Source organism: Mixophyes fleayi, chromosome 4 (genome assembly GCF_038048845.1).
Source record: "Mixophyes fleayi isolate aMixFle1 chromosome 4, aMixFle1.hap1, whole genome shotgun sequence".
Lineage (NCBI taxonomy): Eukaryota > Metazoa > Chordata > Amphibia > Anura > Limnodynastidae > Mixophyes > Mixophyes fleayi.
Window position 1 is genome coordinate 93,894,806 of NC_134405.1, and position 71,833 is coordinate 93,966,638.

General features: G+C 40.0%; 2 protein-coding genes and 1 long non-coding RNA gene across 3 annotated transcripts; 1 reads left to right on the forward strand and 2 right to left on the reverse strand.

The window, feature by feature from the left end:
* Nucleotides 1-27,907: 27,907 nt before the first annotated feature.
* On the reverse strand, nucleotides 27,908-33,846 carry MRPL46 (mitochondrial ribosomal protein L46). Its single transcript, XM_075207755.1, has 4 exons — nucleotides 33,590-33,846; nucleotides 32,640-32,835; nucleotides 29,854-30,027; nucleotides 27,908-28,219 (listed from the first exon to the last, which is right to left on the reverse strand). Exons 1-4 carry the CDS (start codon nucleotides 33,803-33,805, stop codon nucleotides 27,969-27,971), a joined length of 837 nt encoding a protein of 278 aa, XP_075063856.1. The 5' UTR covers nucleotides 33,806-33,846; the 3' UTR covers nucleotides 27,908-27,968.
* A 388-nt stretch (nucleotides 33,847-34,234) lies between these two features.
* On the forward strand, nucleotides 34,235-60,604 carry MRPS11 (mitochondrial ribosomal protein S11). Its single transcript, XM_075207756.1, has 6 exons — nucleotides 34,235-34,341; nucleotides 46,048-46,149; nucleotides 46,575-46,673; nucleotides 50,747-50,876; nucleotides 54,740-54,805; nucleotides 60,243-60,604. Exons 1-6 carry the CDS (start codon nucleotides 34,277-34,279, stop codon nucleotides 60,348-60,350), a joined length of 570 nt encoding a protein of 189 aa, XP_075063857.1. The 5' UTR covers nucleotides 34,235-34,276; the 3' UTR covers nucleotides 60,351-60,604.
* Nucleotides 37,239-42,959, reverse strand: LOC142151761 (uncharacterized). Its single transcript, XR_012691244.1, has 2 exons — nucleotides 42,838-42,959; nucleotides 37,239-39,313 (listed from the first exon to the last, which is right to left on the reverse strand). It is a non-coding gene; the product is annotated as an uncharacterized LOC142151761 (long non-coding RNA).
* Nucleotides 60,605-71,833: the final 11,229 nt, after the last annotated feature.

Below are 71,833 nucleotides of genomic sequence, written 5' to 3' on the forward strand. Positions count from 1 at the left end.
TGATAGATCTACTGCCGAAGCTACCTGTCACCTGTAGTTCCAGGCTGGGTTCACCTGAAACTCCTCTCCGCTGTTAACCTGCTCGCTGAACTATTACTGTGAGTTGTTTGCTGCACCTGTGGCTATTCCAACGGCTCAAGTTTCCATCTCTACCCGGCTGATTCAATATCGCTATTACTTCATTGATAAGTCTACTGTTGAAGTTACCTGTCACCTGTAGTTCCACGTTTGGCTCAGTTGAAACTTCACTCTGTTGTTACCTGTACGCTGAACTGTTATCGTGAACTGCGTGTTGCACCTGGGTCTATTACTTCAGCTCAAGCTGCTTGTCTCTATCCGGCTGCTTCAATACTGCTGCAGATCTACTATTGCATCTACCTGTCACCTGTAGTTCCACGCACGGCTCAGATACACTTCGCTCCTCCGCTACTTCTAGGTAACGAACTGTTCGATGTACTTGTGCTCATCCATGTCATTTGGGATTGTTATCTGTAGAACCAACAAGTTCAACGCTTATTGCTTTTCCACAATGAGAATTACCGCAATACCAGTAACCCACCTGCTACGTTGAATCATCTTTGTTTTCGGATCAGCCAGTTCTATATTATCACTCTGTTTGGACTATTGCTGTAGTTGTCAAGGGTTACCAACTATGAAGTAGCATGATGTGATTTGTTTCTGCATTCTGACCAATTGCCGTGTGTTTAATATCTGCCGTTTTATATATTCTCTCGCATTCTGTTGTACCATCAGCCAATACATTACTTTGCAGCATTACCACTATCTCCAGTGTTATTATTATCAGTGATACTTGTGAGCCGTGAACTTTTAATCCTGTGAATATCATCATCCTCCTTGTTCATTGTGTTCTGTCTACACCACTTGTCTGGCAGACCGCGACCTGCGGAATAGGAGCAGCGGAGTCCATATCCCGTTTGCGGGGATCCCTGGTGAATACCTCCTATCCGTTAGACTCCGCATTCCTAGGCAAGTTCTATCTAGCAGAGGCAAGGGATCTACAAAACCATTCAGAGTCGTGACACAATGTAGGAAGTCAGCAAATTAAAATAAGGGATACACAGAAGAGCAAATATTCTCAGACCCAAATCATTGGGACCAGTGACTCCTGCAAGGTCAAGTATTAATTGTACTAAAATTACTGTGAGTGTACTCATTGACTGTCAGCAATGTTCAAACTGCACTTTTCAACTGATAATTTTAAAGAGACAGCAACTAAATACACTATTAGACTTTACTACATGTCAAAGACTGTATATTATTGAGCTGAAAAATATACATAAAATGACTGGAGTATTTATACGTAACTAAATATGTCCACCATGCTCTTCTATAATGAAACAGACAGTGTTTACCATCAAATGGCAATAGGGCTGGTTTTCTATCATTACTTATCTCATCGAAAACCATCGCCGGTGATACCCAGTAATAGCCTCTACCGGCACTGAGGTTTTGTTAAATAAAAGCAGAAGCCTTAAATCCAGATAAAACCCCAAAGGTCATTGGAATTTCTTCCTTTATTAAATAGATCCCAGTGACTGACAGCTAGGTAGACTTGCTTTACAGAAATGCACACTGTGTCTGAGCCATAAAGAGGGACAGAGCCAGTGATGTCACAGCAGCTCAATATCAGTTTTTTTTACCTGTTTCAGGTCCCATCAGGATACTGCTAAAGATGTGGTAGAGGTTCCAGCTGTCTTTTAGATAGCAGTGAGATAATATAAGAGCTGCAGTGGAGTGATAGGTTAAAACTTAACAAGATATTTTACCCTTAAAGTTTACATCTGAAAATTCCGAGGGGGAGTTTACCAAACGTTCTTTTTTCGGTCGTTTTTTAAACCACATCCCCTTGCTTACTTTTATTATCAATGGGGATGTAATCAATTACTTTTATTATCATAGGGGACAAAAATGTATTTTATTTCCTGAGTATCCACCAGCCAGGGATACCAGAAGGGCCCAGTGCTGCTTGGAGCAGGGTCCTGATGCTATTGGATCCTCAGAGGACCAGGCAATTTTGAAAGAGGCGATTTGTATAACACCTCTTTTCTGGTGGTTTTGTTGGCTTTGGTAAATCTGGTGGATTGAAAACCACCAAACAAAAAGCCAGAAACTTAGAGGTTCCTACATACCACACTTCCCTCTAGGTTTGGGGTTTAGTGGTGGACGTTACATTTGCAAATTTTGTTGTGATGTCTAAATCTGTTTGAATATTGCAATATATATTCAATACTCTCTAGAAATTCATTCTAATCACTGTTCCTATTAGGATGCACATCATTACCAACTGTCTTTCATTTCCAAGGAATATTCTGGTTTTATTAGTATTTATACTTGGACGTTGGTGACTCTGAAAATTTTCCTATTTATATTGAAAGCCCGTACAACTTTTTCTGTCTAACATGCAAGATGTTCTGTATTTCTCAGTATGAGTTGTTATTCTGTGTGCTGTACAAGCCAAGATTTATTACCTGGGAGATTTAAAACACAATTGAATTATAATGTATTAATTTCTCATGGTCATGTCAGGTTGCTGAGTCTAGCATCCAATGGCCACTTGGAGTGGCCTGCAAATGACATACTGTGTATCTCCCCACCAGCACAGCATCACTGAAAATTGTGTTCATATGTTGGCGACTATAGATATATATTTACTTGGATGATAGCAGTATATCATTTTCTTTGTACAATATCAGAGATAACAAGAAAGCTCCAGGCTCAGTATGCTAAAGTAAAAAGAAGTTAATAGTAAATGAAACCTTGGAAAAACTGTATATTGGAAGGTTCAACGTATTTGCAGGACAGAACATTATGGTAACGTGCAGATAAGGCTTCCACATTGTAGCCAATAAAATATTGATAGCAGATGTAAGAAGCATACCACAGGTGGGGTGTAGAACATTAAAAGCAATGTATCAGATGGTAATGTCAGATTTCAGTGAAGAGAGAGCAAATAACATTTTAAAACACCGTGCCTAGCATCCTATTTATGCAAAGGAATATTGGAAGCTGATATAAAGTGAAGACAGACGTAAAGAAGCTTTTGGAGACTTGGAAAGTTACACAAGGAAAAAAAAAACCTTTGTGTTGAAGAAGACAGAGAAAGACATTGAAGAACACATAGAGACACAGATAATCTTTGTGAGTAGGATCAAAAACCTTGTTTGAAAATCCAAGGCAGATGAACTTCAAATGGCTCAAAAATGCAACATTAATCCAACATGAGAGTTGTTTGGAACTGTGTGTATTAAGTAATTTGTCAGTGTGTTTCGGATATGTGGAATCATTACTAAGGCATTAACTGAAAACCACAAAAACATAAAATCTTATGTTTATGAACTGATATCTGTTTTTTAAATAGTTATGTTTAATAAAATACTGTTGGTCAAAATTTCAGGGATCAATCTCTCACTCTGCAACATTTATGCAAACTGACATCAGTGACTGCAGAGAGAAAGATTTCATTCACGCAACTACTATGCTGATTCTCATTTATATTTTCTCATATACATTCACTGCCTACAATAAAATATGCCCATATATGGCGGGGATGTCAATCCGGTATATTACAAGCCATTGACCAAGCAAGCCAACACAGAGAAACTAAATTTTCCCAAGAGTACACTTGGGGGTATATTTACTAAAATGTGGGTTTGAAAAGTACTTATAGCAACCAGATTCTAGTTATCATTTATTTAGTACATTCTACAAAATGACAGCTAGTAAACCCGCAGTTTAGTAAATATACCCCTTAGACTCTGTTATATGACTTCATTTGCATAGTTGCCCACAAACAGGCATCCATTAAATGAAACTAAACCCATATTCATGAAAAAGCAGCCTATCAATTCATTAGACTATAAGTTCTAACGAGCAGTGCCTTCTGTTTTGTCGGTTTGTTTTTAGTTTGTCTGTGTACCTTTTAGAAATTGTTGGCAATTTAAGAATACTGGATGATAAAAGTAATAGTCTGTAGTCTAACCAATATTGGATTAGCATACAAAATGACTGCCTCCACTGTGCATGACATACTTTAAGAAGATTGGGAATAGAAGCATGGTGGTAGATTTTAATCTACTTTTCATTTGCTTGTTACTCAGACCTGTTATGCAGTTCAAGTGTGCTGACTGGGACGCTGCTCTTTATAAGCTCTTACCTATACTGCACTCATTGCAAGTGATAGAGTTACACGCCAGCTTCCTAGTTCCTGTATCTGTTTCCTGTGTGCTTCTGACCTTGCATCAAGCAGTTCCTGGCTCTGCATTCAGCAGTCTCCTGGTTCATGATACCTGGCTTTGCAAATTATAGTCTGCTGGTTCCTGATATCTGGCTTTGCATTTGCATGGAATTCATATAGCTTTACACAGTATTCCCATGCACATTCTGCATCAATTATCATTGCTCACTTCTCCGGTCATTCACAGTAAAGGCTGTTATATTCCTACATTACTACAAAGACTGTTACATTCCTGCATTACCTCAGAGCCTGTGTTTGCACCTGTCTTCTTTTGACTAATGGAATATCGAGTGTGCTTGTACTGAGACCATCATTGTATGCAGTAAGTTTAATAAACTCCATATTCTTTTTACTACAACATCACCCCATAATTCCTGTGAATTACTAACACATGGTATATATCATCCCTTTATATCAAAAATATTTGAGACTTTCAGTTGTAGATCAGCACAGAAGCCATTTCAAGCTTCACTTTGCACAATATAAAACAAAGCTTTAAGCACACAAAAGTGCCATATATAATAAAGATAGACCACACACTCATGAATAATATAAGAAAACAATGAGAGTAAATTGAGCAACGTGTTATGAGAAAAAAATAAAGTATTTAAATGTAATAAAAGGCGAGGTTCTAAACTGGTAGGTGGTTGGACATTTACACTTTTGCACAGTGCATCTCCCGAGAGTGAGAGTAGACGTGTATCTTGATGTGCTCAGGGTGGACCATGTATGCGCAAAAAGTGGTTGAAAGCTAATGTGTTTTATGCTGCACATAAAGAGTTCTTCATAGATGACCTCCACAGCTTTGCAGTTTATGTTAATAGCTGTAAATAGTAATTAGGCTTTTACTCAGCATTTACTATTAATGTTTGATCTTTCAAAACTGCATAAATTTGATTAGACCAACATAGCTGTATGAAATAACTGGGCAAGAAATAATCATAAATACAGTTTATAATGCTGACAGTGAAAATTATTTGTCAACCTTATCAATTTTAGAGTGGGGACACTTGTTAACTAAATTTTATACATTTTTGCCAAAATATAGGATTAACAAATGTGTAACAGGACGCATCACCCTTAGAGAAGATTCCACCAAGTAAATTGATGCAACACAAATTATCTTTTAACACTCAATAAAGCAATTACTTTTGCATACAGACATTGTCAAGGACCTGCAACACTTTTCTTTGACAAAGAACATCCCAATAAAGAGACTAGAATAAGACAACAAAATGATCCAGCTCCCGTCTGATGAAAGAGTGCCTTTCATATACAAACTAGATATATTGCAGCATGCATATATATATATATATATATATATATATATATATATATAAAGTCATTACAGAACCAATGACAGTATGTGGTTCTGTAATGACTTTAGACGCTTAAAGCGTTTATCTGGATACTTACGCTATATATATATGAATGTAGATGTGACTGGATCACTCACAAATAACTTATGGTATCAATTTATTTAAGGGAAATAGCGCAAGGCGCATATTTATATAATTGCCAATGCACTTATTTTTAATATTGTATATATTCTGAGATAGGAAATTGTTATTTTTGAGACCAGGGTAGAAACTGTTTTTTCCTGTTTTCACCTTACTAAAGGATATGCCTTATTTCTGATGCATATATCTGATACAATAGGCCTTTGTGGATGGAGATCTTGTGTGTATTGGGATGTATTTAGTATGGAAGTGTCATTGTTTAGGATTTGTAAGGTTGCTCGTGGAAACCTCCAATTAGGCATATGTGCAAGGGAGTCTGATAGCCGGAAGTGCTAACAAAGTTTTGTGATGAAGTGCTCTAGCCAAAGGCCCAGCAGGGGGTCGTTACTGTGTGGCCTTTTGCCCAGAGTGAATTTCATAGATAAGTGTAAATTTTGTTAGCCTTGAAATGCATGTAAATCTATGTTTTGGGAAGCAGGGTATATCCTGATTCTAAAAATAGACTATTTCTGAACTGTATAAAAGATGAGCTGTGTGAGCATGTAAGTGTTCTTCTGATTTCAACATCTGACTTGATCACTTATACCTCTAATTAGTGAGAACAAATAAACATCTTGCATCAAGACCTGCTTGAAAACATCTTCAAAATTGCTGTATTCCTGTTATCTATAGATTAGACCCTAAATCTAATCCGTTCGCCAGCTGTCTGAGGTTTGGACCCAAGCTTTTCCAGTACCACCGCTCTGCCTGCTACCCATGCAGCTCTGATCAGTGTGATAGGCCAGGGAGGATCCATCCACAGCAACCCGGATAGTAAGAGGTCCAAGTGTACCAGCACAGGAGTACACTAGCAGTGACAGTTACCCAGAAGGAACGTGGTCCTGAGTGCCATAAAGGAGCTCAGTGGAGGCAGCATTATAAGCCCCTCCTACTGAGGCAAGAGGGCGCATTTGGGATAACAAAAGGGAACGGTGGCAAAGTAAGCCCAGCCGGTTCCCAGCAACAACAGACGGGTGGCATAGGCGGTCCATCCTGTCACAGCATATAATATATATATATATATATATATATATATATATATATATATATATATATATATATATATATATGGTTAAAGAGATACAGGTGGAGAATATATGTGTGACAAAACAATAATAAAATGTGTGATTTAACTTACACATTTTAACTAGTTTGGAGTTATCTTTTTTCACAGCTAACAACAGCTGACAGGTTGTATCTGCAACGAGGCTAATCAAGCAGAACACCTGATGAGGACTCCATTATAAAGAAAAGGTGATAGTGTTACCTGTCCATCAAGCTAGGGTTGTGGAGGAATTTAAAGTATTTAAACCTGAGTTGTTCATTATATGGTGTGACTGATGCCAAATAAGTTGGCCGGTATCTAGGGAGCTGGTCTCAGTTAATTTAGCATTAGGGTCACAAGAAAGTGTGTGGAACTTTGCATTATCAGTTACTTTGTCAGAGAACCTGTCCCAAACCCATGTAAAGGGCACCTCTCATACCAATACCAATAGTTCAAGTCTCATTTGAATGTATAGCTATGAACCTTGTGGAGCCACTGGGGGAGTCTGCTCAGGGGCACAAATATATACTAATGGTGCTTGACTATGCAACCCGTTAGCCAGAGGCATTTCCGCTGTGCAATATATAGTCCAGCACCATAGATAAGGAGCTTGTATTGAATTTTACAAGCTTGAGAATTCCAAAAGAATTTCTCACTCACTGTCACTCACCAGACCGTGAGTGCCTCTGCGCTGGTGCGTGGCTCCCTAGCCTTCCTGCCGGCACCTATCCTGAACCGCGGCCGTCCGCCATCCTGATGGACTGCGCATGCGCAGCACCCAAGAACTCTTGTGTCTGTTGCTTTTAATCTAAATTGGTTGATCAGTCAACTCCCTATTTAAGGCACCTGTGTGCATTACCTCATGGCCTGATCTTGGAGTCTCATTCCCTGTGAGTCTCTGAAGGTGTTCCCTGTGTTCTACTAGTGTCTTCAGTTTCCTGCTGATTCCTGATCTACTCATCGCTGGTTTCCATACCCGCTACTATCTCCTGTGTACTACTAGTGTCTTCCGTTCCTGTGGATTCCCTGTGCTACTCATCGCTGGTTTCCATACCTGCTACAGTCTTCTGTTTCCTGCCTGTGTCCTCAGCTGGACTCTGATTACCGGATCTACTCACCTGTGGTTCCTACACTCGTCTCTGCCGTCCAGCGTCTCTGCAGTTCCCGCATCTCCCTGTGGACAGACTGTTCTACTGAATAGCGGTATGCCTAACTGTTATTGACTTTCTACGTTTACTCTGCATATCCGCTAGGGCAAGTTTCCACGCTCAGCAGCGGTATCCATACCCGCTATAGACTGTTATTGTTACGCTGCATACCTGTTTGGAATTAACTGTACTACTCAGTCGTTATATGCATAACTGTGATTGACTATCCATTATTGGCCTGCATATCTGTGCTGAGCAAGTCTCTACCAAGCAGCGCCACACATACCGTTATATAGACTATGTTGGATATGCTGCATACCTATTGGGATCAAGTTCCTCTGTACTCTCAGTGTCTGCATCCTATTATCTTTGTATGCTTCCACTCATCAACACTTGTACACATCCTCACCTATTAAGCAGTGGTACAACTTGCTATACGCAGACCACTGACTTCCCCGCTACCTACCTGCACCTGGACAAGTCTTCTCACCATAAGCAGTGGTACAACTTGCTATACGCAGACCATTGACTTCCCCGCTACCTACCTTCACCTGGACAAGTCTTCTCACCATAAGCAGTGGTACAACTTGCTATACGCAGACCACTGACTTCCCCGCTACCTACCAGCACCTGGACAAGTCTCTTCACCATAAGCAGTGGTACAACTTGCTGTACGCAGACCACTGACTTCCCTGCTACCTCCCTGCATCTACTCACGTCCATCCTGATCTCCGTGTTCAAATCTGCCTTTCCATTATATCAGCTAGTCACTGATTCATTGACCAAAGATTGCTGCAAGTCACTGACTTTCCTATTGTTTGTTGGCATTCTCTCTCCATCTGCTGTGATATTTGTTCCGCTAGTCACCCCGCTACCAGAGGACCGTTGTGTGAGCTTAACTACTCTGGTAAGCCCAGTCATCTGATGAATTCCTGGGCAAGACTCCTAGTGCCCGTGACACTCACCATGAATGACCCCGTTCACGTACAAGTTGATGAAAGACATGTGTCCCCTATTAGGGGTGACAGCTTTTCACACCTTCGTGTACCATCCACAAACGGATGGCTTGATGGAGCATTTGAACCTCACATTAAAGGAGGAAAGCCATGGCACTGGAAAAAAATATTGGGACACGCTTTTCCCATATTTGATGTTTGCCATCCGTGAGGTACTTCAAGCTTCAACAGGGATTAGTCTTTTAAATTATCGTTCGGGAGAGAGAGAGCCAATCACGTACAAATTGTGGCCTAAATGTATGAGAGGTTGGGATAGGGCCCATTGTACAAAAACTTGTGAAAGAGGCTCAGAATCGGCAAAAGATAATTTAAAATAAAACTGCTGTAGTTTGATCTTTCAATCCTGGGGACAAGGTATCGGTCCTGGTCCCAACCCAGGAAAGTGAACTTTTCGCCTACTAGCAAGGTCGTATGAAATCCTACAGGATTTCGGCCCTCTCAATTACAGGGTCCATCAATTGGGGATGTGATTGAGGAATCCACTATTGAGTGGAAGAGTCCTATTGTGCTTGTCCAAAAACCCAATGGGAGTATTTGGTTCTGCAATGACTTTTGACGCTTAAAGCGTTTATCTTGGCTGGACACTTACGCTATACCACAGGTGGAGTAACGGATAGAATATCTATATGGTAGTTTTTGACTACTCTTGACTTAACAAAAGGGTTATTGGCAAGTTTATTTTACTTCCTCAGTCAAGCAAAAGACAAATTTTCCACCCCTGATGGTCTCTTCCGGTATAAGGTTCTACCCTTTCAGATGCATGGGCACCTGCTACCTTCCAAAGGGCCATGGATAAATTGCTATCTCCCCATACAGCCTATGCAAACTGGAAGTCACATCTGGCCAAAGTTGAGGTGGTGTTAGCTTAACTGAGGTCCACGGGCTTGACAGCGAGTCCGGAAATATGTGCCCTAGCTATGAGTGAAGTTAGGGCTGTGGGAGTAGTTTAAAGTATTTAAACCTGAGTTGTTCATTATGTGATGTGACTGATGCTGAATAAGTTATCCAGTGTCTAGGGAGCCACCCTCTGTTAATTTAACATTAGATGGACGAAGTTTGAAGCAGTAATGATTTATTTCTAGTTCACAGCTCTCAAGCTTCAATATACTCTTTAATATAGCATCTATAAGTATTCTACCAAACTATTCTAGAAAGTAACTAGACATTCTGATAAATACCTGGGTGTCCAGACAGTTTTCATTCATATACTTATTGTAGGATGGATAGAGATTGACTGGAACATTTAGTAATTTAGGAAGCTTGTCAGATGGAATATCTGCCTGGGCTTGTTGAAGTTGAATGAATAAATGAGGACCTAAAGCAGCAAGTCTTTGATCAGTGGGGAGAATGGGAAGGATGTCAGAGGAATCTTTGTATTCATGAAAAAAACTATGAGACAGAGCATCAGCTTTCATATTTCTTATGCTCCTGGTTTGTGATTTTTAGGTGATGTTAATGTTGAAATGCGGGACAAACAAAGACCATTAAATCAAGACTGCCTGGAAGTCAATCTTTTAGCTAATTCATGGGCAGCATGGTAGAACAGTAGTTAGCATTGTTGCCTCACAGCACTGGAGCCCTAAGTTCAATTACTGAACATGGCCTTATCTGTGTGAAATTTGTATGTCCTCCTCTTGTTCGCATTAGTTTTCTCCCACAATCCAAAGACATACATGGTTGCTTACTTAGCTACTTACTAAAATGGACCCTTGTGTGTGTGTATGTGGTCAGGAATGTAGACTGTAACCTCCAGTGGGGCAAGGACTGATGTATATAACAATTATTCTGTATGTATAATATGGTGGTGCTATATAAATAAACAACAATAATATAGTCAAGATTTTAATCATCAGTATATAACATGATAAAATGTAGAGCACATTGTAACTAAGGCACCATTCTTCAAATGTCCATTTCACACCTAGCAGTTACCCATGTCAGATTTTCTTTTTAAAAAATGTCACCAAGATAGATGATTACAAATTGCACTTAAAATTGTCTGAAAATATAATTAACAAAATCCTGAAAATGTCCAAAAGTGTACAGAGACAAAATGGCATGACTAAATATACATAATGCCCATCTCTGGTACTAAAGGCTGTTTTCCATTGATCCCCTTGCATAGTCCAAATTATGTTCTTTTCCTAGATCTATTGGTTACAGGTTCAGGAGGAAGTAATGTCTTCAACATGTTGGCATGAGCCTGGAGGGCCCCAATCTAGGACCAGTTCTCGTCAGAGCACAGCTTCTATGTTATTGGGCGCTTAAATAACAGCAACATCCCCAACTCATTACACCGTGTTCTATATATATATCAGTTCAAACCATTTCATGAACACCAACATTTATTTTAGAATAATGTAGAATAATGTACAACATATTAGAACATAACATATATTTTAACACAAAGGCTTACATTTAACCCGTCATTTCAAACATTGTAAAAAAAACACCCAGTAATCCCTGGGTGCTTGATCAGAGGTATTAGGATAAGAAACAAGCTTGCCATAGGGTGTGGGAAGTCTTGGAGGGATGAAGGGATGTGGCTGTGGCTCCTGTTGACAATTTTGGTGTAACTTCTGGTGCAAATTCAGCAGTGTCATTATATACCTTGCTGCAAGTTTATATAAACATTCCGTCCAGCACTCACTGATAACATCCAACATTGACTTTGTCTTGCTACAGTGCACTCAAGGAAACTAGATCCTCCAGCATAAATCCATTCAACAGTAGCAAAACGGAGAAAGAACAGGGCACTCACAGGCTTCAGCAACACTTAGCCATATTTATTTATGTTTCCTTATATCACCAGTATAGCAGTCCAGGTATTTCTGGTATACCCTGTCCCGTCAGACTAGTTTTGTGAATATTTTAGCTCTCTGTACTTAATTAGAAAAATGGGGTGAGGGACATTTATTCTTCACTATAAATCAATTATTCAGTGTACACTATGGACCTGATTCAGAGTGCAAGCATAAGTGTAACTTACAATTAAAAAAGTCATATTATATACGCTGTATTGAGAATTAAAGATGCATCCAGGTTTGAATGAGCAGCAGATGTGTCCACTTGACAGCAGACACACCCTTCAAACACTTATATCCAATTGCTAACATGTACAAAGCTTTAATTTTATATGTTATGATCACAATTGCTATGTAGCAACATTTAAACTTGAATAACCTAGCTAAAACATCAGGAAAAACTTCCCCACAAGCACACAAAAAAATATATTTCTTTAAATCTTTGCTATGACGCACTTGGTAAATTCTAATCTATGGGCAACAGATCATTAAGGTCTCACATTCCAAATGTATGGGAGAAAGGCGTTTACTAAGCAATTTGGGTGTTCGTCATTATCATTATCCACTACTTACACCTGCCCCTGACCACTTGCAAATAAAATCGCTTTTCAGCCAGATCTGAGACTATGTCCCAGTCTGAATCCATATGAAATTACTCGAACACGTCCCTTACTGTACATTGCCTATGGTAGCAGGGGCGCACGGAGGATTTGTCAGGGGGGGTTTCCTCCGCCCCCGAAAAAAAAATAAAAAATCTAGAGACCTGTCGCGCATGCGCGGCAGAGCCGTTTCGGCTGCACTGTAGTATACAGCAGCCGCGGCGCTGTCAAAGAAGCGTCCGCGGCGGTGCTGTATACAATACAGCACCGCCGCGGACGCTTCTTAGACAGCGCCACGGCTGCTGTATACTACAGTAGGGCACTTGTAGGGCACTTTTTAGCGGAGGGGGGGGGGGGGTTTCTGGAGACCCAGAAACCACCCCAGCGTGCGCCACTGGGTAGAACATCCCTTCCCTCTCCTGCCAAGCCTCTCCAGGCATAAGGAGTCTTAGGTACCAAAAAGCCACAGGTCTGACAGTTGCATACGTTAACTTTCTGAGCATGTGCAATGCGAAAAAAGCAAAGATTCACCATGCAAAAGGCCCTGTGTGGATAGATTATATTATATATATGTGACAAAGAGGGGTATCTGCCACACCACTTCTGCATCGGGATAGGAAAGATCCAAAAGAGTCTGCAGGGAAAGGCTGCAGGCAGGATTACACACATGTACAGCAGTGCACCTAGGTTAAAAATATACAGGTGGAAGACATATGTGTGACAGAGTAAGTGTGATTTAACTTACATGATTGAAGGGGTTTGGATGTATTTTTCTTTTACAGCTTACTGGGTGTGTCTGCAGTGAGATTGATCAAGCAGAGCACCTGAAGAAAACCCATCGAAGGACTAGGTGGGTGTGTCACCTGTCACTCAAGCTAGGAGGGGATGACTGTAAAATATTGAAACCTGTATTGTGCTGTTAGGAACCCCTCCAGCCAGTACAACAAAACCCGGAATCTGCTCCGAAAGTCTGGTGTTCACTGGAGCCCCTAGTGGTGGGGACAGACTTGGCTGCAGACAGACAAAGGGTCGTGAGATGTGCACTGACTGGGGAGAACCCAAAGATATTGTGTAATAGCAGACAGCGGTGGTGTTCAGTTCAGTTCAGGCAAAACAAAAGGTCAGGGCTGGCGACAAACAACAGATCCAGGAAACAGGCAGAGATCGAGGTCACAGGCAATACAGCAGAGTCCAGTACACGGTCCAAGGTCATACACAGCAAGATCAATCCAAAAGCAGAGAAGGGGAACTGAGCAGGGAGCAGGTAAGTATGCACAGAGCAGGAACTATAACCAGCAGTGAGACCCAGTCCTCACTGCCTTAAATACTATGATGGACAAATCAGAAAGGAGGAGGACAGGGCTGACAATGAGCCTCAGGAGGCTGCTAATTAATTACTAGCTGGGAACTAGCATAGGTCATATCACAAACCAGGAACATGTATAAATGACAAATAGAATCATGCGAGAGCTCCCCCTGGAGTTGGAGGATGTCCCTACACCCTCCTACTCTATGCCACAAAGATAACAGTGTATTGAAACTAATGCACATGCTCGGTTGCTACCTCACGCCAGGATGCGGCGTACTTCCGCGTCTCGTAACATGTGCATGTGTGTAGTGCGACTTATGCCAGATAGTAGCCGGTGTCTAGACAGAAGGACTGTGTCTAGCAAAAGCTAGGTAGTCTGGTGTCATCCTGACGGAAAGTGTGCTGCTTACCTGTGATGAGAAGCTGTTTGTGTCTCGATATCTGCCAGATATCATATATATATATATATATATATATATATATCCACAATACCAACAGTTCGGTGCACTCAAGTCAAATATAGTAGATATTAAAGTTCCAACGTGCTTTGTTCGTGATCCAACTCTTCTTCTCACGCAATTTACTTAAACACCAGCAGTATATAGTCTGCGCGTCTTCCCTTCCGTCTCCCGATCTCCACAGGGAAACAACCAACACACCTACAGTATCAAAAACACAGGGGCGCTTCCATAGTGTATGGCAAAGGTATTCAGGCATAAATAGTACAACAGCTCTGATATTCACATACGAACGGCACTATTTGAAGCAGCTCGAAGTCAGAGAGTCTCCACAGTCACCTCTACGCGTTTCATCCCTTAGGACTTCGTCAGGAGGCGTCCTAAGGGATGAAACGTGTAGAGGTGACTGTGGAGACTCTCTGACTTCGAGCTGCTTCAAATAGTGCCGTTCGTATGTGAATATCAGAGCTGTTGTACTATTTATGCCTGAATACCTTTGCCATCTGGTACGTGCTATTTTAATGTTTGGAATAAAACATTTTACTTGGATAATACACTATGGAAGCGCCCCTGTGTTTTCGATACTGTATATATATATATATATATATATATATATACTGTATTCCCTAGGGAGGGCTCGACATGGGCAGTGAATTGGCTGAACCGTTAGCTGTAACTTGTGTTAAGTTGGAGTGGAAGAGGTTAGGGTATCTTTATATATGTGGACAAGTGCACGACTATACGTTTGGATACACTCTGCCACTCTACAGCTTCAGGGAGCCTTGGTCTTCCCTAATTCTAACGCCTATTATCTTGCCCCCCAGTGGTCGCACTTGAAGGAATGGGTTGGGAATGATCCGGGGGTCATGTTTTGCTTATGCTTACATAGCAGACAGGGTCCTCCAACTCTCCGATGCAGGGCCTTCTGGGGACTAGAGTCTATAGGGGTATTGTCCCTCTTGTTAGACAAGCAGTTCTGGTTTGGAACCTGGTGCATGAATCAGTGGATTATATGGGTTTGGATCCGGAGACATATAGGTATCAATTTCTTGGTTGGGTGAAGTGAATAAACTGGGGATTAGATCCCCAATGCTCAGATATGGGGTTCAGTCAATTGGCCAGCTCTACTCTGACACTTACTTGAAATCCTTTGAACAATTAAAGAAAGAATTTGGTCTCCAAAACCAGCTGTTTTCTGACTATTTACAGCTGTGACATGCTCTGCAAGCTTAATTGTTGTTCCCCAGATTGATCCCACTCCGCTTTAGACTGTCCTGCATGTATTGGGCTCCTGTAACATGATTTCTGTGCTGTATGCCACAATTCTTCCGGATATTTTACAGAGGGACTTGCTTTCTCTTAAATCTAGATGGGAAGTTGATTTAGGCTCCCTTGATCAGGAAGATTGGAGCACTATGCTTGGTAGCGCGAAGATTGCTTTTTCATGTATCAGGTTTCACTAGATCTGGGTGTATCTTGTTTCCTACCCAATTTCAATAGTCTCACAGGAGAGTTTACTGTACTCCTGTGAGACTATTGAAAATGGGTAGGAAACAAGATTCTCACTGCCCCAGGTGTGGTGTGGGATCTGCTGACTTCAGGCATCTCCTTTGGTCCTGTCCGGGGGTCGGGTGGTTCTGAGGGGAGGTGGGGTGTGTATTCAGTCAACAGGGATTCAGGTCCCCTTAGAGTCCTCAAAGTTTTACCTTTTTGGACTCTTTCATGACTAGATCATCCTCTCAGTATGTAATTCATTTGGTGACCGTGGCCAAGGTTAATATTGCTAGTAAATGGATGACTATTGAAGATTCCACTTTTGGCTGTTGGGTTGCCCTAGTGAATGACACAGTTGACCAGGAATTCTACACCTAAATATTATAAGATATGATTCTTGTGGCTTAAGTCAAGGTACGTGTTGCTATCTCTAGCTGAGGATTTAAATGTTCACCCCCCTTCCCTTCCCAGGTACCGGGTCTGGTGTCCTCTCCTTATTGCTATACTTGCCCTGTTTATTATTTGCACATTTTTTCTCCTGTATTTCATGGTCAAGATGGTGTATATGTTGGTTCTATTATGTGGTATGTATTTAAATTTGCACCCAGCTTTACATGTCTATTTGGCTGATGTCTCCTTTTTCCCTCTGCACAGATTTTTTGCCATCACTTGCATTAGTTGATTTTTTACATTTTATATTTTATTGTATTTTTGTACCTTGTGAATGTGACTTTATTTGTTTTTTTCATTTGCTTCTTGTTTTGGTTGTATTTTCTAATTTTGAACACTTCAATAAAAAGATTTGTTTCCTAAACTGCATCCTATAATTTTTAGCTATACTTTCTTTTTGCCATTTTTTACCATCTCACAATTATTTGCCTACATAACAAACACTTCATAAAAAATGGCCAGTTAACATACAAGTGAACATAAATATGAGCATGTGTATTTTAAATCTTAAAATTTGCAACCTACATACCAGGATTTCTCTCCAGTTTTCTGATGCTGAGATCATGTGTGCCATCTAGTGACCAGGTTATCAATGACAAATTTCTATTGTGGACATTTACATTACAAAGACGTATGCAGTGATTTATTAAAGCCAAATCGATTGCAGAGAAAATCTATATCTCGAACATATCACTAAACTAAAGATAAATATGTATATTTTTCTCCCTCTGTGGATGGTTTGCTTAGAGACGTCGTTTTTTTTTGCTTGATTATTAAATTTAACAGGATGCATTTGATATTTATTTAAATATTGCTTTTCTGTGTCTTTGCAGAAAAAGACACATTTCAATTTAATTTTTAAAATAGGACCAATAAATGCCCTGCACTCTTATGCCTACATAGACAAGGAGCAGAGTCATGTTAATAGTGATTTTGTCCAGCACTTTCAAATTGCTCAAAATCTCCAGAATAAAATTATGAATTAATTGTCCAAACTCTAATCTAGTTGACATTGATTTTATTCCTAAATCAATAGCCATTGTGGAATATGTAGGTACACAGTATCTTAAATAGAAACAAAGATAAAAGCAACACATGGGGTTAGAAAAACAACAACTTTTTTTAAAAATAAACACAGCCAGAAACCCTCATTTACCAATTTATTAAACATCAAAATTATTTTCCTGAAGTTGTCCAATACGAATCCTCATCCCTAACGCAGTCCAAGTGGAAATAAAAATTTAGATTAATGCAACGGCTCTTTACAAAGGTGCGATGCTGAATGAAACTGATCTCAAGTGACGGGGACCGTCAGTATCCACTGAACTAATAACAAGCATGATATAAAAGATGAAAATGAATATTAGGACGTTGCGAAACAGACACTGAAGACAGACATCAGAGCCTAGAACCTAGGCTCCCAGAGGTGCCGTGGACAGGAAGAGGAAAAAAAACCAAAACAACAACTTACCAATCCGACGGCACCTAGGACCCAGCATCCTCCTCTCTCCTCGCTTCTGAATGTCAGGCGTGACGTTATCACACCCAACATTCAGTGACAAGCGGCAGGAGAGAGGATGCTGGGTCCCGGGCGCCGTTGGATTGGTAAGTTTGTTTTTTTTCTCTTCCTGGTCATGGCGGGATGCAGACGGAGCAGAGTAAAGATGCAGAGGGGGCAGAGCGAGGATGCATAGTGGGCAGAGCGAGGATGCAGAGTGGGCAGAGCGAGGTTATGCAGAGTGGGCAGAGCGAGGTTATGCAGAGGGGGCAGAGCGAGGGTATGCAGAGGGGGCAGAGCATGTGTGCATGCAGAGGGGGCAGAGCATGTGTGCATGCAGAGGGGGCACAGGGTGTGTGTATGCAGAGGGGCACAGGGTGTGTGTATGCAGAGGGGGCACAGGGTGTGTTAGCTGCGAATTATTCTTTGACAGAAATATAATTGAAAAAAATATATAAAAATATTATTTTCCCTTGGACTTATGTGTCTTTTTGCATACAACTAAATAAGTATTTCTGTCCTGACCTAAATACTTATTACGTTTTTTTGACCCAGCTACTTATAAAATGGGACTGCTCAGTATTTATTTTGGAGGGGTGCCTTGAAAAATTATGGAGACTCTAAGGGTGCCGCGGACTGCAAAAGTATATTATTGTCCATGGAAAACAACATTGAACTAATCTGGATAGGGGACTGGATGCAATCTACCGATAGAGAGAGGGAATAGAAGGTATGTGTGCACCTGAGATGGCATCATGACTACAGCAGGACTAGCCCATTCATACATACACACACACACACACAGAGTAAGTGATGTAGTCATTTAAAACATTTAACATGATTTCTTTGGAGAACCTGTGCCAAGGTAGCGTGCTACTACATAAATACACAAAAATATACAAAAAAAAAACACATCTGGGTTACAAAGCACCATACCAATGGCGGAACTTCCCCCACAGGAAAGGATGTGACTGCCATGGAGCCTGGATACGAGAGAGCCCCAATAACGCCAGATCACCCTCACGAGGCCCAGAAGAGCAGAGTGGAAGCCTCTACTAAGCATGTGTGGATTCAGTGCTTCACTGCAGATGCCCGGGAGGGTAGACCGGGAGAGTGGAGCAGCCATACGAGTCCCTCCCCCAAATTTTCCTATGGGGCTTGGCTATGCATTGATCCGCCCCCGCACTCAGTTGACAAGAGGTTAAAGTGTAATTAAACAAAAATGCTACTTATTTTAAAATATGACATCTGTTCACTCCTGGGTAGGCGATAAATGGGGACATTATATTGACTTGGCTGTTATACAGTCTCAGATATTGCTGACTGGCCCTGCCATAATGGGTGCTGAGTAAGCGGAAGTATTAAAACAGTACAGTTCACCCTACTTCACCACATAGAAATATACAGGTCTAGTTCCATGTAAGGCTGAAGCTCTAACAAGTTAACAAAAAGGAAAATGAGTTTCAAGTACTGAAGCAGATAGACAGGTGTTTGGATGTACATCAGACAATTTATATAGACATACCTAACATAAACTTGCTCATTACCAACTCTGTGAAACAAAACATTTATGTGGAAACTCATTCTGTTGCTAGACCCTGATTTTGATAAATGCCCATAGACTTAATGCACCGATCTATGAAATTGTATTGGGCGCCAGATGTTCTGCATTAACATTAATGTGATATTTCTGCTGGGGATTTTCAGCTTTGTAGACAGAAATGACTTGGATAGGTGAATAATTTTTCTTTATAACTGTATGTATTGGTTGGAAACACTAAAGGATTACTTAAAAAAAAAAAAAGAAATAGAAAGAAATAAGCCTTGTCTTCCAATAGTATCATACAACAGAATGTTCAGAGTTCTCAATGGCACCAGCAGCCTCAATTCACTGGATGTGCCACAAAGAAAACTAGACATAAATTATGGTAATTGCTCAGAGCTCCCTTCAGCTGCACTCTGAGCTCTGATTATGCACTACTGCTTGCAGAAAATATTAAATGAAAAGCAATAAAATTATTGATGAACACAGGTTTAATTTAGCAGTTACCCCCGGAAAGTAAATTATATTACATATGATACACATGCTCATGACTTCGCATTTATTGAACCCTCTAGGTCCTTTGAATAGTTCTGAAATATTATTTTGCATGAATTATACATTTTTAGCAACATGGAATGTATTAAATTGTACCTGTCACCTGGATACAGCCATTTTCTAGGATGAACCAATAGTATTAGAATGCAACTTACATTTAATATGGACCAGCGCCTCAATAGGTTACTGGTTCCTAGTGATTTGATAGGCTGTACTCAAAAATATTAGTTCAGTCCACACACTGGATGCCAGTGTGTTGATGACAGATGCCCTGTAAGCTTTATTTTCTAATTATGGCATAGTATGCAATAATATGTAAATATTGTCATCATTAAGAGTCATGGTGGAAACAAGAGATTTATATACAATTGCAATGTAATTGTTCTGTGCTAGACAAATAGTTTTTATGGGTGCTTGTCTGTGTCTATACTGAAGAAAAATATCTATTTTACTTATACTTTTTTAACCATAATATTTAACCATAATATACTTATATACTTTGTAACCAAGGGTTTCTTTGAAGAAGGAGTTTTTCTATTCTATTCACACTGTCCTGGCTGCCTTTGTGTAGTTGAGCTGTAGGCACAAAGTCCCCCTTTTTGGGTGAGGGAAATTGAGGTATGTGAGCAGTGTCCTCTCTAAGTCTACTGTAGAACTTCTCCTTTGACCCTAATGCAGATAACACAGATCATATCTCTGTAAAAGACCCTGAAACACTTTGGACATAAGAAAAGAAACAATGATGCAATACAATGTTCTGCTTTATGGGTCCAATAAAAATAGAATCCTTATAGGAAACGTGTGGATCATAAGACTCCTGGAAATGTATCAACCTCCAATTTGTAGAGCAGAAGCTGAATCAGTATTTCAGAGGAGTACCCATTTTTATACAGATGAGCACGTCCATCCCCTTATCTCACATGTAATCTCTATACAGTAGAGCATGGTTCTTAATCTTTTGCCAGCTGGGACCAAGATTAAGGGCCAAATTTACAAAGGACAAAGAGCCCTATTGCTGTCAAAGAGGTGTTTGATGTTTTACAGTAGCTTTGCTGCTAGTAGTTTTTACCTCATGGGAACAGTGCAGATACTCACTCCTTTGCCATTATTCACTATATAATAGACAAAGGCTTAGGCTCGTTTTTACCAAGTCTCAGAAAAAAGTGGTAAATCTCAACACTTTAACTACAAATTCCAGGTTGCATAGAATATGAGTTTTACTACACAATCTTCCATAATAGTTCATACTGCTGTATCAGGGCCACCTTAACAACATTATGGGCCCCCGGGCAAAGCACTGCAGTGGGGCCCCTACCTCTATATATGTGTATCATATATATATATATATATATATATATATATATATATATATATATGCAGGAGATTTATTTTTTTGCAGGATTATTTATTTTACTTAAGAGCCCTGTCTATGGGGCCCCCTAACCTGTGGGGCCCCCGGGCACCTGCCCATCGTGCCCAATGGAAAAGATGGCCCTGTGCTGTATGAAACCAGCACACTTCTGGAAGTATTACCCTAAACCAATATTATTGCTATTTACATTAGGGCACGCTTTGTTGACAGCCAGAGCACTGAGCCCTACATAGCTGAAATCTAATAAAACTTTGCTTTTGGCTGAATAGCTTTACAGGCTCAATTTGACAATAGAGATAGAGGAACTCTACTTTCTAGCAAGTTTGGTCAGGTGTTTTCACACAAGTGATTAACAATTAGGCACCACTTTTAAAAGCTGGCATTTTAGAGTATTGACACAAAGTGATGAATAAAGTTCCATTACTAAGGGGGGAATTCAATTCCCCCCGAAGTACCGCCGCGTTATAGATATTACCGCTATTACGATAATATTAACCCGTATTTTCTGCTCGCAGCTCAGTGATCTTTTATAAGCTTGTTCATAGGTGAACCAGTTAAAACATTTTGGAATCCTTCTCCTTGCTCAATAATTTTAATAAATTAAAAATTTTATGAATTTCCAGCTAATTTTTGTACCAGTTCTAAAATCGATCCAAGGCCAGTTCAAGCTTCTCTACGGGCAACTCTAAAAAGCAGACAGCAATAATAAATTCTAAAAGTTAAATCCTCCACTATATGTTGCAGTCTACAAAGTGAAATAAAGGGATATCACTTTACCCAGCAATGAAAAACATAAAAGTAAAAATAATAATTCACCTCAATGGGCACAATACAGTATCACCATATGAAAAATCTCCCAGACATGTAAAAAAAAATAAAAAAATATGGTGTAGTATGTAAATACAATTTTTCAGATAAATAGTGCAGACAGACGTGTTATATTAAATCTAATAGATGACACCACATACTAGTGATTTAAATAGTCAACATAAACAACAACCAATGCAGATTTTATCTGGGGTCAGCCCTTATGTGAATATGCTTACTTGATTTCAAGCAAAGACAGGTACAGAAAATATGGGCAGCACGGTGGCTTAGTGGTTAGCACTTCTGCCTCACTGCACTGGGGTCATGAGTTCAATTCCCAACCATGGCCTTATCTGTGATATTGTTGGTTTCCTCCTACACTAAAAACATATGGGTAGGTTAATTGGCTGCTAACAAATTGGTGTGTGTGTTAGGGAATTTAGACTGCAAGCCCCATTGGAGTAGGGACTGATGTGATATAATGCACTATATGCTCCTCTTTCCTTTCTCTGTCCTAAATCTAAGGACTGATGGAGGATTAGCAGAATATTCAGCATATGTCCAAAGCGATTGACATTTATCTTCTAATAATCCAACAAAAAAAATACTACATCAATGTAAGATGACAACAAATATCCTTATTCTCTAGACCAGTTTTAAATGACACCAGACATTTAAAACTGGTTTTGGCACTTTTCCTTAATCTTACTGTATCCTATCTAAGAACTTCTAAACACCTTATTAGAACTGGAACACAGATTTTAAATTGGAACTTAACATACACACTTGAGTTTAGATGCATAAATTAAACAGCAGATTGTAAAACTATGCGTTTGAATTGCTGTTAATGGATACATTTACAATGTACTCTGAACAGACTTCTTGCAGTAAACACATAAAAATACTGTAGGAAAACCTCTACAATGTTCCGAACCACTACATATTACATGTATTCAAGTTCTTCAGTGTCTATGGAAACATTATTCTAATATTTTTCTCAAATATACAGCTTGAAAGAAAGAGTGAGTACATTTTTACATTATTCCAAATTTGACCGACAGCTGCCATGCTTCTTCAACAGGCACCATTAAACGATCCTACAGTAATGGGAGAACTTTGTTCCAAAGTGGCCATTAAAAACGGCAGTCGGAACAAAGTTAAAAAAATGCTCAAGCTGCTAAAAAGCCTCTATAAAATGGGATTATCCTTTCTTATTGGATGGAGTTGCTTTGGACATCAGCGTGCAATACGAATAGTTACAAATTGTATATTACCAAAATAAGCTAAACTGTTTATACAAAGTTAAAATAAGACTAAAAATGTTAGGTGAAATTTATTTCTGCCTACCGATTAACACTATGGTCAAGCTTGAATTTGGAACGATCATATATTTTTAGACCAACGAATGCTTTGATGAGCAGATTAAGTATCAAATTAGAATGTGTTTTTGGAATATATTCCATCTACAGTACATTTTTAACAAATACATTGCTGTCATAATGGCAGTTCGGTGCAATGCATTATTAATGCTTCTACCCAGCTGCTGCCTTACACAAATTTTATTCTATTACTCTGTCAGGGAGCAGAAAAAGATTACAATTCAACTGCTTATTAAGATCATAATGTGTATGCAGGATACAACTATTATCTACATTACAACTTCTAATTGTTTAACTTTGTAAGCCTTTTTTTAAACAGCATATTTCACTAATCTGTCATTTATACTCTGAATAAGATAACAATATATTTTAGCACTGCTAACACTGCATTAAAGTCCAGAAAGTGCATTGAACCACAGTAGCCAACTAACCACTAGCTTTTGTCGGTTTAGTACAACTTAAATAATGAAAGCAATAATAAATGGGCAGCACGGTGGCTAAGTGGTTAGCACTTCTGCCTCACAGCACTGGGGTCACCCACTGTTTGCGTGGGTTTCCTCCAGGTGCTCCGGTTTCCTCCCACACTCCAAAAACATACTAGTAGGTTAATTGGCTGCTATCAAAATTGACCCTAGTCTCTCTCTGTCTGTGTGTTAGGGAATTTAGACTGTAAACTCCAAAGGGACAGGGACTGATGTGAATGAGTTCTATGTACAGTGCTGCAGAATCAGTGGCACTATATAAATAAATGGTGATGATGATGATGAAGCACATTTCACATTAGTTCTTATGACATACTTGCCTACTCTCCCGGAATTTCGTAAAGGCTCCCGAATTTCGGGGAGTCTTCCTGGACTCCCAGAAGAGTAGGCATTAAATATGTTGGGGAGGGGCTTAATTGTGTCATTAAGCCCCGCCCCCACTATTCAATGTGGTGAATTTAGACATCTTATAGTGGGGGAGTGGCTATGGTGACACAAAGACGGTACCACGCCCCCTCATACCCGCCACGTGACCTGTCCTATCGGAGGACAGTCACAAAGTTGACAACTATGTCTTATGGTTCAGTGTAAATGTTGCAAATAAATGCAATATTAGTGCATGAGGCTTTATGACTGTAAAGTATCAGTAGCGTCTTTTTGCTCCATTCAAGTTATCTGTCATTATATTGCTCACAATAAACCCAGACTGACTGATAGCTTTTCTTTCTCACATAAAAACAATGAAATGGTAAAAAGCAAATAGTACAAAAGATCTATTTCTTCACAAACTACTAATACATTAAACACACACTTTCTGGGCGCCTTGGTGACTCCAATACCCGCATATTTACGAATAGGTGGTTCAATTTTTCTATTAATATCTGTATATTCTTATAGAGATGCTTCTTGGTCTGCCTTTCTGGAACAAAGCTCAGTGTCAGCCTCTGTTTTCAAGGCTATTTTCAGGAGCACAGATGTTTTAAAATTAATAATTTTTGCTTGTTTTCTTCTTACACAATGTAAGTTTAACCAGCATATTTTTATCCAAGAGTCCCATCTGTCCTGAAAAACATGTAGACAAACCTAATTTTATTATACTGCCCTCATTCTTCAGATGTACTCACACTGCACACCTGATCTGATAGAACTATGGCTATGTCACATCAAACCAAAATGCCTCAATGATTTCAGCATATTAAAACAGTGTTAAGGTACTTTGTCCACCTTCCTAGGTCAGAATGCAGAGCGATTGCTTCCAGTAAGAGCTCTAGCCATGTAGCCTTTCCTACAGACACATCCTTCATATTTTATTAACAGGGAATACTTAAAATGATAACTTATATTATATGCCACAGAAAGGTTACTTAATTATTGCAAAGAATGCCTTACTCAATATTGGCAGCACACCAGCTTCCAGATGTCTGCAGATAATACACAAGACAAACTCAAAGTCATTTCAGTACAACCAAGAAACTACATCTAACTTGCGCAACATGGTTCAAGAGATATTGTTAAACAGACTCACAGGAAGAGCTGCTATCACAATAAATGGCAAGCCACAGGTTGTTTAAGCCTCGCCTACTGTACATGCTTTTTTTGGCCTTGTGCATCCATGTATTTCAGCCCCATGGTACCCAATCTTTGCAAGTTGTATTTACCTGCACATAGCAGGTTCAGTAAAATATAAAAGGCTCTATCACATGAGCACTAATACAATCTATATAGAGATGTGTGCAGGATGTATAGCATGTTTATCAAGAGCTCAGAGTTTAAACTACTAGAGCACATAAAAAAGGATTACCCTGGACCCAATCAGCAGGCCTGCAAAAAAGTACCTAAATTAAACCCAACAAGTATTAGTTGCAAACATTCTGAAAACTGTCAGAGCCATCCACCGTTTCCAAGGTGCTTCTGCTAATAGGATGGTCAACAGTAATAGTACCAACAATGCACCACATTTTAGAGTAAAACTTTTGCAGTGAAGTTCACAACCCTTATTTGCACCTTTTGTTAGTTATGAATAGATTGCATAATTTGTCTTTTTTGCTTGTGTAGTATAGTTTAGAGTTGTAGCCATGTAGGTTTGTAGTTGTACTAAGGTAAGTATGGGCCTTCAATGGAATGTATTCAGTTTGGAGGACTGGGCTACCTCCTGATAAGTTTCTATGCCTATTTAATATACTTTTACATGTGACGGAATGTGTGCATTCTTACCAATTAGGACCATCCTATTAAAGTAAGCGCCTGGTAAGTGGTAGACGACGCAACATATTTGCAATTTTATGCAAGTGAAACATCCACATTTAAGTCTCAAAAACAATGGTAAAACCAATTTTTTTTAGTGGCTGGCAGATGGATGCAAGGGAATTGTTTTGTATGTGCTCTTGTAATGAATTATCCATGTGTTATTTACACCTTTTTGAGAGACTACACTACCTGCTAAGTGCAGGTAACCATATAGTGTAAAGCTGGGGTGGCCAACCCACGGCTCCTGAGACGCATGCAGCTCTTTTAGCTCACACGTGGCTCAAATGCTGGCAGAGGCAGATCAGTCCCCTGCCAGCGCTCCGTTGCAACAGGTGCCGGCAGGGGCAGTTCGGTCGCCAGCCAGCGCAACTCCCCGGTCATATGACCTTCTCTGCACAATATAGGGAGGTCACATGGTGTAATCAGTCCAATCAGGGAAGGAGGGGGAGGAGACAGTGCTCTTCCTCCTTCCTTTTTTCACAGGATCCAGACTGTGGATGCTGTGTGTAAGGTAAATAAGGGGTAGTAATGTTAGATTTAATGAAATTTTAAGAGGCTGATTGGCATGTGGGGGATCTTATGGCATATGTTGGGTGGTCTGATGTGCATCAGACCACCCCGTATATAAGGGGCATGTGGGTGGTCTGATGGGGATTTGGCTTGGTCTGATGGTATATAGAGGGCATATGGAGTTGTCTGATGGGGCATCTGGTGAGGTCTGATAGTGTACAAGGGGCATGTGGGGTGGTCTGATTTGGTTTATGAGGAATGCGGGTAGATCTCATGGCATGTATGGAGCACGTGGGGAGGCTGAGTGGAATGCATGGAGAATGTGTGGCATGCATAGAGCATGTGGGTAGATCTCATGGCATATGGAGAGGGTGATGTGTATTTAAGGGGATATGGTGAGGTGTCATGGGAATGCGAAGAGGACTGAGGGGTATGTTGGCTATTTATGTCTTTTTTTTTTTTTTTTTTATCCCCACTTCAACATTTCCCTCCACAGCAATTGTGAATACAGAAGCAGCGTAAGCTACTGTGAAGAGACTAAGTACCCTTTGAACCCTCCCCCGCTGGACACAACAGCAAGGTAAGAGCGGAGTTGATTATTATTAACATTTTAGCAATGTTGGATATCTTATTTTTCACTTAGCAAGATATTGTAAATTATGTTAGATTTTCAATGTATGTGTGTGCGCGTTATGTATGTGCAAATTTATACTGTGTATATGTAATGCACACATATATAAAAGGTACAGTTGGCTCTTTGCCGTATCTATGGGTATTTTTTGGCTCCTAGGCTCCGACTGGTTTGCCACCCCTGGTGTAAAGCATTTGGGGCTGAAATATGAAAAGGGCCATTTTGCAGCCTAAGAGTGGCACAAGTAAAATTATAAAGAAAAAAAAAATACTAATCATTCAGCTCTATTTTTATGCCAACGTGCCTGTATGATATTTAACATATAACCTATATCAATAGCGTCATGAGTTTGATTAATGACCATGGCCTTATCTGTGTGGAGTTTGTATGTTCTCCCCATGTTTGCGTGGGTTTCCTCCGGATGCTTCGGTTTCCTCTCACATTCCAAAAACATACTCGTAGGTTAATTGGCTTATTGCAAATCGACGTGTGTGTGTTAGGGAATTTAGACTGTAAGTTCCAATGGGGCAGGGACTGATGTGAATGAGTTCTCTGTATAGCGCTGCAGAGTTAGTAGCCCTGCTGCTGCTATCAAGCCATTTCATGTGCTGACTAATGAGCCATTTCTCTGTAGGAGAAGATATCGGCTGTATGACAACACACAGATAGTATTACTTTTTTGAGGACATTAAGGTGATGTTTATGTGGGATGGTACAATGGACAGAACCTAGTCCCTGCCAAGGTTGTTTGATCAATAAATGTAACAAATATTGCATAACTGTCAAGAAACAAAATAAACTTTTTTGTCAAGGTTTTACCCAAAAAAACAACAACTTTTTATTCACATATTGATAAAATTGCATTAATTATATTTCTATTACAAACTTATTCACTTCAGATAGATATGCTGGTTTTAAATAGTCTTTGAGTTCATCCTTGCTAACCCAAACATATTCTCCATTCTTCTTATTTGTCTGAAGATCCCGGCTCTTCAGAAAAGCTTTGAAGAAGAATACCTTGGCTCCTACCATGTATTCAGACCGCAGAGACTTGGGGAACTTGTACTTGTAAAAGCCACAGGGTGCATTTCCTACAAAGTGAGCTTTAGTGTGATCACCTGTACAAAAAAATAAAGATTGGTAAATACAGAAAAAATTGCAATTTGTTTGGATATATATGCAAAGATCTGAATTACAGAGTTTACCTAGTGTTATCTTCCAAACCTGTGCAATATGCAGCAAAATCCCCAAACACATTACTGACTATTGCAGATGAAAAACTCTATTTAAAAGGGGACTAGTAATTAATTTATTACAGGTGAAGTAGCATAAACGAGTAAAAACACATATAGTCAAGAGCAGTGGTCAATAATGATCTATTTAAATCAGACTTATGATTACTGTATGTATACAAACACACAAACAGAAAAATAAGCTTTTTTAGAGTAAATAAAACAATGACATTTCACTTGATTGAGCCATGGCTTCTACTTCTAACCTGGAGACAATTTCTCAAAAGTCACACATCCAAATGATGCCAAGTGCAAAAGCCTAAAACACTGCAGTTCCACTTAAGACCAACTAATACCGAGTCTTTCCATTCAATCATATTTATTTTAATAATGTCATCTATTTAGGGATTCACATATATCATATTTGTGGCACTTGACAAAACAAGAAATAAATTTGAAACAGTACCATAAATGTCTGGGATTTGCCCTATGCTAGTTCCCATCTTACTAAGCCTTTTACATTAGAAGGCCTCACACTCCATACAAAATCCTGTGGCTGACCTTGTCACCTTATATTCTAATAAATGTATAGCTTCCACTAGTAACCATGTTGTACTGAGCATGCAAGAAGCAGAATGAGAAAGGATTTTACCACAATTACATTTTACAAAAGATACAGGTGACCAGTGCACTTTAAATGAACAGGTCATATTCACATGAAACTACACCTCTATGAAACATCAATAAACAATTGTTCTATCTAGATCCATGATATCTCCTATATCATTCTCAAATAACCTCCAACAGATCATGTTTTCGGGATTTCTTTGGAAACCTGACAAACAGGTTCACTAACTTGTACATGATTGCAGAAGTCTATAAATAATGCAATTACATTTTTTGCAGTAACATAATCACCCCCTACAAGCAGAAATCCCTCCCAGCTCCTGTAGAATCATGATGCTCCAGAGCTCACAGTCTTTATCAATGTATACAGCAACATATGGAGATGGTGGTCATTGTGATTACAACTTACATGTACAGCAGCTTACAGACCCCTGGTACATAATGGAACAGCAGGGGCCAGAGGGCTTCATTACACAAATGAAATGATTTTATGGAGTTCCTTTCTAAGTGTCCTAAAAACATTAACTTTTTACATACCACCAAATTCTACACCGGAACTTGGATTCCTAGCACCACATCATCATCTATTTATATAGCGCCACTAATTCCGCAGCGCTCTACAGAGAGCTTACAATCTAAATCCCCTAACATAGATACACACAGACCGAGAGAGACTAAGGGCAATTTAAAAGCAGCCAATTAACCTACCACTATGCTTTTGGAGTGTGAGTGGAAACCAGAGCACCCGGAGGAAACCCACGCATACACGGGGAGAACATAAAAACTCCACACAGATAAGGCCATGGTCGGGAATCAAACTCATGACTCCAGTGCTGTGAGGTAGAAGTGCTAATCACTAAGCCACCTTGCTGCCCACCTCAAATAACACTTACCAGACAAGTTAGACATGACTCGCTCTGCTGTCTGCCTCATAGTTTCCCCAGTCTGCCATTCCATCTGAGGGAACATCCAGATGTCCTCATTGCCAATCTTTTCTTTAACCAGCAGGAACAGTGTGTTTTCTAATTTCCTGTTTAATGACGACTGGTCATTCTTTTTATCTGCTTCTGTAACAAGTAAAAAAGGACAGCGATGAAGCACTGCTTACTTCCAAGTATCATACAGAACCTTAAATAACATACAAAAAGGGAAGGATCAAAAAAGCGCTCCCTGTCACAGCTGCCTAATACCTCAATAAATGCCACTACATTCAATATATAAAAGAGGATAAATGGATATCGAATTAGTATTTCAACTAAAAACCACTCTTCCTGAATCCCATATCCAAAGAAACGTATATCCGCTTCACCGTGTAAAAGCTAATGGTTACTTAAAACACCACACGTGTAAGGTGAGTAAGAAAATGAACTGAATCACTTACACAGTCCAATTGATCCACTGATTGATTTTAAAAAACCACGCCTGATTCCGTTATCACATGGTGCCCAATCGTAATATATACAACGAGAGAAGCATATAGAGAGACTCTGGCGTAATATTATCAGGGTTTTTATTTCACACAATTTAAAAGCACCATAATAAAATATCTTGTCATGTACAGTATCCCAACATTAACAACATGGACTCGTACCGGACTTAAGTGAAGAGTCAGCGTTTAGATCAAATAACTCCCGGGCAATCTCCGCTATGCTTCTCTCGATGTATATATTACGATTGGGCACCATGTGATAACAGAATCAGGCGTGGTTTTTTAAAATCAATCAGTGGATCAATTGGACTGTGTAAGTGACTCAGTTCATTTTCTTACTCACCTTACACGTGTGGTGTTTTAAGTAACCGTTAGCTTTTACACGGTAAAGCGGATAAACGTTTCTTTGGATATGGGATTAAGGAAGAGTGGTTTTTAGTTGAAATACTAATTCGATATCCATTTATCCTCTTTTTTCTAATCTCCATGGACCGCAATACTTGGAGAGGTTGTAAAAGACAAAATTAAGTCCTTCCATATGACATCTGCTTCTTGATATCATCTGTAAAGAAGATTATATGATTGGACCTATAAGAAGCGTTTGATTTACGTGGACATTTTATGGACTTTTTCATTCTGTGGTGAACTTTGTTATATGCGCCTTTGAACCTTAAATAACAAGCCAACGCAATCTGTGTTTTTATGCCACTGCTGAATTATGGCACTGAAACAAAGAGCCGGTTAAGCTGCTAGGAATTACAGTTTAACATCTAAAGAGTCATAGTCTTCTGCACACACATTTTGGGAAAGGAGTCACATTACAAAAGATTATCTTTGAGAAGCTAGAAAAGGGACTTAGAATATGCCCTATGTGTCATATCTGCAAGTATCTAAAAAAAAATATAGGCACAGTATCAGGTAATAAATATATTTTGGTGTATAGATCACAATTTTAAAATGGACAATATTTAGGGTAAGAGCGTTGTCTGACACAGCTGATTGGAAAGGAGAAGTTTCCAGTCCTATTAGCCACCACATACTCACAGAGGGGTCACTTTAAATGTGCCGCCCTAACAGCACTCTTCTCTGCAGACTATCAGCACCACCAGTCCAGGATCTGAATACAGGAAATTGTGGGTTTAGACTACATAGAGACATAGAGAAGGGATGGAGGCTGGCTAAATTAGCACAGGTGGTGTAAAAGTGGACAACCTCTCAGAACAATCTTTACAGAGGTTTAATTAATATACTAGTAAATATTAGCAGGCACGGTTGTAGTTAACCTGTAATTTTGAAAGGTGGCAACTTCATCATCATCATCATCATCATTTATTTATATAGCGCCACTAATTCCGCAGCGCTGTACAGAGAACTCATTCACATCAGTCCCTGCCCCATTGGAGCTTACAGTCTAAATTCCCTAATATAGACACACACTCACACAGACAGACAGAGAGGGAGAGACTAGGGTCAATTTTGATAGCAGCCAAATAACCTACCAGTATGTTTTTGGAGTGTGGGAGGAAACCGGAGCACCCGGAGGAAACCCACGCAAACACAGGGAGAACATACAAACTCCACACAGATAAGGCCATGGTCGGGAATCGAACTCATGACCCCAGTGCTGTGAGGCAGAAGTGCTAACCACTAGGCCACTGTGCTGCAACTTGGTTGGATAAAGAACTAAAATGCATCTCCACCATTGCAAAGGAAACACTTTCTTGTAAATATTACATAAAACATAAGAGAAAAACTATTTGCCTTTATTAACATGTAGAATATGAAGTTCTGCTTGCTCGGTCAAGGTGAAATGTAACAATCCCTTTAGTGCCCAAATTATCATGAACCATGATAAGAGTGTGTTCTCTGTTATGTCAAGCACACAAAGGTATAGTGAACCTAATCTGATGAGATCAAATAAGGCAAAAAGACAGTTATTGAATATTTTATTGACTACAGCAATTAATTAGTCAAAAACAGAGTGCACTTACGAATTGTGAATTATAAATGTAAAACTTGCTCTTGGAACCCAGAGTGTCTCTAGGATTGTCCAGTCAACGTCAAGAAAAAGGCGAATTCATGAATACATTGCATAATTAGCTACAATACAGTAAATATTATTCATACTAGATGTAAACTTGGCTATATATCTCACACCTCCAATTCTGTAATTCTTTTGATATTGAAAACTATATAAATAAGTATAGAAACTTTTTTATTTTTTAAAAAATATTTAATACTAGCAAATACCTGTTACTCTTGGTGCAAATTTAAAACTCCTCCATTTCTGTTCCCATGCATCTTCAAGGTCTTGTGCTGTCACAATGTCCTGGTCTTCAGCTTCATCATCAGAATCATAAGTATCAGACTGTTTCCTCCGGAGACGTTCTGCATCTTCTATAAGCTGAAGCTCATGATCTGAATACAGACTTTGCTCCAGCTCAATCTGAAACCATGCATAAATGTGCCAAATAAATATAAAACACTCTATACTGTACAGGGTTCCAAATACAAGCTCAAATATACATAGGCTCTATTTTGTAATACAAGCACTTGCCTAACTTTTTAGGTTCACTGCACATAATCTGTTCAATAACAGTACATTTGAAATAACCATTGCAAGTAGTTTTTCATACTAATGACTCTGTCTCATGTCAAAGTGATGCACCAGTTTATTATTAAAAAATGGACCAAGAAAATGGGTCAGACAGAAAGCCCTCAAAGTCAAAAATCCCTAGACTTTTTTTATTTTATTAAATGCAACAAAAATTCTGTATGAATGGCTAAAGTTAACAAAGAATATTGCATGGCAGAATTCTTAATTTTTGACAACTAAAAACATACTGTAGAGTAAAAGTTACCAGTGTACTGAATCTGTACTCTGCTAAATTACTCTACAGTGTTTTATCCACACCAATCTAATTTATTTTAGCCACAGACATTTCATATCAATGTTATTTCTACAAGCTAGGGGCTTTCTGGAGGACTTCAAGTTTAGTATTTACACTTTTACAGTGACTTAGACAATGGGTCAAATGTAAATTAGTGCAAAGATGACTGCAAAACCAACAAGTCTTCCCCACCACTGTGCATAGGAGCATGATACAAGCGTCAGGTGCACATGCAGACACTGCTACCTGTAATATCTCACACAATGTAGAACCCCTGTACCAGGGCACACACAGATCGTGGGAGTGTACCTGCTGCAGCATGTCTTCTACCTCCTGCTGAAAAGCAGTCTTGGTCTGAGACACCACTGCCGGCCTCTTTAAACACACAGCTCCGTGCAACCTCCATGGAGACCCCGCGGCTCCTGCCACAGACGTCAGCCCCCTGCAGCCCAATATCGGGGCTCGGAACCCGAGTATGCGGCATGACAACACACCGCTCAGTAACCTCCGTACGGGCGCAGCCATATTGGAAACTGGTGACGTCACCGCGCACTGACAGGTCTGTGCGTCAGACTGAACCAATATCTGTACATGGGGGGATTATTGTACATCAAATGCACTTTTATAACGTGTGAAGACTTTTGACATAACATTAAGAGAGTGTGTCAGTCAAGAAGCTCAGCATATATATGTAATGTTTCTGAAACAATCCCTGTTATAGGTTCCCATGGCCATGTTGGGCTATATTACTGCGGGGTGGGTTACATTTTTCTCAATATCTTAAAAAATAATCATTTTAAAAAATGATTAACTATGGATTATGTCAATTGTAACTGTCACGTTTGGAAGTGTCAGTTGAGTTGTCTAGTGTATATCAGCGCCGTTCTGTAACTGCCATTTATGAACTGCCAGTGCTCCCCTCCCCGAATACTGAGATGGTTTGGCCGATGTGACCTTGCTGTCTCTGCCTCTAATTGTATATTCTGTACCGGGGAGATGAACCCGGCACTAAGGCGGGCGGTTCCGTGGGTGCTGCCGGGGATATTGCAGCAAGCATGTGGGTGAGTGGAAGTGAGCAGCATAAGTGATTGTATGGAAGGGGTAAGAGGAAGCAGCTAACCTGTGGGGTTGTAAGTGACAACATGCTTCCTAGCTGGCAGCGCAGGCTGACACTTGTATGTCAACTGCAAAGCAGCAACTTTCCTGTTATCAGGGGAAGGCTGGTAAATTTTACCCGGGGAGGGGGCAAGACCCAACTCAGCTCAGCAGCCTATTATAAACATTTTAAAGGGAAAAATTATATATCCAGTTCCCCTTTATCGTTTTTGATACTTTCTGTTATATTGTCAGATTCAGATATCTGTTTTAGGGAGCTGCGTTCCATCACCACATACTATTAATTTTTTATTCCTAGCGCCTGAGAAATTTTTGTGTTAAAGGGAAAAATATGCAGGTAGAACCGAGACCCAGCCTAAGGTAGCCCGCTATGGGACCATCCCGGCCTGTCCCTGGTTACTATCGTTTGTCTTGTTACTTTAGGGCAGGGGTGCATTATATTTTTGTTGGACCGTTGGTCGCACTGGGAGATAGCACTCATTTGTAGGGGCCACCTTAAAGCTTTCTGAAATACATAGAATTTCCAACAGGATAAGAGGAACCTCTGCAGTTATACCGTACTTATCAACGTTATTAAAAAGTCACCATAGGGACAAAAGTGTGGGCATCAAAGCAAAGCATTGGTGCACCACCAGAGGGGTTGTGGCCATCTGATGTCGTGGTCATGTCACATAGGGAATGAGCCCCCATAGTAACATGTTTCATGTACCCCCTTGCTTGTAAAACACATTTACCTCACCCCCCCCCCTCGTTTAGCCTCTGTAGTAATACATCCCCCTCATCCTCTCTAATAATACTGTACATCCCCGATTCCTCTTATCCTCTGTAGTAACACATTGAACCCCTTTCCTCTCGTCCTCTGTAGTAACAAACACATCCTGCTCACCTTCCCTCCTACCTTCTGTGGTAAAACCTCTTCCCACTACGGCCACCTTGTGACAGGATGAACCGCCTATGCCACTCTGTTGTTGCTGGGAACCGGCTGGGCTTACTTTGCCAACGTCTCCTTTTGTTATTCTGAATACACCCCTCCTGCCGCAGTGGGAGGAGCCTGCTGCCACCACTGGGCTGCTTTATGGCGCCCAGAACCACGTTCCGTGCTGGTACCCCGACCGCTGACTATGGATCAGGGTGCTGTGGATGGATCCCCCCTGGCCTATCACACTGGCCAGCTGCTGGGTAGCGGCAGAGTGGTGGTACTGGAGAGCTGGGTCCAACCTCAGAAACAGCCGAAGGATGGATTAGATTTAGGGTCTAATCTGTAGGTCACAGGAATACAGCAATATTGAAGATGTTTTCAAGCAGGTCTTTGAAGCAAGTGATGTTTATTTTCTCTCACACTTGTTGAAGGTACCAGGTGATCAGGTCAGATGGAACATCAGAATGATACATTTCAGTGTATAAGACAGTGCTTTTTATAATGATTTGGACACAGGCTATTTTTAGAATGAGGATGCAATGTGTTTGCACAAACATGGATTTACATGCACTGCAAAGCTAACAATATTTACACTTGCTACGAATTTCTAGAAATGCTGTGATGTCCTGTTTTCAATGTTGGACCTTCACACATCAAAAGATCTAATTAACATATGGGGCCTTTCTTCAGACAGTTCAGAATACACATTCCCACAGAACATTACAAACCCCAAACAAGCCATTTTCCCACATCACAATACACAAAAGACTTTCATCCACAAAGGCTTATTGTATCAGATATATACCTTTAAGAAATAATACATTTTCTCCAGAAAGGTTAAAATAGAAAAAACAAATTTTCTCCCCCATGTCTCAGAAATGTAAGATTTTCTATATCAAAATATACACAATATCAAAAATAAGTGCATTGACAATTGTATAAATAAGCGCCCTGCGCTATTTCCTTTAAATACATTTATACCATAACATAAGTTATTTATAAGCGATCCAGTCACACCCCTGTATTAACTAATTTTTCCCCTCTTCCTGTATGGAGTCATTCCCCCCCCCTCCTCCCTTTCACGTTCTGTAGTAAGATCCCCTCTATCCTTCCTCACACTTTGTAGTAACACATTACTTTACAGCACATTCCCCTGCAAATTACTCCCCTTGTCCCACAAGGCACTAGGACTTAGGGGGGGGAATTCAGTTCTGAGTGAAGTCCCATTGTAGCCTGATTGTAACCTCTTTGTGCATGATATGCGCCTGTATTTCTGGGTATTATGGTATCTTAACTATTGCTGACTTTTGCTTCTACTTCCACATGAGATGCGAGCAAAAACCGTTGATGCTTTACTACCCTAACATCCTACGGGACTACTATTAGAATTGAATTGGTGCCGTTCACAAGACTAAACTGCAGAAGTACTTCGACAGGCTGGAAGCGAGTTATAGTGAAACTCATTCTGATTCACTGCCAGACTGACCTCACAACCATAGGGAAACCCGGTATATGCAGGACAGATACAGGGTGACCCAGGAAAGAAATACTACATAGTACATCTTATGAACGTTCGTTTAAAATTCATGTTAAACGCGTAATTCTAATAGCATTGAAATACTGTAAGATTTAGGATTCTGCATAACGTGCAAGCTACAGATTCCAAGTAGAATTAGAAGGGAGCTGTTCAAGGAAAACGGGGGCACGTGAGAGCCATAAACATGTTGCAACTAAATCCAATTAACTTTAGTGGAAAAAGTGGGAGAACTACATAACTGGTGTAAATTGGTGAGTTACATATTGCAATAAAGATTGCTTCATTTGTAGCAGCTGTCAGAGATGACCTAAACGGGTCCTTTCTCCTGAACTCCAGCTGCTATACCTTGTGGGTATCGATCGATAGAGAAAACAGACAACTTCAGATGTTAGGCTGAAAATGTATCTGGTTCTGACCAGCCCTAAGTCAGAGTAGTTTTATTTATACATAGTTTCACAGAAAAAGAGAGATAAGGAATGCAAGGTTTCTCAAGGCAACTTGTCCATGTCAGCAGTTTGTGGGCATGATGTAGAGCAGATGTCTTATCACAGTCACGTAGGCCTCAAGTGGGGGTCGTGGGCTCCTGGTGCCAAACTTGCTGGATGTGCACATTCTTGAGAAGAGACATGTTGAAGAAAAGATAAGAATGTGAGGCAAAGTTCGTAGAGAAAAGACTATTCTTTCATCAGTAATTATACAAAATGCATTACTTTAAGAAGTTCATAAAATGTATATCTCTCACATAAACCCCTCTTTTTATCATTTTTATAATTACCCTGCCTATCCTTTTGGTGTGCATGAAGCACTCCTGCACCCGACCTACTTCATTCAATTCAATGGAACCTCTAATAGGCCCTTAGAGGATGGTAAAGATACATTCAATCAGGTCTATGGTTCATGTACACCTAATTCTTAAAAATAATAAAAAAAGAAAATGGGAAAGACTGAGGGGGGGAGAGTACAAAAGAGCCTTAAAGCTCAGAGAGGACAAGATAAACCTCTGATACCGGTTTGGGCTTTACATGTCTTTTAAAAGACTTTTTATTCAGCGTGAGATCATTTTTGCACCTTTTCAAACAGCATTGGAAAAAACATAAGCTTAGTTTAAAAATGACATATAGCAACAACAATAAAGCGAATATCTTAGCTATCCATATTAAAATGCCTGAAATCCATGCGAAAATACCTTTGCCCCAATTGCTAGGATTTAACCATGAGAAGGCTGATGTCCACCAGCCATCATTAACCGTATCAGGGTCAAAATTCTCTTTCCAGAATTTCTCCTTCATTTCTTTGGCTTCTGTCATGTACCTGTCTATTACTTCTTCTGGATTATCAGTGTCATTTGTTACAAAGTTACAACAATGTATTCCGTATTCTGTTTCTAGGGTCAAACAGTACCCTCCTGACTGAGCTTGATGTAGTCTAATACAAGTTGATGTTGTATTAACTGGGTTTTCATCGCCTGCAGTTCCTTTCCAACATACCTAAAGGATTTGTCATAAATTTCTGTTATGTTATCTAAAAGTCCTGCAACCTTTAATATCATATTATAGTTTGCCATGTACCGCCATGTCCCTATTGAAATGATGTTACCAAATCCAATACCCACATTGTGCCCTTTGGACTTTGCTATGAGAGGGATATGTTCAGTATCTATTGTCTTAATTTCCCTTTTCTCAAGCCTATGGTCCTTTTTATTCCTGAATACTCCTTTGAGGTCATCATGGGTCATGACATAGAATTCAGGAACCAATCTGGCCAAGTAGCATACCCCTATTGAATTTGGGGGGAGCCACCTGTAGGCATTGCGTCCACACACATAATAAACATCATCTGGTAAAAGGTAGGGGATATCATAAAACAGGCAATATGTAAATACCTGTTGTCCTAAGTGACATGAAGTGTCATTTTCTGCTCTGTCATTGTCAAAGGCAGGCAGTGTGCCGTTCCAGGTGAGATTATATCTATCATATTGACATTTTATACACTCCTGGCTCTTTGAAAAAATAGTACCTTTTCCGGGTTTCATCTTCACTGTTTGGTTGCATTCAGAATTACAGTGTGATAAATAAGGTTGGGTGAAATTCACCATAACTTGACAGCGTGATTTAGGGACGGACCCTAAAGGGAAACTCTTATTTTGGTAACTAATGCGTATTTGGCCATATGGGGTCCATATTGACTCATTTATAGCCCTATTGGATTCTATTCCCTTATTGAAACAATATTTTAAAGGACCTTACTCCCCTTCATGGTTTTTCCTGGGTCACCGTAGCCTTTTTGCAGTGGCTGGCGTGGATCCAAGGATCCTTTCCTTCAAGTTTCACAGAAGTGGGTGTAGTCAACAGAACTTGATATGGCCCCTCAAATCGTGGTTCCAGAGACCTCCTCACGTGTCTTTTTACGAAGACGTAATCTCCTGGCACCAGGGCATGTGTTCCAGTGCAATCCTCTGGATCTGGGATTGAAGAGAAAACTCAAGAATGTATGTTAGTGAGGGACTTCTGTAGTTCTTTCACATAACTAGTCAGTTCACCTTGGTGTTTCACTAAAGATTGTGGAAAATAACACCCTGTCTTTGGCGGCCCCCCAAACAGTATTTCATAGGGGCTCAGCCTGTGTTTTTTATTAGGTGTTGTCCTGACTGAGTATAGGGCGAGGGGAAGGCATTGCAGCCAGTGTCACCCTGGGAGGTACTGTTACTGTGTGACCAGGGTTGTGTGTGTTACAGATGGCGCAGGCCTTTACCAGATTACTGGCAGCTGTGCTGAAGCCTGGCGCGATCCAGTGTCTGAATACCGAGTTAATTATTGCGTCTTTTGAGACATGGGAAGGCCCATGCACTAGAGCAGCCAGTGTAGGAAAAAGGACTCTAGGGAGACAGTGTCTGTCTGTTGTGGCCCATATGCCCTCTATGTGTTCCGCCCCCCTCTTTTTTCCACTCCTCTCTTTCAGATACTGCTGCTTGCTTTTGTAGGATTTTTAGCATTTCCAGATCTATAGGGAGGGTGGGGGGTGTTGTGGACACTAAATAGTGTTGTACTAGCGGTAAGTCTGCTGCAGCTCTTGCAGCCTGGTCTGCTAGTCTGTTTCCTCTTACTTCCATAGTCTGCTCTCTGGTGTGTGCTTTTAGCTTTATGACTGCCACTTCCTTGGGCAGTTCTAATGCAGCAAACAACCTCAAAATGATTTCTGCATTTTTAATGGGTTTACCGTTAGAGGCCATAAAGTGTCTGTTCTTCCAAATACTTTGATAGTCATGTGCAACCCCAAAGGCATATCTGGAGTCAGTGTAAATGTTAGCTGTTCTCCCTTCTGCATACTGACATGCACTTATAAGTGCTTCTAATTCAGCTTGTTGTGCAGATTGACTTGGTGGGAGGGGTTGCTGGAGTACAATGTCTGTTTCTGTTGTAACTGCATAACCTGTTTTGGGAGAGCCCTCCTCATAGTACCTAGACCCATCTACAAACAGGAGTAAATCAGGGTTGCTAAAAGATGTCTCTTTAACATCCCCGGGAGGTTTAGTTTCCAGATCCATTAAGGCTAGACAGTCATGATCACAGAGAAAATTTTTTAGTTGTGTTTCCTGCTTTGTCACAGTCTCAACACTCTCTATATTGTCTGTGTCTTCAGCATCACTTTCTATACTGTCTGCGGTATCTATAGTGTTACTGTCTGTGTCTGTAGTATCTCTACTGTTACTCCCCTCTTTTATATCCATGCAACTTGGGAACAATGTTGCTGGATTTAAAACTGTGCATCTTTTTAGTGTAACGTTTGAGGGTGTCAGTAGTGCTACTTCATATTTAGTTAATCTAGCCACTGAGATATGTTTTGTTCTGGCTTGATTCAGTATTTCCATGACTGAGTGTGGTACCTGAATGGTGAGAGGGTGATCCAGCACTATGTCTGCAACTTTTTGTAGCAATAAAGCGGCTGCTGCTACTGCTTTTATACATGTTGGGGCTCCTATTATGACAGAATCTAGCTTCTGGGAGTAGTATGCTAGTGGTCTTTGTTTGCCCCCATGGTCCTGCGTTAACACCCCATGGGCATATCCTTTTTGTTCATGGCAGAACAAATTAAAGGGAAGCTCATAGTTGGGGAGCCCAAGGGCTGGGGCGCTTGTGATTAAATCTTTGATTAGCTCAAAAGCTGCTTTTTGTTCAGCTGTTGACCAAAACATATTGCAACTTCTATTCATTGTAAGTTGGATCAATGCAATCTGGATTGCCTAAATGGTCTTTTTTTCTGGAGATCTGTGAAGAAAAAAACCTTTGCATAAAGATTAACATTTATTCACTAGTAATTACAGTAACTGTTATTAATTCACGTTGAACAGCTGCTAATACGACACTTGCTTAAAAGTTTCTCTTTGTAGCTTAACTGTGACGCTATGCGTTCCATGCAATGAAAAACTGATTTCCTCAAAGAGGCAGTCCCTAATCTCACAAACAGGGAATTTCAAAGTGACGAGACCTGGGCGAGTGTTCAAAGCCACTCCTTTCTCATCATCTCTTTGTAAACCAAATATTCACACAAATTTCCAGATTCTGTGATTTCCATGTTTACAGTACAAATATATATTCACAATTCTCGCTCACAGACAACATTTTATCTCGTAACAATTCTTTATGGGCATAACAAACCCTCCTGATTTCTGAGAACATTTATCAGCGCCATTTTACACAGATAAAAACAGCTTGTAATATCTCTCCATGTAAAGATCACTCCCTTGTTCAAATATAGAAACGGCTTGTTGGACCCCAGCCAACTTTGTTCTGAAACCAGTAATAGTGATAATGTACATTATTTACAGTCTTGTGACGGACCAAAGACTTTAAAACTTCTTTTGCATCTCTTCAAAAACATTACATTTACAACTGTACAGCTTTTTCAACCTTGAAACATGTCTCTTGTAAAACGGTCAAGACAGACAAACACGGATCTCCCTCACACACAGTAAGAAGGAGATAAAACTCACATACAGAGAAAGAAAAATTAACTGCTATCTTCCAGCCTACTGCTGTGGAACTACAAGTCCCAGCATTAGATTAAATACACATTAGCTTCAACATGCTAATATTAATCAGCACTCAGGACATATTTTCCTATTGAAAAATAGAAACATACTTGGAAGAACCATTTTATCAATGTTACATACATTGTCAGATAACAAAAAAAAAACAAAAAAAAAAAACAGAGTGCTTCTTATCTCAACACACTGAAATCTTTTACACAGAATAAGGGAGGGGCACATCTCACTCTTCAGCTGCGCAGCATTTAAACATACATTTTTAGTACACAACCTACTTGATTCATTGTTTTAGTCATTATATCATTTAGCTTGTGATACATTTTCTATTTCATCAGTGTCACTTAAATTTGTTAACTGTAACATATCACAGCAATCATTGTCATTCTCTAATTCTTCTGACATTTTACACCATGCAACACATCTGTCAAAATAACCTTTTTCTTTCAGTGCTTTCTCATTGTCTTTAATTAGTTGTTTCAAAAATGGAACTTTTAATGTACCGTTCTCAGACACCCCTGCAGCTTTGAACAGTTTTCTCATCCCTTTTATGAAATCCTTGCCTTTATGCTTTCGCATATACTTTATGGGGTCTAGATCCCCGTACTTTTCGGATTTCTCTCCTGTCTTGGACCCTTTATTTCCCACACTGGGATTACCTTATGGTCCAATATATTTTGAATGAGAAAACTTTTATTTGTTCCTGTCTTGCTTTACAACAAGGTTGCAGCTGGTCTGCCTTTCTGAATGTTCCTGACTACTTTTACTAAAATCCAACAAAAAAACACAATCACGTATACAATCAAGATTATTTGCAGGGTCAACTGTGTGATCTGACTGAGTTCTGTGGTGTTATTCATGTGCATAGATGTATCAGGTGTATGGCATAGAGAAGACAATATATCAATACATGTAACAATACAAGACAGATTACACACAAGTACCTTGATACTCTTAATAGTATCTGTTGCCAGAGTTCAGGGATCTCCGTCAATCAGACTGCAGTACCCTCGAGCTGGGATAATTCCCCCTCCACAGAGACAGCTCTAAGAGCAAAAATAAAGCTTTTTGCTCACCAGCTGGATTAACGTCTGTCTGTCTGGAAAGGGAGAACCCCGTTGTCGGGAGGTCTGATGTATTGGAGATCCCGGCGGCGAGCCCCCACTGAAACTGTCAGAGATGACCTAAACGGGTCCTTTCTCCTGAACTCCAGCTGCTATACCTTGTGGGTATCGATCGATAGAGAAAACAGACAACTTCAGATGTTAGGCTGAAAATGTATCTGGTTCTGACCAGCCCTAAGTCAGAGTAGTTTTATTTATACATAGTTTCACAGAAAAAGAGAGATAAGGAATGCAAGGTTTCTCAAGGCAACTTGTCCATGTCAGCAGTTTGTGGGCATGATGTAGAGCAGATGTCTTATCACAGTCACGTAGGCCTCAAGTGGGGGTCGTGGGCTCCTGGTGCCAAACTTGCTGGATGTGCACATTCTTGAGAAGAGACATGTTGAAGAAAAGATAAGAATGTGAGGCAAAGTTCGTAGAGAAAAGACTATTCTTTCATCAGTAATTATACAAAATGCATTACTTTAAGAAGTTCATAAAATGTATATCTCTCACACAGCCAACACTCCCTAATTGCCAATCAATTTGTTTTCCAGATTTCTCTCGGGCAATGTTCTTAGTTTTTAATAGGGATAATCTTTTGATGGATTATTTATAGCCATTCCTATGTGCATAGTTCAGTACATCTTATTGTATATGCCATATAAGCTTGTATTAAAGGGAAGCATTACAGGTTAAATGGAATCCAATTTATATTCTGAGTAATCTTGCTTTGTGTTCTGAGAGATTTAATACCCTTCTTGTTGAAAGCTCTCTGTATTTTTAAGGCACGTCTACTTTTTAATAATATATATTTTGTTTGTTGCCCGGGGTGAGGTGCTACATTTCCAGTGGCAAGAAGTGATCAGGCTTTAACCCCAATCCACACAGCCATAAAGCTGTGTGGGAGGGACCACTTCGCTCCTGACCTACATAGACATAAGGGTCTTCCGACCCACTTTTCAGCAAGGCTATGGTGAGTCCTTTTTCCATGAGGTCTCCTGAAGCTTCCTTCGATGATTTGATTCTTCAGCTCTGCCTCTCCATTACCTCCCCCCCCTCCCCCCCAAATGGAGCTTTTGATGACTTTTGGACCCAGTGGACAAAACAAAGAACATTACAAAACAATATAAACGGGGAAAAATGGCTTTGTATTAAGTCCAGGTATGTGCCTTACAGACAAATGTGTTAAAAAAAAAAATCTCAATAAGCCTGGGGCACATAAATAAAGTAGCAGGAATAATAAACAGTACAACGTGCTTTATTAAGTGCGCAAATATCTTGCCATCATCAGTCTGACAACACTTGGGCGTCCAGCAACCAGCAGTTGACTAGAAGTCCAAGTGACAAGGCATCACCCACTAAGGGCACCTTTAAGCCCCAGAGCATACATGCAAATCTATACTTGATCTTCACAAGAGGCAGATAAGCGCTTTTTACTTCTGTTCTTTCTTATTTCCTTCTCAGCACTGTCTATTTATTGGATCTTTGAAGTTTGATAGCTGTAATAAATGAAAAGCACTGGTATAGGAATTGGAAGGACAAGATGGGTTAAAGGATAATTAGCAGTCGGTCTGGTGCTTTCACTAACAATAAGTTTGTGAAAACTCCAGACTTATCCAGATTGTTTAACACAGTGATAGACAGCCTGATACATATCAAGGGACACATGGGCATCCATCTAACCTGTAACATTACACTAGCAGGCATTTTGAACAAGTGTTACAAGCTATAACAAACACATCTGACAGTGAAGTAGGAAGGAGTGAGGGCAGCAGGTGAACGCATGGAGAACTTCCAGTATCAGTATATCAGTTACCTAAAAAAAACAAAACGTTTTCTTTAAAACTAAATGCATTTCCTGCTCTCTTAACCCCATGTGTAAAAATACAACTAAACTTGCCTTTGAATGTTATATTGTTTGTTCATCCTTTACAAACTACTTTATTATAACTTTTATATTTATAAAGCTGCAACAAATTCCATAGTGTTATGGATAATGAACACCCTGCTCCATATTGTTCCTGTATATGGACAATGGGTTTGTTTATAAAACCAGGGGAACAGGAACAAATATGATGTAGCCCATAGCAAACAATCATTATTGCTTTCATTACACTATTGGTAAAATACCCAATTATGTTTTATCACTGTGAATTACAGCAGCTCTTTGTTGTTAAGTAGTTTTCATAAGTTTCTCCAGCAGTGCGTTGAGGAGCAGATATTGTTGAAGGCTCTAATAAGAGCTGGAGATAGTATGAGCCCTTATAACATCTCTCCACCCACTCCACATTTTTCATTTCCCTTTGCCCAATATAATATTAAACCTTCCCACATGCCCTTTACTTGCCTCAGACCTCTCGACATGCCCCCCCACATGGTCATCAGACTGCCCCCATATGCCGTTCAGACCTCTCAACATGCCCCCGATAAACAGGGCCGGATTAACCCTAGGGCTAACTGGGCTACAGCCCAGGGGCCTCGGGCATACAGGGGGCCCTTGAAAGTGCTCAGCAGCAATATTGATTGGTCGGGTTGGAGACGCCCCCGGCGCGATCAGTGCTGCCGAGCACTTTCACTGCGGTCCTTCCCCGGTGTGCTGTAGTCTCCTTACTGAGGAGATCTCGTGAGTCTCACTCTCACGAGATCTCCTCAGTAAAGAGCGTACAGCGCACCGGGGAAGGACTGCAATGCCAGGAGAAGAAGGTAAGTGCCTTGGTGGTGGCTCAGCTCACCGGGGGGGGGGGCGGCTCTGATCACAGGGGGGCCCTCACGGGGGAATGGAGGCCCCCTTAGCCCAGGGGCCTCCAGTCCCTTAATCCGGCCCTGCTGATAAACAAGGGGAACTGGAACAATTGTACCTTGGGCATTTCATAAGATTTCCAGGAAATCTTTTACATTTTAATGTATGTTATCCCCTTAGTTAGACAGGGCAGTGGTTTCCAGAGTGTAGGGTGAGCATATAATAGGTGGTGGGAGATGATTATATGGAGGGTGAAGAGAATGTGATGTTTCATCCTGGAGTAACTGCTCGTTTTCTTTTATGTGCAGAGCACTAAAAGCTTCCTGGTGCAGAGCTGTATGTGTGAGTGCTCAGATAGCTCAAAACTCTAAAGGCAGCGTCAGCCATGAGCAAGACACAACAGAAGCCAGGTAAGTGTGTGTGTGTAAAATATATATATATATATATATATATATATATATATATATATATATATATATATATATATATATATTATAATGTGTGTGTGTATGTGGGTTCTATATATGTTTGTTCAGCGTTTGTATTTTTTGGTTGATATGGCACCAAGTGTACAGATGGAGCACCATTCTTATTCCAAAACGACAAAACCTGGTGCCTCTTGTAATATGGCAGGGGACCCTGATTGTACCGTCTTAACCGTATCTACTATATAGTGGTACTACAGAGGTGTGCCATGGGTAGAGCGGAAGATTGGAATTGTCACAATATGTGACAGATACCTGATTGCGCCATTCATCTCCAACATTCTCTATTTGCATACAAAAGCTACATTTCATCAATTTCTGTGTAACTGAAAACATCCTTCATCTTACAGCCTGTTTCCACCTATGCCTGAAGAACCCAGCTCGTTACAGTGGGGTGGACAGAAATATGAGGAAGTGCCAATAGTCCATATAAAAGCCACATATAACAAGTGAGTCAACTGGATGCCGCCACAAATAATTAAAACATGTTGATCACATTGGTATTTCACCACATTACAATAAGAGCTGTATATGACTTTGCCTGTGCATTAGCTATACAATGAGACTAATTTTTAAAGTGGACAAACACAATATTTCTATTTCTGTAATTGTGAGTAAATCCTCTCTTTCCCTTGGTTACTGATTCCAAGGTTGTGGTGCAGAATGCTGTTTCAGCGTCTCCACCACCCACAACCAATGTCAAATGTGACAAGGAATCGACCGCATTTGCGACACTCAAAACAGATTTGTGCCTGCAGTGGCACGTCCTCAGAAGAATGACCGCAAGTCTGCTGCACAGAACGTTCTCGTGTGACGCCCATATAACGACAAACGTTCTAAGACTTGCATTCATATTTTTTTCTGTGTCAATTCAACATTTTATTTTATGTTTGTTTTTCCAAACCTGCCCCCAACTAGCATAGCAATAAGGTCCACGAAGTACTCACCCATACCTTATTTGCTGACGGTCAATATTAGAGATTTACACCCTGGACAGTGTGCTGATTTTATTACAGTCTGTGTCCAATTTAAAATCTGTCAAATCAGAAAAACGGAAAATATTTATATATATTTCATGCCCTCTAGTGTGCTATTGTTACACAGGTGTTAGAGAGTGACTGTTATTTCATGTATATTATTCAGCTCCACAAGACACAGTCTTTGCTATACATAAATGTCTAATAATGGATTTACTTGCTGGCCCCAAAACAATAGTGATGTGTTCAGATTGTTATCAGGCATGTTTGTAAATGAGTGTCACAGATGACGGCTACCAGCCGGTGTGTGGTTATCCTCTGACTGTACTTGACAGGAGCGATCCTGTTGTTTTGCTAAGTGTGTGGCCAGACATACAGGGACTCCTTTAGTGTGTTGGAAAAACTGTAGACTAATACTAGCTGACATGCTCTGCAGAGGAGAGTGGAGCAAATTTAAAATGTGCGGAAGAGTTAGATTTTTGGAAGGGGGTTCTTCCTAGCTCAACTCTAATTTGCAGTATAATAAAGCTGACCAGTATGTTTGTGATATATGTAAAAGCAGCCACTATTTTCCCTGCATGCAAAAAGGAGCTGAAAGCAGAAATGCATTTGCTGCCCCTCTGAGCTGATTGTGTTGTTGGCTGCTCCCTACATGATGCTCTACTCCTCCAGCACTTAGCAGGAGAGGTCAGCATGTGCTTTTCTGGCTGCAGGCTACCTCCCGTCCGGTGATGTTTGTTTGTTTTATAATGTGACGTGTACCCGGGAAAGAGTTTGGATCAACACTGCCTGCAAAACTAAAACATTAGAATCCGGCTACATGCGCAGGATGAAATAAAGCCTCGTGTAAAACCAATATATTGATTGATGCTTAGAAAAAAAATATATAACTCAACAAAAAGGTGCTAATAATAGAAAGTTTTTTCACCTTCAGAAGATTTTAATTTCCTTGGTTTGCACATACCAGCTTACTAAAGTCTTAAAGTGCTTTTACTTACACTCTGCTTAAGGACATTAATGAGGTGCTCTGTTATTTATTGAAACTATATCCAGAGAACAACTTTGTGTCACATTGTAGGGTGAAATAAATAAACCGTGCCTAATATAAGTACATGGCACAGAATGAAGCTAGCTCGAAAAAGCAGTGTATCTAGTAAATAAGTCATGAGAAAAAAAAAGACCCATTGTAAACTATAATAATTTTCACGTACTCACTCACATCAGTCCCTGCCCCATTGGGGCTTACAGTCTAGACACACACACACACACACACACACACACATTACATAACACAAATTGTTTCATATTTAAAAAGAAGGAAAAACTCCATGGAAAAAGAGGGGGCATATGGAAGCCATAATTTGACATTTTTAAAGGGCCTTTTGTGATTTTCTAAATTTTACAAAGCAGAAAATGTGTCTACCAGCAATGCATATATATGTTTGGCTCACATTGACATAATTATAGGAGAAGGCATATACACACAGGGCTGCCATCTATGTCATCAGCCTCACGCTGAGCTCTGGGGTTTCATCCATCTTGGCCAACACAACGAGTGGCAGTTAAGTGAAAGGTACCTAATGTACAGCAATCAATACTGTTAGATTTGCAAGTGTCTGTAATACATCTGCCTTGCCACGTCCTGCTATGTAATCCTGACTAGCACGCTGGAAAGGAATAGGCAGCTGGTTGCCTCTCTGCGTGTGGCGCAGTATGAGCTGCCTGTTGGAATAACTAAAGTGTTTAATTGAAGTGTACAACAAAACATAGGTCCGCAGACTTATTTTATTGTTCTCCTTCTTTCTCTACAGTGCAGAGTGATTTTCTATTTTAATACAGAGATTTAGTAAACTATTAATAGTTCACTCATATAGATGTATATACAGTATATCAAGCCTCCATAAAAGATCTGCAAGTGGTTAAAGAAGAAAAATATCGCCCTTTATCTAGTAGAAGCACTGTGTCCTCAGGTAGATACTATTAGCATTCTGAAAGATATGCCACCATTGATGTGTACAACCTGCTCGTAGTATTCTGCCATCAGCACTCTGCTCACCTTCCCAGTCATAATAAACTAATACTGGATGATGTGCAAGTTAGAAATAGTATCAGTGATGTAGTAATGGAGGCAGGGGATAGGTTGATTGGCTCATCTCTGTTCAGCTAATACCCCCGTCCAATGGAATTCCCGGTATTGTCAAAGTGGCATCCCTGGGTTTCAATAACCACTTCCAAGCAGAAGATGCACTACCACGTTGGGTTACATTAGTCCAACTGCAGGCCACAAATATCTGCTTGCCAATGTGTGCATGTGCAATGAAATGTTGCTGGATATTAAGTTATTTGCACTTCGGGGGTTGGCAAATAGAAGTACAATAGGGGCATGCATATGTAGCATTCCCTCCTGCAAATGAGGCCTGGTTAGGCTTGGTCACATCTCCTTTTGGGAGGCGGACCTATTATGGGTCCTGTAGGCCTGGTGTAAAGATACGTGCTGATAACAACATCCGTATGAATCGTTGCTTCTTAAAAGAAGAGTCCATCTGGGTTATTATTATCCTTTATTTGTTAGGCAACACAAGATTTCCGCAGCACTGTACACCGTACAAACAGTAGGCTATACAGGGTGAAACAGTACAGAACAATAAACAAAAAATACCAATACTTTAGAAACTCCAGGCAGGCTAATGCAGTAAAGATGGAGCAGTAGAACAGGTGTGGAGACAGGAGGGAAGAGGGCCCTGCTCATACGAGCTTACAACCTAAGGGAGGGTAAACAAAAATAGACACAAAGGGGATCCAGTTGAAACAAGGGGACAGAAAAAGGGGGCCAGGAGGAGAGCGGGGAGAACGAGCGGAGGAGTTGAGGGATTTAAGTGGATGGTCGGTGGGCTTTGAGGAACAGGTGAGCTTTAAGTGCCCGTTTGAAGGGACACAGATTAAGAGAGACGGATGGAGCAATGGAGGTTGTTCCAGTGGAGGGGGCTGCACGGGACAAGTCTTGGATTCTGGAGTAGGAAGAGGTGATCACAGTGGAGGAGCGGCGACGGTCATTGGCCGAACGCAGGGAGCGGGCAGGAGTGTGAATGGGGAGGAGGTTAGAGATATAGGGGGCAGTAGACTGGGAGAGAGCCTTGTAAGTGGTGGTGAGGAGTTTGAAAAGGATTCTGTAGGGGAAGGGGAGCCAGTGTAAGGCAAGGTAGGCAGAGGAGGAGCGGCGTGCAAGGAAGATGAGTCTTGCAGCTGCATTGAGTATAGAGCGGAGGGGGGTGAGATCGGGCCCATGGTGTTGAATATATACGCTATGTAACAAGTGATGGTGTCCAGGAATCAAATGAAATTACAGTAATCTTTAGGCGCCATCTATACACACGACTTGCAAATAGGAAGTATCAAGGGATGATTATAGTAACGCAACCAAGGATACATGTAAGGATGCACAGAAGAGGAATGTTTGTGATGTCATTGTGGATACTTACAATTGTAATGCAAATGTTTTATAACACTTCCAAGTATGTCATGGGGTTTATGTATGTATATTGCAGCACACACATCCAGGTGACAAACTTTGATAACAAGTTTATAGCACGCACGTCCTGTGGTACAGAGGGTTTCAGAAATGCCAAGAAAACCTCTTCTGTGGCAGCTCAGACAGCTGGGATCTCTGCAGCAACAGTAAGTAACAACATGAATGTATGAGGACATGGATTTGTGATAATGAGTGGTTCACTTCATCAATGCAAAAGGATATCCACCTTGATAACCTTCCACTTATCCTTTTGGCTAGTAGAATATGAGTGTTTAGCATTGGTACTGTTTAATCGGTGCTTCTAGTGCTGAATTAATTAATTGGATATGGTATTTGGGGTGGATGGAAGGGAGAAGTACACCAAAGGTAGAAATTTGGGATTCTACACATTTATGCTTTCATTCTGTTGTGTTGACAAACAATACAGTGCCTGCAGCTTCCACTAGGTGGCAGCCCCCACCCAAGATTGACATATATAGCATCGTAGTAGTTTGTAGATTCTATTTTCTTTCTTCCTCCCGAGATTTCCCAGCGTGATTAGCAGCACGGGCAGGTCACAATGTTTCACTTCACAAAATAAAACTAATTAGGACAAGCCTGTAAAATGATAAACCCATCAGAGTTTTTTGTGTGCCATTACATAAAAGGCCTTTATGACCTCTATGATCAGTGTTACTGAAATTATTATTTCATGCTACCCATGATACAGCCTCAAAGTTTTCAATATTTCAGTGGGTTTCATTTTTTTTTTTAAATTTTATATTTTGTGCTCCAATTAGCACTGGGATGTGTAGTGTTAAACCTAATTAAATATATCATTATTTACATGTGAATGGTCAGTAAAATGTATGAGCATTTGTAATTAGTGATACATTCTCCATAACCCCATACATTTAAAACAAAGGAAAAACCATTTATTTCACTGTTACCAAATGTAAGCCGTCTCCATTCTCTCTACAGGGAAGTGTACAAAGTACATCTTCATTCAAATTTGTTTTTAGATATCAAGACATTATTAACAATCACCACCAAGTCCTGCGATTTATCACATAACACATTGTATTGTCATTATTATTTAACAAAAATGAACCATGTGTGAATTTTTTTTTTTTTTAGAACACCCCATGATTCCATAGCTTGTAGAAGCATCTTTACCAGCAATAACTTGTAATTGTTTTCTCATGAGATTTTCAGACTCTTAGGGGGGAATTCAAATAGCCGTGATATCCCTCAGAACATCAAGGCTGTGCATTTTTTACCTCTCACCTCTATGGGATGTGAGGAAAAATCAGTGGGGATTCCTGTAAAAATCCTGCGGCCGTGGCCAATTGAATTCCCTCCTTAAATTGTATTTGAGGGATTTTGTCCCACCTCTCCTTACAAGGCTACTATGTTATAGACTTGCTGGAGAATTTGGGATCATTGACAAATGCAGCTTGGTTGCAATGTGATAGTACAGACAGATGGTCTCACATTTTCCTCTAGAATAATTTGGTATAAAGAGGACTTCATGGTGGAGTCAGTGGTGGAGAGGTGTCCAGGTCTTGGCAGGAAAATTAACCTCAACCTGACCCTCTCCACCATAGTGCTTGATGGTTGATATGATGTTATTGTGGGTGATGTGCTGGTTTTGGTTTTCACCAAACATAGGCATGTATAAATACCAAACCACTCCACTTCGTTTTGTCTGTACAGAAGATATTTTGTTCAGTTGCAACTTTTGCAAACTTTAGCAGTATTGCAATTTATTTTTTGAAGAGAGAAAGGCTTTCTTCTGGCTTATCTTCCATGAAGTCCATTCTTGTTCTGATAACCCGTTAAAGTTCATGACTTAAGACAGAATGAAGATCACTTGAGGTTCTTTGTAGTTTGTCAAAGCATCATACGGTCTGATGTTTAATTGAATTTTCTGGGGAGAGTTACCCACTATTGGGCAGATTGGCAATAGTCTCCAGTGTTCCCCATTTGTAAATATTCTTTCTCACTGTAGAATAGTTTGTCAGAAATAGCTCTATAACCCTTTTCAATCTGATCAGCAGAAAGAATTGTGTCTCTGGGATCGTTGCAGATGTCGTCTTTTCTCCTCGGCATGGCATTAAGACAAATCTGACTGAGCAGCCAAAGATTCTTTATATATATATATATATATATATATATATATATATATATATATATATATATATATATATATATATATATATATATATAATTTATTTATAGCCTGATGATCAAATAATGAAGTACACTTCATTAGCAGCACCTGGCTCAAATTGTCATCTCTATGGAAGCTGTAGGGTGTACTTACTTTTCACACATGGTCCTTGTTGGCTTGTGTTTCTTATGTTGACTTTATAATGAGTGAAATCTGTTATCGTTTATTTGTCTCATGAGATTAGATTCATCAGATGGTAGGACTTGGTGAGGACTAGATGGACAATTATATCCTCATATAAAAACACAGATTTAACAGAGGGCGTACTTACTTTTTTGGATTGCCGGGGACATTGAAAAAATTTCACCTTTGCTTTTAGTACATAATCACTTTTTTTTTTTTTTTTGTGTAATTACCTTAATATTTTGTACCCTATGGCAGAAGCTGTACTCCTATTTAACCAGCTGCAATACCTGCTCATTCTGTCCCTTTCCTCTAATTTGTGGACAGTACCACTAGCACTGAGGCAGAGCTAACAGATTAGGATATAAAACCATTTTATTTTTTTGAAATAGAACACTGAAAGACTTTAGCTCATATAGGTAAACTAGGATGCACTGTTGAATAAGAAAATAAGAAAATGTAAATGGTGACCAGATCACTGCAGCAGACCTGTGTTCTAGATCTTGTAATGACCATTTTAGATGCATTATCTGCTGTCCTGACACTGTTAACTAAGGAATGCTTTTCAAAAACGTACTTGTCATTTCAACATAACAAAACAGCAGAAATTAGTAAAATTTGAATATTGTAAGTAAAAATAAAAATTGAACGATGGGTAGAAAGTTGGAGGAGAGATGTGAGAAAGGTCCAGCTGATGGATGGGGCCACTAAGATGAAGAGGTTGCTGGCTACTATAGCTTGATGGATCTATATGAATCTAGACACAATGCTATGGTTAATGCTGGCTCCCTTTGTCACAATGAAAATGACTGGGTTATCAGAGCTCCATCGCTTGCTGAAAATGGCTTGTCCATTTCTCCCATGTCTTTGCTTTTAGAAAGTGTTGAAATTTGAACTGCCTGACAGTTCTGCTTGCTAATACCTTCTATTGTCTTTTATCTCCACGGGAGCTGACATCTAGTCTGTCTACGAAGTTGTCTAGGCTACAGCAGGTGTTCATGTTTCTACACACTAACCAAATCTGACCGCCATTCACTTCCTCAAAGAAATGTGCATTACATTACAGTAAAACCCCAGACTGGTTTATTTGAAAAGATGTGGGTGTGAGCATAGAAACAAAAGATGAGGTTTATAACCTGCGAGGAATACAAAATGTATACATCCAAGCACAGACAAAGTGCATCTATATTTAAAAATGTAAGGCCCTCTTCAAGACTCCTAGGCCATTTAAAAACAATGCACCTTTCAACTTGATGGTCAGTAGGTGTTCTGTAAAAAAGCATTTTTGCTTATAGATTAGTAGCTGGCTGTTCCATTTATTCAAGCTGCTACCCCTGCGGCTTAATTCATAAGCCACGATTTTCCCTTACCAATTTTCTCCCTGCTTGCCACTCAGTCTTTGTTATATAATTATTTATTGCTGGGCAGATCAGTATGGGTGTTTCCTCGGTACGCATGGACAAATTGTTACTCACTTTCTGCCCTTGTTTGTGTGATGTTCTGTTTTTGTCTGGTGTGTATTTATTTTAATGTATACAGAGAGCCTGGCAAATTGTAATGGAGGCACCAAGAGAGAGAGCCTGTAGAGATTCTGCAAATGTTAATTTAGTTAGGAGACTTTTGTCGCATTCGATTACTTATCTTTTTCAATCTTTGTGTATTTTTTCCTTGCAGAAAGCTGTTAATAAAGGCGTTTCACATGTGAGGGTTATTGTGAAAGGCTTGGGATCCGGAAGATTGGTGAGTTTGTTTCAGGCACACAGGGAACATATTGTAGTACAAAGTGCGGTTTAGGAAATATGTGGTTGTACAACTCCTTTTTTTTTTTTTTTTTCTTTTTTTTAAGTACAAAAACTTCAGCTGAATGTTTTTCTTTGTTTGCGGACAACTTTTTAAGTATACCTATTACAATATCTAAGCTTGCTCACTGTGTCTATCAGCCATATATGTGTACAAGTTTTGAGGATGAAGAATGTTAGGTGGCTGAAATAAAAAAAAATAAAAAAAATTAATCTTCAGTCAAGGATGCACCAAATAGGTTATCCTGACAACTTTTAGAGAAAAAAAAAATTACTAAAATCCAACGTCAATTTATGTATTGAAGCCTTAAGTTTGTATTTCAAACAGGAACCGATGTAGATTTTGTACGTTCGACCCGCTACTGTTGGGTTGATTGTACTCATGGTTAAATTGACGCTGATAGCATATGTGTGCCTGTAGTTAGGGGTATTTGATTGTAAACTGAACTTGTGCTAATGTCTGCCTGCACACACAGCTTTTCAGGGCAAGTACTCCCCAAGCATTTGAAACATTTATTGAACAGCTAGGAAATCATCGGACACCCGACGGAGGAAGAGGGGAACTACAATATAATTTTAGTAAGCAAGGTAGAACTTGACCCATTTGTCCAAAAAAAAACACACCAATAATTTAATTGATTTTAATTGAGTATAGCAACTGCCCAGATTGGGGAAGTCTTTGGCACTATTTGGCCTTCTTACCTTTTTACATTCCCTGTTTTAAATAGTGTATTTTTAAAGCAGAATGGTGTGGGAAGGGGGGGGGGGGGCTCATGCTCCTCTCCCTAATGCACATTTCTAGATGACCTGGAGACAGGGATTTGTTTAACAAACTGTTAAAACAGTACATAGAGCTAATGTTCTAAGTCAGATATGGGGGAAAGAGTGACACATTTCAACTCTTCCCTTCTTATTTGCCTGATCTGTCAATTTACGGATGGAGAGAGGGCAGATCTACAATACACAAGAATGGCAAAGAGATCTATCATTATCGTGTGGTGTGTGTTACGCCGCTCCCTCTCCTGTGCTGCATCAAAGGTGACTGTCGCTCCATTTTGGAACAGAGCAGTGTTGTACATGAGAGAAAATGATTCCATATGGTTCCATCATGCTACAGAAATGGAACAATAGGGAGACTAAGGGTCTCTATGTAGATTAGTGCATAGAGCCCATTTCATCTAGGATGTACTTGACTAAATATATTGCCAAAGGTAATGCAGAGGAGATATATATAATTTTTTTTGTATTTTTGTTTTTTTCAATTTTGCTGATTCCCACCTGCTATCTGTCTTCTCACTGTAGCTGATTTATTTTCTATCTCTTCTGTATAACTCCTGCTGAGAGAGACATGAGCTGTGTGAAAATAGACCCCCTTCTTCTCGCACACACCAGAATACTCAAAGTTGGTGAAGAGCAAGGTAGAGGAAAGCCTAATATCTGCTGTACAATTAATGTCAGGAGCAGGAGTTCTGCGGACAGAGGGGCAGTAAGCTGTATATCTCAAGTAGACACCTGCCTATGCAGTTAATTGAGATATAGCGAGGGAGAGTAGAAATAAGAAAACACAATCTTATGGGAAAAGTGTTTTTTATTTGATCATTTTAAATGTTCGTTCCATTGCAGCTCACAGTTTTGTAGTTGTGGTATTGTAATATGGATAAACCAATACATATGAAGTATGTATTGGTTTATTCATATTACAATACATATTAAGTATGATGAGCTGTGTGCTTTGTGGAGTGAGGTCATAGGGGTACACAACATGTTAAAGCATAATAGTGCTACAGTGTTTCCATGACTCCAACTATGTAGATGGAAATATAAATATGGATTTGTTGTACCAGGGATATTGAAGAAACTACAATAGGTACAGTACTCAGGCCCTACGTGTACACTGTACAGTATATCCGAGTCATTAAGGAGAGCAAAGCATAAAAAAGGAGTACCTTTTCACCTGGGCAAAACCATGTTGCATTGGAGGGGAAGGTAAATTTAAAATGTAGGGACAGATGTATAATTGGGAATAGGGCATGTCCTAGTTCAATTTAAATTTCAGTGTACAAATAAAGCTATCAAGTATTTGTGCGCTACATGAAAAACAGACAGTATTTTAACTTTTATGTGCAAAATAATAAACTAATTTGCACCCCTTGCATTGTAACATGGTTTTGTCCAGGAGAAAACGTACTCAATTATATGCCTTACTTTCCTTAATGAATCTAGCCCGGCGGTTCCCAAACTGTGCGCCGCGGCTCCCAGGGGTGCCGCGTTGCTGTCACTGGGGTGCCGCGGGCCAGTCATAAAAAAAAACACAGAAACTTACCAATCCGTCAGGCGCTGGGACCCAGCAGCCTCCTCTCTCCCGCAGCTGTCACTGAATATCGACATCGGTAACAAGCTGCGGGAGAGAGGAGGCTGCTGGGTCCCGGTGCCCGACGGATTGGTAAGTTTCTGTGTTTTTTTTGTTTTTTTTTATGACTGGCACGGGGCAGAGTGAGAGGGATCGTGGCAGAGGAGGAGGAGAGCAGAGGATGGTGACAGCGGGACAGAGGAGGAGAGCAGAGGATGGTGACAGCGGGACGGAGAAGAGCAGAGGATGGTGACAGCGGGACAGAGGAGGAGAGCAGAGGATGGTGACAGCGGGACAGAGGAGGAGAGCAGAGGATGGTGACAGCGGGACAGAGGAGGAGAGCAGAGGATGGTGACAGCGGGACAGAGGAGGAGAGCAGAGGATGGTGACAGCGGGACAGAGGAGGAGAGCAGAGGATGGTGACAGCAGGACAGAGGAGGAGAGCAGAGGATGGTGACAGAGGAGGAGAGCAGAGGATGGTGACAGAGGAGGAGAGCAGAGGATGGGGACAGCGGAGGGGGACAGAGGATGGTGACAGCGGGACAGAGGATGGTGACAGCGGGACAGGATGGTGACAGCGGGACAGAGGAGGAGAGCAGAGGATGGTGACAGCGGGACAGAGGAGGAGAGCAGAGGATGGTGACAGCGGGACAGAGGAGGAGAGCAGAGGATGGTGACAGCGGGACAGAGGAGGAGAGCAGAGGATGGTGACAGCGGGACAGAGGAGGAGAGCAGAGGATGGTGACAGCGGGACAGAGGAGGAGAGCAGAGGATGGTGACAGCGGGACAGAGGAGGAGAGCAGAGGATGGTGACAGCGGGACAGAGGAGGAGAGCAGAGGATGGTGACAGAGGATGGGGACAGAGGAGGAGAGCAGAGGATGGTGACAGCGGGACAGAGGAGGAGAGCAGAGAATGGTGACAGCAGGACAGAGGAGCGGGGCAGAGGATGGTGACAGCGGGACAGAGGAGGAGAGCAGAGGATGGTGACAGTGGGACAGAGGATGGGGACAGAGGAGGAGAGCAGAGGCTGGTGACAGCGGGGCAGAGGCTGGTGACAGCGGGGCAGAGGCTGGTGACAGCGGGACAGAGGAGGGTGACAGCGGGACAGAGGAGGAGAGCAGAGGATGGTGACAGCGGGACAGAGGATGGTGACAGCGGGACAGAGGATGGTGACAGCGGGACAGAGGAGGGGACAGCGTGTGAGAGGGCAGAGGAGGGGGACATTGTGAGAGAGGGCAGAGGAGGAGGGACAGCGTGACAGGGGGCAGTGTGAGAGAGGGCAGTGTGTCTGGATGCAGAGGGGGCAGTGTGTCTGGATGCAGAGGGGGCAGAGTGCCTGAGGGCAGAGTGTCTGGATGCAGAGTGGGCATTTTTGCATACAACTAAATAAGTATTTCTGTCCTGACCTAAATACTTATTACAATTTTTTGACCCAACTACTTCTAAAACAGGACTGCTCAATAATTATTTTGGAGGGATGCCTTGAAAAAATGGTGAGACTCTAAGGGTGCCGCGAACTGCAAAAGTTTGGGAACTACTGATCTAGCCCATAGAGTACAAACCAGTCAGATCAGGCAGAGGCTCACCTGCAGCTGGTTGATCTCTATGGAGAACTGCTCATACAGTACATGTATCCTCTTCGCTCTTGTCAAAACACCTTAGATTACAATCCTATATATGGAGATATAGTCGTCTTCTGTGATGCACTTAACATAATCCAAAACAATGAGTAATTGTATTGTTTTCTCCAGGATGCACTACATGCAGCCACATTCCAATGTTTAACCATGTTTGTGAAAGCAACCAAGATCTTATATGCAGACAGTAATATGTTATTGTGGATGGATTATTTTCTCATTGTATATGTGGGATCTGCCCATTAATTAAATGGTGGCTTCTTTAGGTCAGATTGTTGTGGAGATTTGTAGAATACATTCCATGTTTTAATTTAGTCAAAACTAAACTTGTATCTAACCACACATTAACCATTTAGTGATGCAATATGATCAAACCACACAGATACGATTGAGTAATAATTAGAAACAATCATTACTGGCCATCAAAATGTTTACTTGGCACCAACATATTACACTGAATCTTTAATCCTCCACAACATTACCTGCCCCAGTGGAGCTTGCAGCCGAAATTCATTACCACACAAAAACACTCTTATCCTACCAGTATGGTTTGGACTGTGGGAAGAAACCCACACAAACATGTGGGGAACATATATACTCCACACAGGGTGCCCTGATTGGAATATAACCCATGGCCTCAGAGTTGTTAATCAGGAATGCCAACTAGTGTGCCACACTGCCTACTTTTTGATTTTCTCAGCAGCTGTCAGATTGTGCAGTTTTAAATGAAAATTGTTAGCTCATTTAAAATTGTCTGTCCCATGTATGTTACAACTAGTCCCCAATCTCATTCAGTGATCAATTAAATTGTTCCACTAGAAATGAATCAGTGTTGTGGATTGGAATATTCTCCGTACATCTTTACTCTAAAGACACCAGTTAATCTATAGAGCACTGGTTGTATAACCACATTTAGACGTCATTAGCTCTGTCTTGTCTCTGCATTTAAGAAGGCATTGGTAAGGTTAACGGCAATACAGCTAGAAACATTAGAGAAAGGTAAAAGGTATATAAAATGTTATTGGTTATCTATTACCTTGGTTTGCCTGCATTAGTCCAAAAAAAAACTACACAGTAAATTACTGTTTAGATTTATTTCGCTACAATTGTAAAACCAAGGGACAGAAACCCAGTGTAAGTCTTTAGAATTTGAATAGTCATTTAATTTAATGTTCTTAGCATGTGGATTGCAAATATTTAATTTATATATTTTTTTTGTTTTACTTACCATGTTATCGTTCTCTCTGTTTATGGTTTGCATGTGAGCTTACATAGAATGTGCGCCACAATTTGTTTAATTTATACCCTGTGAACAAAGTATAACTTAATTGTGAGTGATAGCACGTACTTAAAATAAAACTAGTCAAATATGTGTGTTCCCTTTTTCCAGCATGCTATCAAGGGGTTAACTATGGGAGGACTGGATGTGATATCCATTACAGACAACACCCCCATCCCACACAATGGCTGCCGTCCACGCAAAGCTCGCAGATTGTAAACAAGCTTGCTGTGGGAAAGATGAAGCATACCCTGCGGAGTTTCCAGCCAGACATTCTGAATATAAGAAACTGTCATTCCCTCCATAGGGTTCGTCCAGATGAGCTGTACAACGTCGTCGTGTTGTTGTTGTTGTTTTTACAGGCTTGAGACACCACAGTGAAATGGTTAGTGATGGCTCCGGAGAAAAATATTTTGTCAATACGCCTTCTGTTGTTGTTTTTTAAAATGCCTCTAATAAAATGGCAGAAAATGTTTGAGCTCACCTTTTGTGTAGTGCAAGCCTCGCTTGTTTCTTCTATTATTCTTCTATGTCCTTGAAAATTGCATGGTTTTTTTTTTTGTTTGGTTTTTTTTAATTCTCTTACAAAATTACAGGTAAACATTAATCAGTAACATTAATGTAGAAAATAGTTTCTACAAAGAATAGGTTATTTTTTGTCGGTATTCTACAGAAAAATCTGTTTTTTAGTTCTATTTACAATTTACCAATGTGCGTGCCATATTAAAGCTATTGCATTGTAATGTTTAGATACACATATATATATTATAGGGTGCCACAATTTACAATGATGATCAGCAGCCACTTGTGATTGGCTAGATTTACCAGTCTAGCTGATAGTACTTCATTAGTGTGGCTGATATGTTGAATCAAGTTATGTTGATATGTTGAATCACATTACTTAACTGATACTTCAGTTTGGACTGTGGTAGGAAAGAAGATGACCCTTTAATTTTTAGTGTGGAAAACTATTGAATTGAAATTGTATTTGTGTATGTGTTGGAATTTTATAAGGAACATGCGATTTTCACATTTGTTAGTAACAGTCCCGAAACAGTTTTCTTGTGTATATGACACTTAATGACATTATTAGATTATGGATGAATAAGGTAATGTGACTTTCACATATACTCAGTCACATCTCTAAACTTTCTCTCCACTATCATGGGGTGTAATTATACACACTTGTTACTCCTGACGTAAACCTGGCACATTGGGTTGGGTACCTTATCACGAAGACAAAAACGCCGATATCGGATCCTCAAAGGATGGCACCGAAGGTGTCATGGACGACAGAGTGGGAATACTGACATCTTGAAAACCGGATGTGCTAGAATTCAGACGAATGAAGATCCCGGTAGCCTCCAGTGACGTCACTTTGAAGGGCCACAGTCTGATGTGCGGTGTTAAGCTGCTAATTTAAGGAGACGGTAGCTGTACAATGGTCTAGGCCAGGCCTGTCCGCCTGCGGCCCTCCAGGTGTTGTGAAACTACAAGCCCCAGCATGCTTTGCCAGTAGACAACCTGTTGATAGCTGGAAGGGCATGCTGGGACTTGTAGTTTCACAACATCTGAAAGGTTGGACAGGCCTGTTCTAGGCTTTGTAAAGTACATTGTACAGCCAGCACTTCCTTCTGTCTCATCCTGTCGGGAAATCCGATGTCGGCGGTTTCATCTTTGGGATAATGACTACCACCGGGCACATATACCAGTGATGGACACTGGACACATCTTAAGATACTATCGACTGAACATATGGGCAAAAATACACATTTTTCATGTATCTTTTCCTGCTAATGTTTGGGGCGCAAATGCTAATTTTGGTGAACTAGTTCAGTCATTCAGACTCCAGTACCACGTCTATACTGATGACCCTCAAATTAACCTCTCCTCTGCAAACTTTCCCTTTATATACCTTCTCTATCTTATGCTATGTTTCTGCTATTTTAAAATGAATATCCCAACACTATATAAAGCTCAAAATGAGCTCATCATCTTCCCTCCTACCAGAGTCACCATCTCCCTTACTGTCAATAATACCATAATTTCTTCAGTCTCCAAGCCTGTTGCCTTGAGGGGAGGAAGGTCAAGGACAAGGCATTTGAGGAGTAAAGCAGAGAGCAGAGTCCAGTCTCTAGATTTTCCACTACCCACCTATGGAAGTTTCTATCATGCTGGGTTAGACAGCCCTAATGTTCCAGCCTTTAACAAAAGTGGTGTCTTTTCAAACCGCATTTAATGTCTACCCTGTACCCACTTATACTACTCACAACGGTGCACCCTTGCTTCTGTACCAGTCTCTAATGTGTATTCAATGACCATTCTAATAATGTTGCACTACAGTGCCATTCTCATGAATGGCAAAGTGGCAGCTTCCACATTGTATGGGCTAGGAGTACTTGATAAAGCTGGAAGTCTCAACCATCTTCTCAAGTAGTGAGACCACCCCACCCTTAAAGGTCACTTACAAATTGCTAAATATGTAGGTACCCACAAAGAGCCGGATTCATTAAGGCACATAAATGCTGATGTGTGTCATATTTTGCTTAAAATCGTGCTGCGCATGCCCAGTACTGGACCATATGCCAGTGTTTCAGCGACATCCAATTCATCTTTGAATGCAAAGGACACTTTACAACAGCCTACAATTTCATGGGCAGAATTGGGTGGGGACTGGGTGTATGCACGTAGTCAGTGTACTGTAAGGGCATGTCATGCTCTAGCACACAGTATCTGATTCAAGCTTTGAGCAACTCTCGGGTACATGTTTTTCTATGGTATCACTTGCTCCAGGTCTGGCGTAAGTACCAAGTGATGACAGCTCTGTATGCATGGTAGAACATGTTTGCAATCGGGAACAACTGTAAAAATGCCTTCTATATACAGTAGACATTCATAACATCCCAATGTATTTTATGGGGGGTGAATTGAAAAAAAATGTTTTTTTTTGTTAATGTTTTGTCATTAATGGCTATATTATTAACGTAACATTAATTGAATGGTCTGTTTGAATGGTCTGTTTTTATTTCTTCTATGAGTTCTTTTGGAAATTTATATACCACATATGTATTGGACGTATCCTGTAGAGTATTGTCTATTAGAGCAGAGCGTATCTAGGCCCGTATTCCATAACAGATGTGTATTTACATATGTTCCTAGTTGAATATGGACATTCGTATGGACGATTTATATGTGTTTTATAATAGCGCACAATTTGTTTTGTGTGCCTTAATGAATCAGGCCGAGTATTTCATTTTGCGCAAATGTGCCTATTTTTTTAGCTGCCCTGTAAAAATGTTTTTGCAGGTCCAGATGAGACTGTGTCATGGTCGCAGAAAACTACAAATACATCTCATATCTACAATGTCAGATGAAGTCAAATATATTTCTTCCGGGTACTTTCACACCCTGAGATTTGTAGCAGAAATATATGTTAAAGGGGATATCTGCAAACTGTTTTAGTTTAACTGTATTAAAAAGGTGTACATAGCACCTTATAACAATCCTTAGAGAACATTGTGTAGAGCTGAAGATATAGCATGGAGGTGTATGCTTCTATGCTTCTCATAACTTCAGTATTTATTTTTAACGCTTTATACAAAAACTTTTAATTTGCTATTGGAAAACCTACAGAAATCCTAGATCCTCTCTAGGTGGATATTTCAGTTGCCACCTACTATAGATTTTGATTGATGAAAATCGGCACAATATAATAGACATTGGGAGCTGTTTAGGCATTTTTTTACAACCGTTTTGTAAAGCAAATACATGTTACTTTCCAAACAGATCTTTGTGCTGTACAAAGCCATTCAGCCCAAGTTGCTTTCAGTATGAGCTCTTATGTGTGTAACTGTCTTTGAATGGAACAGAATTCAGCTCGGACAGGATTCTAAAAATGGATTGTTGATTCCTATGAGGATCGCAAGATCTGCTCACTTTGCCATTCTAGGCAACGTATGGCAAAAGCTTGATGGAACACAGATACAGCTTGCACTAATTTTTCTTTCTGTCTATGCGTTCACCGGGTGTTGGCCCAAGTGGCTGTGAGCTCATAAGGATCAATGATCCATTTTTTCCGTACGAGCTGCATTTTGTTCTGCTCTACTGTAGTTCAACAGAATTCACTCAGACAGAGGAGCATTGTAGGCCCTATGGGCACATGCCTTTAAAGGGATAGATTACGCTCCTCACATTCTGGAAAGAAAGTAGGCCTGATTTAAATGTGTCTCCGCTATTACTGCTTCAATTTAAATCAGCACCTACAAGAATGCAATAAAACTGCATGTGTATTTTCTCACGTTTTTGCCAACACCAAATTTTCAGCTACCACTGTGTGAGTATCACACATGTTTAAACATAAGGATTAATGTCTTCAGCATTTGTTTTAAAAGTTGGTTGTCCGAACAAGACATTAAAATTGTAGTTAGGGCACAGAGGGGGTAGAATATTAGCCCTAAATGTGCTATTTAATGTTTTGTGGTTCTATATGAAACCCAGAAAAAAGTGTTATACCACCAATTCACTTTTAGTTTAATTAAAATCACCCTGAAAATGTTCTCACACATTTAATTAATGGATGATGCTGACATTACTGTGACCTATTTATAACTGCAATAAACAGGGCTGGTTTAACATTGGCAATTTCATGCATGCCATATTACTGATATTGAAAAGTAGGCAGGAAAAATAGAATACAAACTGTTAATACAAAAAAGTAAGACTATATCTATCTGAGTAATTCTGGAATTTTAACGACTTCTAGAAACATTGCTTAGGCCATTTATATAATTCAAAATTTAAGATTTCATCATTCAGTAGCATGACCCTTAATTTCTATCCCTGGTTAAAACGTACAATATACACAGAAGATAAAAGGAAGATTCTTTAAGCGATGGCACCTAAGTGGAAAATATACAGAAAATACCTAGGTAATGGGTTAGGATTTTTTCGGTCAAGAGCAGTAGTTAAGCATGTGGCCCTAAATCCAGACAATCGAGAGTGTATGGCGTACAGCTTGTTTGCTCCTTAGAAAGGACGGAATAAAGGACTCTCAGATTGCTAAGCTTTTTTTATGTGACTTGCTTTTTTGCCTTGATATTTTACCTCTAAGTACTATTATATTGTGATTGTAAAGGTCATACAGAATGGTAGATAAAAGCAAAAGCAGTTAGTAATCGCGCACATCGGGGAAAGAAACTGTGGACAAAGTTTTTTCTACAAGTACCAGATAATTGATAGCTCTGAATAAAAAATAAATGTGCAGTAATGTAATAAAACTACAGTTTTTTATATAAAATGTTAGAATAATAAATTTGTTTTTAATAATATATGTGACACTTGTCAATTTTTTTTTCTATTATGTTAGTAATGTAAATATGTTTGTTTTTTTCCTCCCTATTGTGACCCTGAATTCTATTCCTTCAGTATAAAAAAAAAAGCCTGACACAAGGGCCCATTGGTACGTCTGTTCTCAGCTGCATCTATAAGCCATCATATGCTTTGGCTTAGCCCAATGTACTCTTATTAATAATTACCTAATGGTGCTTTTCCTCTTTAAGAGAGAAAGAGATGGGTTGCCATGGTAACCACTTAAGGCCTCATTATAAGCATCAATGCAGTAGGTTTTTTTTTGTTTATGTATGAGGCACACACTGTTGTTAAGCTTATAGGGATTTCAAGAGTCGCTATTTGGCCATGAGTGGAAATCCTTACATGTTATATATATATATATATATATATATATATATATATATATATATATATATATATATTTAATTAATGACCAGTGTACAAATGGAATCCTCCAGTGCAATGTAGCTAAGATGTAAATGGTAAATTTCCTATTTTACCCATTCAGTCCCTACATTTGTAACAATTGGGTAAGATAGAAATTCCTAACCCTTGCGGCGGGAGCTGGTGCACAGTTTTGTGTCACTATGACATGGATGAGTCACAAGAATTTAACAAAGATTGGAATAGAAGAAATTAGCCAAATGAAATTTAAACTGTGGTATGATGATATGTGTACTATATTTTCTTTGAAAAATCCACAAATATTTGCTGCTTCTTTTGAAATGAGCTCATGTCTCTTCGTGATTATAGTTTTGCTTATTACAATATTTTAGCATTGGTGTTTCATGGTAAAATCCCGTTAGGCATGATGTTATGACAGTATATTTTGCTGACAAACATGTTTACTGAAGCAGATGAAAGTGAGTTTTCTGGTCCTGCTCAATTAATGTAAGACAATTTTCTGTATTGTATAAATAATCCACTGTTTCACATAAAGGGTAAATATTTTTCTTTATTCACCACTATAGGCAGATCTTGTCCACAGATTCTCCGAGGTGGTGCATTTAATTTTTCACATCATGGATACAAAAGAGAGTAGGTAGACAGGGAACATCCAAGCCTCAATCAACAGTTGGATCATGTAAACTCACTTATTTTCATCTGTTTCTATAAAGTAGGGTACACTATGTTTCTTCCCTTTTTTTTATGCACATTTATTCTGGTTATTTGATCCATCATAACAACACAGCACAATAAGTTGTTCCTTGAGACATTTCATCCACACCTTAAATTGGTGAGTCAATACACATGGGTGATTCTCATGTTTCATTTCTTCTATGTTTGATTACTCAGACCAATCATTGCCATTGGGAGACAAACCTACAGATTTCTACGCAAAATACAAATATAAGTTTCTTTCGGCGAGCAAAAACACCTACTTTTGATGAGTGCGTGGAATTTAATAGAATAATTTTCACTATTTGTATTATATACACTATTTCACTTCTCTTTTTGTGGGTCTTTCTGTGCTGGATTTTTGAAATATAACCTGGTGTTGGATGCTGCTTATGCAAAGGGGTCCCATGGGGGTTGCTTTGGCGCCAACCAGCCCAGACTGGGGTTAATTACTTATTTTAGAGGGGGGCACACTATTAATTTTATTATTATTTGTTTGAAACCACTAAACATTTACTTGCACTCATACACACGAGAAGGCAGTTCAGCCTTTTTTCACATATAAATTATAATACACAGCTACAAACCTCATTTAACACTAAAATACCAATTAATAAAGAAGGTGGATTAACTTTTGTGAGCTATAGGGTACATGAGGAACTGCAGGAAAGGTATTCATAGCTGATATTTGGAGTACCATGTTCAAGGAGGAGAGGGAACTTTTGCTTGCTAAGCTATTTTGTATGTAGTATATAATAAAATGCCTAGTGGCGTGTGTGGGGGGAAAAAACCAAGCTGCAGCGCCACCTGCTGGGCAGAGTTATACACAGACCTATATATTTCTGGAAGGAGAAGTGACAGTTGGGAGTGGTTGGTGGTTGCCGGGGGTGACAGTGGGGAGTTTTTAACACCTTAAGTAGCTTGATGAAGGATGTGGCGATGAAGATGAAGGATGAGGTGATGGAGAAAAATGATGAAGTGGTGACATGTGGACAAAACCACGTTAAAAAAGGACGCTTGCGTCGGGAAGTAACGCTCTTCCCCTGAGGAGGCCTGGGCTAAGCCCAAATGCATGACAAGAACCTTTTTAACCCCTGAAGAAATTCGCCTAAGCGAATGAAACGCGTTGGGACACGACTACACGACTGACGTCATCCGGAAGTCACCTTACCCGGAAGTCCACTGTGGAACGCACGCCATTTCTCCCCTCTGCCTGTCGGCATCTAGGATCTCCAGGAGCGCGGTTAGCGCTATCCACTAACAGGGATCCCTGCACCGCTCAATCAGTTCTAGGTTGTACCTTCTTTACATCTGATGGTTACTGAGGTTGGTAGACTTATTATTGATTATTGGATCCCGCTGCCTTGCTGTCTGTTTGGGCTCCAAAGAATTTACTATCTTCATGGGATTCTTTCAAGCATTTTCCTAGTACATCGATAGAAGCGCATTTTGCACTTTGCCTATTGACTTTTTCATTGACTTAATTGATTTTAGCAGTTCTTGTTTTATCGATTGTACTGGTCATTTTATCCCTTTTATTATATATTTTTTTATTGCAGATTTTAATTGTTACTGTGCATGGACCATTAAATGTTGTTTTATCTCAGTTCATTTTGATTCATCACTTGCAATTCTATTATATGGATTCACATTAAGATAATTGAGCGCAATTTCCCATTTATTTTTTGTCTAAGAACCTTTTTAACACCTTAAGTAGCTTGATTTGACTAGAATGCATGAGTATCATGCACGGGTTAACTTGTAATGTGTGTGTGTGTATATATATATATATATATATATATATATATATATATATATATATACACATTGTATATTAATGAACTAACATTCATTCCAGCATATAACTAAGTAACATGACCTACATGCCCAATCCTCTTTCTTAGGTGTAAATGGCAATTGAAGCAATTTTTATGTACTCTTGGCTAAGTAAATTACACATAGTTCATCTTCCCCGACCACCTTAGATCCCCCCTATGGCATTAATATATTAAGGCAAATATGGAGAAAAGAGTGGTGCACTAAATATTATATATGGTACCACTGTGCCCCAAAAATGTAGTAGTGGGAATCTATATGTCTCATTCTACCTACTTAGATTAAAAGCTCTTCCCAACAAAAGCTTCAAGTCTCTATTGTATTCGAACATCATTTTACTTTTGTCTTTACATTTTGTTCTTCTTGGGGGCAGAATTTAAACAGGCTTATATAAATGTGATTTTTCCTGTACTGGGTGATTTTTTTTCTAAGCCAAGCTTTGTTTTATATTTGAATAGTAAAAGAATCCAATGTAATGTTGCAGCTCACTTTCAGAATATACATGAATATGCATAAATAAATACAAAATGTTATGTTTCTGATTGGTACAAGAGTTCCTGTCTAGCATTAAGTGGTTACATCTGAATCTTGACTGTATGACCTTGGTTTCTTTGTTTTTGATACAAACATCCAAATTACTTACGTACGACCTAAAAGGTCACAATAAGGTAAAGGGCACTCACATTGTTGTTTCCTTCTGCTTGCATAATACTCTCCATTCCATACTGCATTTTAGACTTTAATTGGCACTCGATGACTGCAAGACTCGCTTGCTGTCTTTTCTATTGAACTGGCTAATAGCTGGCAGCAGAGGAACAAGGACTTGCTTATCAGAATACTTCTCCAAGTGCGCTCTTTTTTTTGCCCCCTCCTGACGTTTTCATTTTTCCTTTCTCTGACCACCACCACTTCAGTACCTCTATGCAGTTGAAAAACAGGAAGCGAGATAGGACTGAGCATCAATTTATCCATACAGCAAAGTGCTCTTAGTTTCTTTTCAGACCATGCAAGTGATTGTTTTGTAAAAGCTGGGTAGCTTTTTTCCCCCTCTTTATTCATTCTTGCGCTGCTCTTTGTTTCTTTCGTTCCTATCATCTGCGGCTCTTGGGGATGAGCCTCATAGGAGGACGGATATTATATTGGCAGACCATGCATGTGTCTTGGTGTCACTTGGATGCCTTTCTGTCGAGGTTTAATACTAGAAGTTATATGGTTAAGGTTTTAATAGTAGATGTGATATTGGTAAATGTTGCTCCTTCTGAATACGGTACATTTCTCACAAATGATGATTGAGATAAGAAATAAGCACAAGACGACAACACATACATTAAAATAAATAAAATTATTATTTTAAGAAATAATTGTGTAATATTCTGAACTTTGAGACTGCTCTGTTTTGTTACATACAGAAAAAGTAATTACATGAAGTTAGTACAAGAGAGCAAAGCATAAGGATTGCCATATCTCTGTATCTAAGTAACTATTATGCTTATCTGATAGTTTTGCATGTATGCAGTGCCAGACTAAGGCATGAAGGTCCCACAGGGGGGATGCAATAGTAAGTGCCCACAGTGCGTGGCCAGCTGGCAGAGGGTGTGTGACAAATGGGGTATGTCAAAAGAAAAGAATAAATGCCTTGTGCGTGATTCTCCTTTCTTTTCAATATACCACATGGGCAGCATGGTGGGGTAGGGCAGAATTTGTAGAGACGGGGGTTCATGCCATGCTGCCAGAGTGGGCATGATGATTCACTTCAAATACACGGGCAATGCTGAATTCTATGTGCAGTACATTAGGTGCACGTAGCTTACCTGTCATGAGCAAGGTGAAGTGGGACATACCTCCCAATTGTCCTTGCAGTTTGGATAAAGTCCTGACTGTACCAGAACATCACCTAAATTTGGGATGCCCCACCAGAATTATGGCAGTTAGCAGACGGCCCTGCTGTCTCCTACCTGTTCTTGCAGCTTTTACTACCAGCTTCTGCTTGTGTCTTAAACTCAGTTACAGCTTGTCTGGATCCTGGAATGTTGGGGCCCTGTTTGGAAAAAGGGATAGGTATATGAAATATGGAAAATCTAGCAATGAGTGAACCCTCTAAGACTCCCTCCCAAAAACCAGCCTGTCATTAAGTCAACAGCACCCACGTTTAATAAATAGGCCGTATTACCTGCAAATAGGCCCAACATTATATTGATAATATTTACATTTAATAAATAACCCGGCCCCTAAACAGCCCTGACATGAAGTAAACATTATACACATTTAATAAACAGTAATTTTTCTCCACAAACTAAACCCCACAATCAATTATTAGCCCTGAAACCATTCCAGCATTAAATAAAGTCCCATCAACCCACTTTAAATAAACAGGCAGTAGTATGACACCCCTTTTAAATTAACTAGCCCCAGCCATAAAATAAATTGCTGCACCATAAACCCACCAGTTCATTAATTTCTCATCCACTTTTAAATGACTTGCTCTCACCCTAACCATTACATTGATTAAACACACACAGTCACCTACATTATATAAGGAGCCCTCCTTCCTCCCACATATACCTTCTTCTTTTCATCCCCCCCAAGGGATAATCATTGAGTAAAGAGAAGAAAAAAGAATGTTGACTATTTTCCTGCATTAACTGTTATTGCTCTACTGTGCTTTCAGGCAATGATGAGGTGAAATGTCCAGTTTCTGTCAGGACATATTGGAAATGTAGATTCTTACAACTAAGGGAACAATACTTAATGTAAAATATGTTTATAGAGTTATTCAACCAAAAGAAAAGCAACATATTCCCTTGCTGAGAAATTATTTGTCTAAAAGCTATGGTTTGATAAAGTTGCATGAATATATATATATATATATATATATACACATACACACACACACACACACACACACACACACACACACACACACACACACGTTACTGACTGTCTTTCTGCCATTTCGTCTTGGATGTTTTCTCGCCAACTCACACTCAATCTTTCAATAACTGAATTAATAATATTCCTACCCAAGAACAGAAGCTTCCTGCCTGACATTTCTATTGATAACATGACCATAAATCCCACCCCGCAACCTCGCTGCCTAGGTATAATCCTTGACTGACAACTGTTGTTTATTCCCCACATCAACTCTATATCTAAATCATGTTACATACACCTGAAGAACATTACACAAGACACCGCAAAAACCTCAATTCATGCACTCATCATCTCCCTCATCGACTATTGCAATTCCCTCCTTACTGGTCTTCCCGAAATCAGACTTAAACACCTACAATCTATTTTGCACACAGCGACTAGATTGATTTTCCTTGCAAACTGTTCTTCCTCTGCTGAGCCACTCTCAGTCTCTACATTAGTTGTCTGTTATTCAACGAATACAATAT

Coding starts and splice junctions, on each gene's coding strand:
- MRPS11 (XM_075207756.1), top strand. CDS start 34,277: ATGAACCCGGCACTAAGGCGGGCGGTTCCGTGGGTGCTGCCGGGGATA. Junction 46,674..50,746: donor ATAAAAGCCACATATAACAA/GTGAGTCAACTG, acceptor TGTATATTGCAG/CACACACATCCAGGTGACAA. Junction 50,877..54,739: donor CTGGGATCTCTGCAGCAACA/GTAAGTAACAAC, acceptor TTTTCCTTGCAG/AAAGCTGTTAATAAAGGCGT.
- MRPL46 (XM_075207755.1), bottom strand. CDS start 33,805: ATGGCTGCGCCCGTACGGAGGTTACTGAGCGGTGTGTTGTCATGCCGC. Junction 30,028..32,639: donor ATTTGCACCAAGAGTAACAG/GTATTTGCTAGT, acceptor TACTTGTTACAG/AAGCAGATAAAAAGAATGAC. Junction 28,220..29,853: donor AGTCATGTCTAACTTGTCTG/GTAAGTGTTATT, acceptor TTTTTTGTACAG/GTGATCACACTAAAGCTCAC.